Genomic DNA, 68,100 nt, shown 5'->3' with positions numbered 1-68,100 from the left:
CGCCGCCGGACGGCGGCGCCGCCCGACGGAGGCCGGCAGCCTGCCCCTCTCTCTCTCCTCTGACTTCTCTCTCTTCTCCCAGTCCTCTCTCTTCTCCTCTCTCTCTCTCTTCTCCCAGCCATCTCTCTTCTCCTCTCTCTCTCTCTCCCTCTTCTCCGTCGACGGCAGGGGAAGCCACCGCCGGCGCCGCGTCGACAGCAGCACGGCAGCAGCTGCCGCCTCCTCTTCTTTCTTCCTCTCGGCCGGGCGAGCAGCAGCACCCCGAAGGACCGCCGCGCCGTCCTCGCCACCACCACCTCCGTCCGACAACAGCACAACAGCAGCAGCAGCGCCGGCGCCGCCTCCTCCTGCTACGCCGAGCAGCCGATGCTGCTCTGCTTCTCCGGCTAAAACCGCCGGCCAACACCCCTCCCCAAAATCACCTCAAAACCCCTATCTCATTCTAACCTTCTAATTTCTTGAAAAGGTGAAGGAAAAATTGTAATATTTTCTTATGCAAAATTCAGTCTTTTTCTTATGCAAAAATTCAATCTTTTCTTATGAAATGGGCAAAACACTTGAGAAATATATATACTTACAGACTGTGTTCTTTGTCTTTGTGATGTATGGAGTATCAGATTTTTGATTTTTGGAACAGAACTTTCTTGAAGGGATACTTGTGATTTGAATGGATTTTTGGAGAGGGAAGAGAAGCTGATGATAATAGTATTTGCTGTGAATGATCTAATCTTGAGTTTTGGCAGATTTATTCCATGAGAGAAAAATGCATGTAAGGTGATTGGTTCAAAATGTGGTGGATTGCAGATGCATGTAAAGTGATTGGTTCACAATGTGGTGAATTGCAGGGTGAAACATGGCTGAGCAGATTTGGTGATTTAATGAGAATACAATACGTTAATCACTCACCAAAAACAAATTAAATAAATAAAATCAATTTACACTAATATGTGGGCTGGTATACACATATAAAAATGGGCCTAAAAATATATAGACAATCTTAAAAAAAATTAAATATGCCCAACTCAAATAGGTCCAACTCAAATTAAAAGTAAATGAAAATAAAATAAAATGTAAGATCATTTCCTTTGAGCTCGTTTGGTGTTAATATGAAATAAATTCAAATAGTCACGTATTTGCATTTAATCTCTTTTGGTAAAATTTGATAAAATCTTTTATTAAAAGAAATACCCTTTTTTTTATCTACAAAAATTTTATCCGGGCGAGAATTCACTTAAATAATATTCTAAGTTCAAGTATTCTCGGGAAATCCTATTAGGAAAAATCGGGGTGTTACAGTTTCTGCGCGCCAGCATCTTTCTGAGCATCCAACAACGTCTGCAGCTGTTCTCTCAATGCCCGGACTTCTTCTGCAGTGGCAGCCATCGTGTCTAGTGTGGCTTCTCTTTTCTTGCTGTTGTTGAGGTGGAGCGTGGCTTCAATCTCTGGATCAAAATCTTCAAGATGAAGATTCTGATAAGAATCTTCCTCTTGAAGATTTTGATCCAGAGATCGTGTGTTCATTCACTACCTGGAAAGCTCCAAACACAAGAATTAGAACCACAGGAAAAACAAAGAACATAAAAAAGTAAATAACAAAAATAAAATCCAGATTAGTCTCAAACAATCAACAGATAGTACTGATAAAAATCAGTCCCCGGCAACGGCGCCAAAAACTTGTTCGCTATTTTATTTGGCACGCCGCAAGTGTACGGGTGCAATTGTGTACAGTAGCAAGCAATGTCGTATTCCACATAGACTAATTATTATCAATGCATATCCTAGATTATTTTACTCTATCTGGACAAACGAAATTAAGAGTTTTGTTTTTAAAACTAAAAAAATAAATAAATACTAGAAACAAAATAAATCAAGCTGCGAAACAGAGAAACAGATAAGAGAAGATTTCTCAAGGCAAAAGTTTCAACAGATTTTCCTAACTAACATGTTCAATTCAATTAATAAGATGATTCCTAAGGCAATCTCTAAGCTAGTTCATACCCACTCCCGTGGCATACAAACCGTTGATTACATGCAAGGCTACCGTCCTCGGATCGCACTTCTAACATGCAACTCCTAAAAGCTCATAGGATTAATGCCCTCACAAATATCAATTCCCTTTATAATTAAATATATGTGTTCTATGTTCTTAGTTCAGGTAATAATTATTATCTCCCGATATCAAATTAAAACCTATGATTATGCTAAACTGGTGGCCAATCAATAAAGCAAACAATTATAACAAGAACATAAAAAGGAATAACAATCTCAATTAATTGAATCAAACAGTCAGAAATTCAAATCATGTCTACTCCCTAAACCCTGGGAAAAAGGGATTTTAGCCACACATAGACATATGACTAAAAATCAATATCTCAATAAAATTGTAAAACATTCAACAATGAAATCGTAGTAGAATTGAGAATCTTCAGTTCTTGCTCTTGCTCCGTTCTCCGTCTCTCTTAGGTCTCAGGAAAAGTAAAATATAATAAAAGTGATAAAAGGTCATTTCAATATGTTTTTGGGGAGTATTAATATGCCCTAGGTCAAAATCGTGTAGGATCGAAAAATAGCTGAAATAATAGAAAAATCGCGCAAAATCTGTGCTGTCACGCGGCCCGAGGCACGGCCGCGCTCCCAGCCCGCATGAGGCGCCACGAGGTTCTGACAACTTTGCGCAGCAATTTTGTTTTGGCTCGTTCTCCCTCGTCCGAACTCCGATTTACGATCCGTTTGCCCTCACGAACTCCTCTCGAGGCGAACTACAACTTCTATTTCAGCCAATTCTTTCAAATTCTGCTTCATCATTTTTTTTTTGAAAAGTAAATAAATTCATTAAGAAACACAAATGTGGAAGAGTACCAGCGGTACTCATCCCCAAGAAGTAGAGTACAGATACAGGCACTAAACAGCACACCAATCTCAAAACGCAAGAAAAAACAACAAGCAAGTGACAAGTTCTTGACCATAAACCAATTTAAGCTCAAATAAACCATCAAACACACAAAATCCTCATAACTAAACATCAAATATGACACACCAAGAGGTAAAAATGCATGTTTATCAGGCACGGAGATTAAGGTGAGGTAGTTTAAGGAATAAAGTGTTGTGGGTATTTGATTAAGAAGTTGTTTAGGGGCTTTATTTAATTTTATTTTAAATTATTTTAATTCTCCAATCACTCTCTCTCTCTCTCTCATTTTTTCTGACCACCACCGCCGACCATCGCCGCCGCCGTCGACCGCCATCGTCGATTCTCTCTGTTAAGCCGCCAAAAATCGAACCCAGAAAATCAAACTTAGAAATCGCAAATTATCCAAAAAATTTAGCATCAAATATGTGACTGCAAATTAAAAATTGGCATGGCTGCTGCCATCGGAGAGAGAAAGAGGCCGGAGCTGTGTGGTGGTGGTTCGGCTGCACAAGGCGGTGGTGGTTTGCCGGATCTGGGTCCGCCATGTATCTCGAGCGAAGCCTCTCTTTTTCTCTCTCAAATCGAACCTAGAACCAGATCCGCCTTCTCTTCCTCTCTCAAATCAAACCCATAGGTTCCGAAATTAGGGGTTGTGCGATGGCTGCTGCCATCGGAGAGAGAGAGAGAGAGAGAGAGAGAGGCTGGAGCCGCGTGGTGGTGGTTCAGAGGCTCAGGACGGTGGTTCGGCGGCTCAGGACGGTGGTGGGAAGGGGCGCCGCTGCTATCGCTGGATTTTCTGGTGGTCGGCGTCCGACGGATATGGGTGGCCGAGGTTGGGTGCGGGAGGTGGAGAGAGAGAGGGAGAGAATGAAAGAATAAATTAGGGTTTAGGTTATTTATACCAAGATTGGGTGTTAGATTAATACACTAATTTTACCTATTTTTAGAAGTGTGTCTTTATTATTGGGACAGCCCAATAAGAAAAGTGCGTCTTCATTACTGGGACGGAGGGAGTACGTGTTAAGACTGTTTTGCCCTTAATTAGGGCAGACCGGATTCGGGTTTGCGCGCAGGTTAGACACATATGATACTATTAGTGCCATATGTGCCAACAAAAAAAAATGCCATATGTGCCAACCAAAAAAAAAAAAAAAAACTAAGTATATGACACTAATATGGTCATAAGTACCATTCGTGCAACACTACATAAGAGAGATTATATGACACTAATATGACCATAAGTACTATTCATGCAGCACCCTAAATGAATAATCTAAATCATAAATGGATAATCTAAACCCTACGGTGATGTGTTCAAAATGGTCATATAATTGTACTCATCTAAATAATATCAGCACACAGGTTTCCATAATGTTCATGCATTGAAATCAAGGGTCTTAAGTTCGAACCCATCATCGCCCGATTGTTAGTTAATGTTAATGCTTGAAATTATAAGTTTTAGGTTCGAGCCCTCTGTAACGCACTTTTTAAATTTAATATCGCATATAAAGAAAATGCAATATCATGTATTTTTTGAATTTTCATATTTCTTTGTCTCACTATATAATTACTATTTTTTATATCAAATAACTCAAATTTGAAATATGCAATTCGTACGTCACACGAAGAAAAATTCTAATGATAACTGAAACGATCTTAAAATACTTAAGGAATAAATAATCTAATTAACGAAATACTCTTGCATGCATTAAACCAATCAAGCACAATTGCACACGACAGAGATCAAACAACAATACATCACGATGAGAAGATGGTACGAAAAAAAAAAAAGAGTGAGTGGTGTCAGATTTTCACAGTGAGGGACGGAGAGTGAGACTGTGAGAGGAGAACTATGATTGAAAGAGAGGAGATGGGGGCAACAGGTGGGAGAGAGACGTGCGAGAGGAGAGATGCGAATAGTGGGTGAGACGTATGATTAGGTTTAGGATGCATAGGGTTTTTTATGAATGTAATTAGTGAAGTTAATTGTCCGTAACTTTTGCCAAAAAAATAAAATGAGTTATACTACGTGGAACGATTCAAAAAGGAAAATGAGCCAAGAATAATGGGACGGAGGAAATATGTTTTAGCGGGCGAACATAGTAATAATATTGTTGAATGTTAAAAAAAATATCAATTCTTCTTGTTCTCTTTTTACAATTTAGTCCAGGAATTTATAACAAAGTCCAATATTTTAACAAAGTCCAATATTTTGTTAGATGCTCCAACTAATGTAGGGGTAATTTCGTACAGTTGTTAAAAATCACAACATACATAAAATCTTTATTAAAAAATTGAAAACGTTTCTTTGTTTTCCTCTTCATTTCCCTTATTCCATCCCCGATCGTCAGTTGAAGATCGCCGTCGCCGGTAGTCAGCTTCTCTGCCGTCGACGACCTCCTCCACACATCAACACGATTCGATTGGTTCCGAATTCGATTGCGTATCGAATACATCATAAATCACGTGTAGTAGAAGAGGAGGCGGCGTAGAGAAAGGGGGAGAAGGAAACCAGGCGCGGCGGCGCGTGTGATCAGAGATAATGATTACGCGATCAAATTTGGCGGAGCAGCTGAGAGAGTATCAGATTCGGTCGAAGCATGATTGGGCTTCCGTTTCCTTTTTCTCCTCAACAACCAATCTCGCCTCTTCGAGGTATGTACTCAATTTTTTTCTTAAAATGGAATTAGTCTCTGTGGTATTTACTCATGTTTTTATTAATAGCAGCTTGTTTTAGTTTTCTTTCATTCATTATCGTTTATGGAAGGGATTGCGTAGTTTTAGGTGAATTGGTGTGAGGTTCTGCGTTTATTGAATACTGTTGCTATAAGTATATATGATCTTGGGTTTTACGTGCTGCGCCTCTTTTGTTCAATATCGAGGAATTAAATATTGGTATCAGAGAATCTGGACATGATATAATCATAATTGAATTTTGATACTGTTGATTGTGATTAACGTTAGCAATTAGCAAATGTTCATAACTAGAAGTTTCCTGACATGCTGAATAGTTGGAAGTTTATGTTGGCAATTGTGTATCAAGTATGGCAGATGATTATTTTAATTCACAGACATAGTTTTGTCTTTCAAGAGCTGTTAATAAGAATGTTAACTGATAGAACTTTCTCTGCGTTCTCTTCCTCGCCCCCCGGGTATGTTTAGGTATACCCACAAGTAGATATATGGCAAAATAAAGGAGAAACAATTACTTGCAATGTGAGAAGAGCAATCCTTGGCAATGATCTCATAGAAAAAGGTTTAAAAAGCTTAGAGATAACTGTTGATATTCATTATAAGGTCAAACTATCTAGTGTGCACTCTCTACATAGCACCTATAACTCCATCATTGAAGTTTACCTAAATGGAAGCGAAAAAGACAATGACCTCATATTAAATAAGGAAACAAACAGATCAATGTCTGAAACTGAATATACAAGTCAGTTATATTGGTTGCATTTAGGAACATCTGCAAACCTGCCATTAGTATATCATAATCTAACTACAACTCAGTTGAACTGTTTATATGCGGGAGCATGTCTGAATGTGCATAATGACAATACACTCAGGTTTGCAGCTAGCTATGTCTCATATGGCATTTTGATTATCCTTGGATTGCAAAACTATTTAGGTCAAATAATGAGTCTATTGAATTAGGTCAAATTTATGGAAACTCTTTCTTCGATTTTGTGCTCAAAAGTTTACCACTTTGGGGACATCGCAAGATTCAAATGAAGGATTTCCTTGAGCTTATCTTAACTCTTCAAAGCAAATCTGCTAGAAGATTCTGCCTTTCTATTTCCAGATCTAGAATCTAATAGCAAGTGTACATATAAAAGTTTATGCAATAAATCACTGTGAGAACTACTCAAGTTGGTTTTTCCAGTGAAGCTAAGGTTAAAAGTCTCCTATTTGTTTGTAAAATAACTGATTTATCATTAGTAATACAGAGGGGCTTCATGTCAAGTTGTCAACTATGCAAAATAATCAGTAAATTGTAACGATTTTAGCGAGGTCATCGGTCAGTTATCACTTACTTGGTGATGAGCTCCGTTTGGTATGTGGGACTTGTTCCCCCAATAATCTCAGTTCACCTAGATAATAATTCGTGCTGCTTTTTGGAACTACTATCTGGTTGACATTGTCATTCTTGGAATCACATTATAATTGGTATTTGCTACGGTAATTGGTTCTTGTTTTGTTGATATAGGTTGGAAGTCTTCAAACTTAGATATTCATTTTTCCAGATTCAGTTATTTTTCAGTTAATTACTTCACACCGTCCTCGACTTTTAATGCGTGCCTTTTCTTTTTTTCCTTTGTGTTTGCAGGGTTGATGTTGCAATCTTTGTCATATGGGAACTTGTCATACTGGCATTCCTTGTTTTCTCAGCTGTTTCGTTATATTTTAGGCACATGAGGCTAGCTATTATTTTTATATTCATTACTATGCTATTGCTTTTATTAATGAAAATTAGCAAGAAAGTAAGACTTGCTCGGAAGAAGAAGCGAAGGATGCTTCTACCTTTGTCTATGTAATTGGGAAATTTCTGACCAAAAGCATTAGCTCCTTTTTTCTTCCATGTAGATTGTAAGGATTCTTGATCATTGCACTTGGTCATTTTTTTTACTTTTCTTGATTTGAGGTCTGTAATTGTATGTCATGCTAGATGACGAAAGCTTGTAAACATGCACAAGGTGTTGGAATTTTTTACTGTTAGGTGGCTGGATTTTTTAATGCCTCAAATGATAGGTAAGCTGCCTTCAATTCTAGTCGCTTCTATTGCTATGAATCTTCATATTTCACTAATAGCCAATAGGCAATGAATAGAGATACGGACTATCTTATACCATCACTTAAATAAGTAAAATTTGATGAATTTTTTGGATTCAAGCTTCTTCTAAGATATGTGTATTTTAGTTCACAAGTGACTGTATAATGAGTAAATGGAACTATAAAATACAAAATATAAAATCTGATAAAAAAAATTCACAAAAAAAAATCTGATAAAAAAGGTTGCAATTTTCTTTTAAAAAAAATGTTCCGTTGCCGGGACTTGAACCCGGGTCTCTCGGGTGAGAGCCGAGTATCCTAACCAACTAGACTACAACGGATTGTTGATACTCAATGTTTCGTTTTATTTAAAACATGTTTTGTTTTTTCTTTTTTTCAATGACTTTTGAATTATTATTGAATTTTAAGAAATACTTATCATTTATTGTTGAGATTTATTTTTCTTTTATAAATGACTTTGATTTATATAATCTATATACTTCCTCCGTCCACAAAAAATAGTTCATTTTTGCAATTTTGGGATGTCCACAAAAATTAGTCCATTTTTATTTTTGAAATGTTTCTCTCACATGGTGGGACACTTTTTTTCCACTAACAATACAATTAATTATCATTATTAATACTCCCTCCGTCCATGATTTAATGCCCTATTTGGGTGTGGGCACGGAGACTAAGAAAGTTGAAAAAGGTGTTGTGGGTAAAATATAAAGGTAGTTGACTAAAGTGATAAAGGTATTGTGAGTGGGTCCATTAGTGATAAAGTGTAGTAAATATAGAATATAAAAGTGATAAAGATGTTTTAAGGTGGGTCCATTAATGACAAAAGGTAGTAATTTTAAATAAAGAGGGAGGGTAAAATGGTACAAAAAGTAAAACGGGGCATTAAATTGTGGACAATTTTCTAAGGCCAAACAGGGCATTAAATCATGGACGGAGGGAGTACTATTTTTTAAGTGGGACCCCAGACCCTTCCTCCACTTACAATATCTTAACAATTTTCATTAAAATCCGTATCATCCCCCTTTAGGACTATTTTTAGTGGACGGAGGGAGTATTTATGATAATGAATTTTTATAGGCGACTTTTAAATTGTAGAGTTTTTGTGTGTAAACTACTAAAATTTATAAGATTAAGTTTTATTTAAGTTTTCCAAGTTTTGTATGTAAATTCATTTTAATTTTTTCATAGGTCAAGTTTTGATTTTTTTTTGAAGTTACAAATAAATTATGTTATCATGAATTAATTAAGATTTTTTTATGGCCTGGACTTATCTGAATTTCTCAATGAAAATATATCATCCACAAGATTAAAAATGTTAAAAGTAACATTAAATAGTGATTGTGAAGCTTCTATAAGTATTAACAAAAAAGAAAAAGTATACATGTGTTGATCTAACGATAGAATGATTAATGTCTAATGTTAAAGATTTTGAGTTCGAGTTTATCCTCCACAATCTTTGATTTTCTTTGTTAATTTATTAATTTATCAAAAAAAGAAAATAAAAATAAAAAAAGAGAACAATGAAACGATGAGTTTGAATTGGAAATATAGAATAGTTTGGGTACAATATGAGATATTCGAAAACTTCGAGGGCAGTTTAAAGTTCCTATTTTGATCTTCATTTCAGTTTCCCCCAAATTACGAAGCTCTTCCATCAGGTTAACCCTAGCTGAAATTCAATTAGCAATCCGGCAAGAAAATGGGCGGAGGACACGGCCACGGCCATGGCATCACGTACAAAGGCGTGACTCTGCATCAGCCTAAGCGCTGGCACACTGTCACTGGCAAAGGCCTCTGTGCCGTCATGTGGTGAGAAACTGCTTACATACATTCCTACATTTCACTTTCGACACGCATTGAAATGGTTGATCGGTTTCGGAGTAATTGACGTGTACGTGTTAGATTAGTGTCCATCGCGAATTGAAATCGATTCCGGTTACAATTATTTTGTTGAGCTGATTGTAGCTCTAATTGGTTGGTTGTTTTCGATGTTAGATCTGTACGGTCTTCAATTGGAATTGATATCCTTGAGTATTTGACTATTTTAGCCTTTTTCTAATGCGTTGGTGCGTGGGTGGGGGGGGATTGTGTGTCTATCTGTGTTTTAGATGTTGGTTTTGGTTAGGTAGATGTCCCTTCCTGGAGGTCCGAGTCAATTTCAAGTTTGAGTTGAGGAATGTAATAAGCAGTAGATGATCAGTTTATTCTATGGGAGGTGGCATTCTTGATGAGCTGAAAGATTTTCCCTAGAGGAATTGGAGAATGTGCGTTTTCAGATGATACCTAGGACGCCATGAGTCAATCCTATGTGAAGTTTTGTTCTTGTACTAGTTGAATTTTGAATAGGTAGTGGTGAGTCCTCGAAAGAATTCGCGTACAGCATTGGGTGATGAGTTTCGTGACTATACATGATTTATTCCTTCTTTTGGTATTGTTATTGAATTATCATTTACTTAAGAGGTTACAAGATGTTGTCAGTTAATATCCTTATAATCTGCCATTATTTACTTGATATTCTTATGAAGAATGTCAGTTACATGAAGTAACTTCCATGAATGGTTGCGCTCTGAACCTTCTACCACTGAGTTTTATGTGGCATATGGCTCTAAAATTTGCCTTTGATTTATGCTATTAACATGTTCCAGTTTTCAGGTTTTGGATTCTCTATAGGGCAAAACAAGATGGCCCTGTTGTGTTGGTAAGTGTTGATTTTTCTGGTTGTGTACGTTGTAATAACACCTATATATATATATATATATAGGTGTTATGCCTTAAAGTAGCACTGTTATATGGTTTTATGAAGTAACTTCACATGCTCTTAGGGCTGGAGACATCCTTGGGAAGGTCATGATGATCATCACTAGGTAAGTTTTTAATTCCCATCTATTTGATTACTCTGACTCATTTGGTATTAAGTCTGTGGATATCACATATCTAACATCCAATTATTATATTGCATGTAAATTTGTTTATCCTTTTCCTATCGAAGATGCTACTAATGTTAATTTATAAAGAACAATGAGTGAAACTGTAAATAAAACCATTTCTTGTAGAAACCAAATACTTTATGCTTGAATCTGGGTGGAAGTATAGATGGTATATTTATAGTTTTATACAGGTCTCGACATTTATGCAACTCAATATGATCTATTTTCCAAGTATTGCAACTGGTTGCTGCTAAACAACTCAACAATACTTAATACACATTTAGATTTGCTATAGGCTATAGCCCTTCTTGCATACCCCCTGGTTTCTTTGAGGTGTAGTGTTTTTAGCTTAGGCAATGTAGATTTTCCTTATTTGATTCTTTGAAGGATTGTTGGTTTTAGCGGTGAACCAGCTAAGTTTAGTTGCATAGCTACCCGGTAGTTAACTGCTAGTTCCCTGATTTGTTTCTGAGATCTTCATTTGGGATAATGGGTATCATCTTTTTACTTTAACTGTGTCGACTGTAGTAGGGTTTGTTGCTTAAAGAATTGAGTCTTTTATCTTTGTCATGAGTCATGACCACATATTTTCCCTTCCACAATAATAATATACTGGCATGATAAATATTTCAAGCTTACAACTCCGCAACGTGTTCTTCATAGTCTCTTGTGCCCTTTTTCCAGAACTGTGGTGCAATTCTAATATGGAACGTGAAGCAACTCTACCGATCTTTTGTTGGGTTGAGCAACTCTCTTTGAATGTTATGTACAATAAATCGACTGAGGAGAAGTCGACTTAGCTTGAGACATTGTACAAGTTTTTTGGACTCTGTTTATTTTCAGTTCTGCTATCTGGTTTATCTATATTATGTTTCTTGTTATGTAATACCATTCCAATATGAGAATCTACTCTGCATTTACTGGGTAGAAAATCGTATCCTTCTCTGCATTAAATTTTAAGCTTCAGAAAGTGTTCGCCGTAAAAAATAAGTTTTACTTGTTCAAAAACTTTGGTAATCATAGTTTTTTGGTAGCTAATCGTTCTTTTGCTGACGAAATTCAAAACTTTAAACTGTCTGATCAAAACAATATTTAAATTTTCAACCACAAAATGCAACATAAAAAAAATAAAAATAATTGAATTCTATACAAAATCTACCAAAGTTAATAACCGAATGCTTATAAAATCTACTAACAACTATGGATATTAATCACCTTATAGGGGCAAGTGGTATAAAATTTTGGGCATCACTTTTATTTATTTATTGGACAAGGTATAATTTTATACACAAGGAATCTATATCTTTATATATATAAAAGCACAATCATTTTTAAAAATAGTACGTTATATTTTCCCGTAAAAAATTATCTTATTGTTTTTGGAAATAATTTTTTATTTCTATTTTTTTTATTCATTTCGTCTACTCTAGATTATAAAGATATATTTTATTATATTTTTTTTCTATTGATACAATTAATCACATTTTCATAATTTTTACCGTGTAGTTCTTATTTAAAATGAAATTATAATTTAATCTATTATCTTATATGACCGAGTTTATTTAATAAAATATGTAACAACTACTCATCAACCTAACACTTGGAAAATATGTAGTACCTCCAAACTTCCAAATTAGAAGCTGCATTCAAATCCACATTCTTCAAATCTACTCTGCATTTACTGTTAACCTTCGAAAAATTTCTCGAGATATACACACATTTGGTCTGGTCCATTAAATTTTAGTTTTACTTGCTCAATAATCATACTAGTATTTTCTTGTGATAACTAATCATTCTCTCTGCTGACGAAATATTACTTGCTTAATTTCAAATCATAACTTATGTATTCTTTTGCTCCATCCGCGCCCGACTATCTTGAGACCTATTCTTTGAACACGAGAATTAAGAAAGTACTCCTTCCGTCCCATTAGAATTGACACACTTGCCTTTTTTGTTTGTTCCACTAGAATTGACACTTTTCTAAAATAGTATGTGATCCCTACATTCTCTACACACATAAAATAAGTGGACCTTACCAACTTTATACTCTCAACCCTTTATTCTTAATCTTTGTGTCCAACTCAAAAGTGTCAAATTCTAGTGGGACGGAGGGAGTAGTATTTTGTGTGTAAGTGAAAAAGTGAAAAAAGTAAATAAAGGATAAAATTTTTGCCAAATAAAAAAATGTTTCAAGATAGGTGAAACATTCAAAAACAAAAATGTCTTAAGATAGGTAAAACGAAGGAAGTATTTAATTGAAAAAGATAAAATGCAAGTAAAGATATTATAAGGACAAACGATATACTATAAAAATCAGAAAAAGAAGTAACCAGATAACCAACTCAAGATAAAAAAAAAAAAAAACCCTACTACTAGAGAAGTATTTAATTTTACTCAAAACTAAAATTGGGTTTTTGTATTTAAAAGACTCTTTAAGGACTTAACTTTAACTATCATAAAATACATAAACATAATCTATATATCTATATAATATACTACAAAAGATGAGTTTTTCCCTCCAATTTTTCTCTCTTTATTAACATTTTACAACTTTTTATTTATATTTGTGTAGGGGTGAGCATTCGGTTATTCGGTCACCGAACCGAACCGAATAACAAAAACCAAATTAAAACCGAAATATATAATTAATAATCAAATCCGAACCGAACATGTCTAAAACCGAACCGAAATATTTCGGTTCGATTTCAGTTAAAACCAAATAACCGAAATAAATACACAATATATTTTCTAAATTTTAAATAACTAGTTAACATTCAATATTCAAGATTCAAAATCCACAAAAAAAATAATAATCCAAACATAAACAAATCAGTGATGTTTGTTGATGTTGGGGGTCCAAAATTCCAAACTTCTTAACCAAAGCATAACTAAAATTCCAAAGCATCTTCTACATTTAAAGCTGACCGAGATTAAGAGTCAAAAGAAAGAGTAATTACTAACTATTTTATTGAATAATTATAAATAATCATTTTAATTTTTAAATACTATATATATATATATATTATAAAAATTATTAAATTAATTATTATTTTGGTTCGGTTTTCGGTTAACCAAATATTTTTTGATAAAAACCATAACCGAACCGAAAAACTGAAAATTTTAAAATTTAAAACCAAAACCGAACCGAAAACCAAATTAACCGAACCGAATTAGTATTTCGGTTAGGTTCGGTTCGGCTTTTCGGATTTAACCGGATTTTGCTCACTCCTATTTGTGTATGAAAATATTAATTTATTTATTATGATGCTTAGTACTCTATAATAATACTCCCTCCGTCCCAAACGAAATGTCCTGTTTTCCTTTTTGGGCTGTCTCAAACGAAATGTCATGTTTTCTTTTTTGGCAATACACACTCTCTCTATACTTAATATTTAAATAATTTCCACCAACCCACTTTATCTACTTTATACACATTTCTTAATCTCCGTGCAGAAAAGAAATACTCCCTCCGTCCGCCAAAAGTATTCCACTTTGGCTGGGCACGGAGTTTAATAAAATTGGAGATGATGTTGATGTAGTGGAGAAATGGTCCCACCACTTTATGAGATGTGTGGTTGAGATTGAATTTGGAGTGGGTTTTTTGTAAATAAAGAGTGTTTGTAAGGATAAAATATAAAGGTGGATGGTGGGACCATGACTTAAAAAGGAAAGTGAAATACTTTTTGCGGACGCCAAATATAGTAATTGTGGAATACTTTTGGCGGACGGAGGGAGTAAGACATTTCGTTTGGAACGGAGGGAGTAATAATAATGATGATGATAAGAAAGTGTAATGTCACTTTTCATTATCAAATAATTTAAATTTATTTAATAACTATAATTATCATTATACATTATACAAAGTTGAAATATACGTTTTAAATTCAAGATTTTATTGAGTAATTGATGTGGATTATTTTATTTTATTATTAAAATATATTTTAATTTTATTTAATATTTTATTATTTAAACATATTATTCAATTTCGATATTCGTCGTGCATTGCACGAATGGACGTTCTAATTAAAATAGAAGTGAAAGAATACATATTCTAAATAAATATATAAATAAAAGAACAGAAACGTAATCAAACAAAGATAAATTACGAAGCACTACTATTTCTAATTTCTAATGCAATGAGTTAACAGAAGAAAAAAAATGTATATTTTCTATCTAATTATGTTTGAGTAAACATAATTAAAATATTTTTTGTGTTTTCGAATGGGAGCAAGTGTGTATTAATGACTTCCAGTCCTTTTCTTTTGTCTTCATTCTCGAACAATCGAAGCAACCACGACTGGATAATATCACAAACACGTAGAGCAAATCCAACCAAAACTCAAATCTATGGCTTCAATTCAGCCATAACTCTACTTACATTTCTCATATTCTACCATTTTCCTTCTGCAAAAGATCCTTTTCCGACTCCCTTTAAACCCTATAAACTTCATCGCATCGCAGCAACCAATCAGCTCAACAATTTCAATGGCGTCGCCATTAACTAACCCTACCTTCTTCGGCACCCAAATCTTCATCTCCGCCCCAACTCCTAAAACAGTCCCACGAAAATTCATCGTCCCAAAATCAGTTCTCGATTCCAACAAATCGAGGAATCTCACGAATCAAGCGGCTGTCGCAGCTCTACTCTTCTCTTCCTTCACTCCGCAGGCGCTAGCGCTGGAAGTCTCTCCGCCGCCTGCTCCCACGCCGCAGGTAATTGAGGTTGAGGCCCAGAAGCCCGGTCCGTCGTCGCCATTCGGTCAAAATTTGATCTTGAACGCACCCAAGCCTCAGGCCCAGCCCGCCTCCGACCTCCCAGATGGTTCCCAATGGCGGTACAGCGAGTTCCTGAACGCGGTGAAGAAGGGGAAGGTGGAGAGAGTTAGGTTTAGTAAAGACGGAAGCACCCTTCAGCTGACCGCCGTGGACGGCCGGAGGGCCAGCGTGGTCGTGCCCAACGACCCTGATTTGATCGACATTTTAGCGATGAACGGCGTCGATATTTCTGTTTCCGAGGGCGATTCTGGAAATGGGCTCTTCAATTTTATTGGGAATTTGCTGTTTCCAATCATTGCTTTTGCAGGGCTTTTCTTCCTATTCAGACGGGCCCAGGGAGGGCCCGGAGGGCCCGGTGGGCTCGGCGGCCCGATGGATTTCGGGCGGTCGAAGTCCAAGTTTCAGGAGGTTCCCGAGACCGGTGTGACATTTGCTGATGTTGCAGGGGCTGATCAAGCCAAATTGGAGCTGCAAGAAGTGGTTGATTTCTTGAAAAACCCTGATAAATACACTGCATTGGGTGCAAAGATCCCAAAAGGTTGCCTTTTGGTGGGCCCACCCGGCACGGGGAAGACCCTCCTGGCGAGGGCGGTGTCCGGGGAGGCCGGAGTGCCCTTCTTCTCGTGCGCTGCCTCAGAGTTTGTGGAGCTGTTTGTGGGCGTGGGAGCTTCGAGGGTCAGGGATTTGTTTGAGAAGGCTAAGGCGAAAGCTCCTTGCATTGTGTTCATTGATGAGATTGATGCTGTGGGGAGGCAGAGAGGGGCAGGGCTTGGTGGTGGGAATGACGAGAGGGAGCAGACCATTAACCAGCTCTTGACTGAGATGGATGGATTCACTGGGAATTCCGGTGTTATCGTACTGGCTGCAACGAACAGGCCGGATGTTCTTGATTCCGCGCTGTTGAGGCCCGGGAGGTTTGATCGACAGGTCACTGTGGACAGACCTGATGTTGCTGGCAGAGTCAAGATTCTTCAGGTCTGTGACTGAACTCTCTTTTAGGTTTACAGCTCTGCATTTAGGGTTTTGTTTACTATAAATTGTGTAGCGATCTTTAATTGATACTATAACCAGTGTTTGTAGTAGTTTGTGAATGCTATGATGTAGATTTTCTTGAGGGTTATGTATTGATTAGAGTTGATTTCTAACAGTATTTTGGAATGCTATGACATGTAGATTTTCTTGAGGCATTGGTTAGAGTAAATTTCTAACAGTAGTTTGTGAATGCTGTGATGTAGATTTTCTTGAGGTTTATGTATTGATTAGAGTTGATTTCTAACATTTGGGTTGTGTCTGATCCAATACTCCTCAAACATGTTACTACTAACTGGTAGCAGATTTTCTGAGTTTTATTGGTCATGTGAGCAAAAGAGACGGTTGTGCATAGTCTTATTGGGATCATTTTTCTTGAAATTAGGTGCATTCCAGAGGAAAGGCGCTTGCGAAGGATGTGGACTTTGATAAGATAGCAAGGAGGACACCAGGTTTCACTGGAGCTGATTTGCAGAACTTGATGAACGAAGCAGCCATTCTTGCAGCACGTCGTGACCTCAAGGAGATAAGCAAGGATGAGATATCAGATGCTCTGGAGAGGATCATTGCTGGACCTGAGAAGAAGAATGCCGTCGTATCTGATGAGAAGAAAAGGCTGGTGGCTTATCATGGTATGAAAGCATATTGGGGATTCGTCTTTTGCCTGTGATGTTACTTCTATTGGTTACTTAACTGCAACTGTCTTTGTGTTTATGTTTGTAGAGGCTGGGCATGCTTTGGTTGGTGCCCTGATGCCGGAATATGATCCTGTCGCAAAGATCTCCATCATTCCTCGTGGCCAGGCTGGTGGACTCACCTTCTTCGCACCAAGTGAAGAAAGACTTGAATCGGGGTTGTACAGTCGAAGCTACCTAGAAAATCAGATGGCGGTTGCTTTGGGTGGAAGGTCAGTTTTTCATTCCGAGTCCTTGGAAAAATCTATGTTTAAGTTTGATGTATAAGGTGATCATAAACTGTTTTGGATTATAAAATATTTGAATTTAAATACATTTGAGGTGGTTTCATATTTGATGATAAGATGTCGACAGCTCCTCCGAAATGCAGAGATGATATGATATTTTCATGCAGTATGCTTGAATTGGATGTTCTATAGGTTGTAATCATTCTCAAGAGCTTATCTACATATGGTTTCAATCCTTTGGCGCGATTGTGATCCATAATCAAAGAATTTGTTTAATCTGGCATTGTAGATGATATAAATCTGTGCTTGATTAGTACAAGCTAATATGAGATTTCAATTCTCGAGTCACAGAAAAGAACATCAACTCAACTAATTAGTGTTGAGATGTCAAGAAACCATTATAGATTTCTTTTTTACCGCTTGATCTTAAGTTGTTCGTTTCCTTGTTTCTCTTTTGTCTTACAGAGTTGCAGAAGAGGTTATCTTTGGACAAGACAACGTGACAACGGGGGCATCCAACGACTTCATGCAAGTTTCTAGGGTCGCAAGGCAAATGGTCGAGCGATTTGGGTTCAGCAAAAAAATTGGACAAATAGCCATTGGCGGACCCGGTGGAAATCCCTTCCTCGGACAATCGGTACCTCCTATTCTTGCAACATTTCTTTGTAGGGATGTTTATTGGGCCAACCCTATCGGATTATCATGCTAATTGGTTTGAGTTAGAAATTTTCAGTCATAATCCTCATTTTTTCTTGGTCTAATTGGACAAACACGTCGGTTTCATGCTTGATTGACATCTCTAGGGCCAGTCTATTCGGGCCAACCCATCAGTTTTGGGCTGAATTAACGCCCCTTTAGTTTTTGGTATTACATTGCTTCTTGATGATTGAAACACATCGTGTTTAACTACAGATGACAACCCAGAAAGACTACTCGATGGCGACTGCAGACATTGTAGATGCAGAGGTGAGAGAGCTCGTGGACAAAGCGTACATAAGAGCGAAGCAGATAATCACGACCCACATCGACATCCTTCACAAGCTGGCGCAGTTGCTAATGGAGAAAGAAACTGTGGATGGGGAAGAGTTCATGAGCCTCTTCATCGATGGTAAGGCCGAGCTGTTTGTGGCATGATTTGGTCTTTTCCCATTTGAGATTTGTATATTTAGGTCTACATATTAACATTTGTAAAATTATACATATTTGAGTAAGAAATGAATACACTTACTTGCATTTAGCCAAACTGAACTCGTATTCATTAACTCTCTTATAGCAAATGGGGTTGGTTCATTACGGAGCACTTGAGATCCTCTATCTGCACTTTATCTTGTCCACTTGTTTTCGTATCGTGGCGAAAAGAAATAGATCAAGTCAATTGGGACGGAGCCAATATATTTTAAGAAAATAACATACCCTTTTTGTAATAGTAATGATTTCTAATGGTTCGACCTGAATCGGATCTTGCTAGGCTAGATTCAAATCCAATTTTTTGTTTCGTAAGTCCAGATCAAATACATTAGGTTTAGAAAATAAGACTTATGTTTAAATTATTTAGAGCCTCGGATCAACGGACAACGGATTTGGACCCTAGTTTATCTTTTTCCTCTTTCAAAATGATGTAAAAAGCATCCAAATGTAGGTCAGTATTACACCATAAAAATCATTACCATTATTTAGATTTTAGAGTAAGTCATAACGTTAAAATATTAAAACTATTCAAGTGCCAACATTACACGTCTCCCATATTAATTAAAAACCAATTACTCTTTGATACAGCTTGCTTACTTAAATTACTATAATTATGATGTGTGAATAATTGAAGTCCCGTTTATTTAATTATAAAGTCAGAAAGAGAATTACTAATTGGTTATATATATGCTCAAGTATTTTTATATTACTAAACATGCATCACACTAAATTTTAGTAAATTGAAACAATCACACTCCACCATTAATTTTATAACTTTCAACATATACATTACTTGTTATCTACAATTACAAATAGACAATAATTGGTGGCATATCCCATGGTCCACGATGAAAAAAAAGATTTTATTGAGATATCTTCTTCGTTACCATCCTCAAACATTCAAACTGTGACAACTTTGACAGTTAAACTATACCTTATCAACGATTATTATTAATAGGGTTAGGGTGCGTTTGAAAACTTGGTTGAGTTAATGACATTTTTCCAAACTCAAGAAAAGGTTGCTGGGTTTGGCCAGCAAAGCTAAATAAGCTCAGTGTTTGATAGCACCATGTTATAAGCGCGAAAAAGTACTGAGGTTGTTTGATATCACATGCTGTCTTCATGAAATAATAGCAAAAGGTCCAAAATATCCTTAAAAACATTACTGAATTAATCCTATTTTATTAACCTTTCATAATTAAAAAGAAAAAGAAAAAGAAAAAAACCCTTTCACCACCCACCCACCAGTCACCACCATCACCGCCCAAGAGAGTGAAAATATTAAAAAATCTCTCGTCCACCAAGCAACCCACTATTATGTATTTATCTTTTTCTTCTTCTTTTTTCCTTGATTAATCCTCCGCTCCAAAATTTGTTTGCATTAACAATAATCAATGTCACAAAGAACTCTCCCTCAAGAGAGTGGAAATTTGCATAAATTGATACCTCAACAAAGTTACAGCAATTTGTGAGATTTCGCGATGGTGAAGAAAAAAGCTGTTGTTGTCCGACTGTAACAAATGGGGGGAGACCGGTGATGGCGGCTTTCGCTGCTGCTCGCCGAAGAGAGGGGAAGTCGAGGAAGTACTGAGGCTGACCGGTGGTTGCTCTCGCCGAGAAGGGGGCGGCGCCGCTTGTGCGTATGAGTGTTCTGATTTGGTGTGTGTGCGTGATTCTCCAAAGAGGAAGAAGAAGAGAGAGATGGATGAATTGGGGGCAATTTTGTGAAAAAAAAATGAAACTTGAAACTCCATATTAGCTAACTAGGGGGGAGCATCGGTTGTGTTTCCTTGAGAAAACGAGGATTTAGCGCCGGGCCTGCCCCTTTACATGGGCTTGCTTGTTTAATTTACTTGGAAATCAAACACGATTTTAGCCCAGTAAAGGAAGTAATACAACCATAACAAGGAAATCAAACTGGCCCTTAAGGTGCGGAACTCCTGAAATAGACACTCTTAGAGCGTTGACCCTCTCATTCTCGACCTTGGTGCAAAAATCTCTCCCATAGTCTAGATAGAATAAGAGTGCATTTAAACTCATAGTGATAACGGCTGTTTGACACCGTTTCTTTTATTTATTTATTTTGAAGTGGGTCCCACGTCATCCCCTTCATCGGCTTTACCAGAATCTCGAAGCTCAGCTTCTGCCCCTCCGCGTCGAATCTCTGAGATTCCACCTCGGACCAAACTCCGATGATTTCCATCTTCTTTGGATCCTCCAAGATCATCGGTGTTCCCTTGTCGGCGTACGCGTGCGCGATGTATCTTGTTATGGCCCTTGATTCTACGGTACTCCAACCAATTAGATTATACAAAATGAAAATCAATTTTTATTTTGAGAAAATGATGAATTGAAGAATCTTTACCGAAGAGCTTGAGATCGCCGTCTGCAACAAAAGACACATACTCGTCAGACTAGAGAGAGAGAGAGTTGACGAGCTTAATTACGTGGAGTGAGAGGAAGGGCTCCTTCTTACGCTGGCAGGTTGATAAATTCACCTGCATCAGTTCTTGATTACTGCTAATTGCAGTGAGATAATTGAGCATAAATAATTGGCAATGCTAAAACAAATGTATGTTGCATTTACAGTAGAATTATACACATATCTATTTACCTGATTCCAGATCATGTAGCGAAGATGAGCACCGTTTGATATTTCTCCGGTGGGGAGATTAGATCCATGTCGAAACCGCTACCGACCGCCGGACTCAATTCGACAACATCGCCTTTCTGCAGCCCGCAAAGGAGCTCCGCCGTGAAGCCGACGATGGGTTTTACCAAAAATTCGAACACGCCGCTGGAGGCGGTTATCGACGGAGGCGACGAGATGGCGAGGACCATAGGTCTGACGCGGCGGTCCTGGAGGCGGAGATGCAAGTACTGACGCGGCGGTTCTAGAGGCGAAAAAAAAATAAAGAAAACGGCGTCAAACAACCATTATCACTATGAGTTTAAATGCACCCTTATTTTGGACTATGAAGGAGGTTTTTGCCCCAAGGTCAAAATGGGGGGTCAACGCTCTAGGGGTGTCCACTTCAGGGGTGGATCCGCACCTTAACCTTTATTAATATAAAAAAAAAGATTATTATTAATATTATTATATCATTTAACTATTATTCACGTGATACCCACTACTTCAGAACTCATTTTAAATTTATAAAATATTCAAGTAATCAAATATTATAGTTATCGGACACCTATCCATAAACACTACTCCTTGTGACCCGATAAAGGTGATAGTTGGATTTGAGTAAAGATTGAGTCTCACACCTTTTGTAAATAGTGGGAGAAAAAATTTGTGGGGTCATTTTCAAATAAGAATAGGCCACAATTTTCAGAGACATCACTACAAAAAAACGCCGAAATACCTGCGGAAATTACCGGTGGCACAACGACGACAAACAAGGTGACCCACCTTTTTAAATTTACCGACGGCATTGTCGCCACCAGTATTTATCAAATAATTTAATTTTAGTTTAATTTTAATTGGCATTATATATTATCGGCGGCAACGCCGTCGGTAATTACCGGCGGCGTGTTGCCGCCGCTATTTGTTGAATTAAAATCTCGCCCTTCCCTTCCCAGATCCCCTTTTCACGCAAAACACCCCCCCTCCCTGCTCCCTGCCGCACCCCCCACCCCCAATCGCCGATCCGCCTCGTCCCACCCCCAATCGTTGCCGCCGTCGAGCCACCGCCGCCAGCCAGCCACCCCTGCAGGTCCTCTTTCTCTTTCACTTTCACATCTCATTTTCTCTCTTTATTGTCTCAGTTCGACGACGCCGCTGCCGCCACCGCTCCGCCGCCAACCACTACCGTACGTTCTCGTTCTCCCTATTTTATTTGTTTATTAATTATTTGGTTATAATATAATTAATGTCAATTAGATTAATTTTAATTAATTTATAATATGTGAAGTATGATTAATTTTAATTAGTTAGACTAATTTTAAATTTGTTTTTACTATTATTTTGTTAAAATCTAATTAATGTTAATTAGATTAATTTTAAATTTATTTTTATTATTATTTTGTTAGAATCTAATTAATGTTAATTAGATTAATGTTAATTAAATTAAAGTTTGATTAATTATAAAACATGATTAGTTTTAAGTATGAATTTGTTAGAGATTTATTTATGTTAGATAATTTTGTTAAATTAAGTATGATTAATTGAATTTTAAGTATGATAGTATATGTTTATGATGAAATGATATGCTATTATATGATCTTCTCCCTTTGTGATAGAAATTGATTATTTCTTAAGGATCTTCTCCCAACAAATGATTGTTTTTAATTTAATTACTTTATTTTTTATGGCTTTATATGTATTGTATTGTTTCGACAATGGGGGGCCGGGTAGACCTAGTATAGGCTTAGTAAATTAGGACCACTATGGTCACTATAGCTGCTGGTAGAGTCGAGCACTTGATAGTTAGGATAGTGAGGTTATGTTGTCAAAATTTCGTTTGATTCAAGTAATTTATGATCTTTTATTTATTTTTTTCAATTAGAATTTGCAAGAATGAGTGATAATCGTATGTGGATGTACGCGAGATACAATGATCGTTCTGCATTTGAAACGGGGTTTGAGAGTTTCCTTGAGTATGCGATAAATCAAACGGCGTACACAAATGGAGAAGATAACATTAGGTGCCCGTGTAAGAAGTGTAAGAATGCAGCCTTTTTATCTGTACCTTCAGTCAGAGAACATATTAGTAGGCGTGAATTTGTCCTCAATTACACAACCTGAGTTTATCACGGGGAAGCACCGATGTATATGCCGACAGAACATGCTGGACCTAGTAATTACCAAGTAATGGATGAGGATGATGGGTCATACAATAACTACGAAAGGATGGTGCATGATCATGCTGGACCTAATAATTACAAAGATCTTCCAAATCTGGAGGAGCCGCCCAATCCTGACGCTCAACAGATTTATGATATGTTGAACGCAGCCGATAATCCATTGTACCCATCCCGTGACACTTACTCACAGTTATCCTGGGTGACTCAATTCATGAGCATAAACGCTGAAAACCACATGTCAGAGAGATGCTACAATAAGTTGTCGTTGATGTTTAAAACGGCTTTACCGAAAGATAACAACTGTCCAGAAGACTTCTATAGTACGAAGAGAAATCTGCATGAGTTTGCCGGTAGAGAAGATCGATTGTTGTGTTAATAATTGTATGCTGTATTGGGGGGACGATAGTGAGTTGCACAATTGTAACTTCTGCGGCGAGTCACGATATAAGGAGACACGGTGTACATCTGGAAGATTGCGAAAGAAACATGTTCCCGCTAAACAGATGCACTACTTTCCTTTGACGCTCCGACTGCAGAGGTTGTTTGCATCTGCAGTAATAACCGAGAATATGTGTTGGCATGTGACTTCAACAGACGATGGGGTTATGCGCCACCCGGCAGACTTTTCGACATGGAAACACTTGAATTCAGTTTATCCTGAATTCGCTCAAGAGACCAGAAATGTGAGAGTAGGCCTCTCTACAGATGGTTTTGCCCCATTTCCACAATCAGGACGTCAATATTCGTCTTGGCCGGTAATTGTCACACCATATAACTTGCCTCCGTGGTTGTGCATGAAAGAACAATTCATGTTCCTCACAGTTCTCGTGCCTGGGCCATCTAACCCAAAGATGAAGTTGGACGTATTCTTGCACCTACTGATACAAGAGTTGAAATATTTGTGGGACGTAGGTGTGAACACTTACGACGTATCTGTGAACCAAAATTATTCTCTCACAGAAAGATGAGAGAATAGATGTAAGTGTTTAAGTTTAATCAAATATTAATACATAGTGAAATGTATTTATTTTTCTAACAATTATGCATTGTTATGTATGAATTAGGCGGAGATTCGTCGCATTGCGGTTGAGACAGGACAAGAGGACCAAGTCGATGAGGTATACTTCGAGGTCGTACACCCCGACAGGTCACGACTCTACGGCACTGGAAGTGCCGGTCGGAGCTAGGTTAGTAGGGGGTCTACTCACAACACTGGCGCTTCTGGAATGTCTCAGCAGCTGTATGAGACACGGATCTCCACGCTGGAGGAGCGACTGTAGAAAGCTGAGGAGGACATGGCTTCTGAACGAGCGGAACGTCAAGCCCTCCTTGAGCGGATGGCTATGATGGAGCAGTATATAAGGCAGACGGGTCAGCTACCTCCATCCCCTACTCATGATGACGATGATGATAATGATTAGGTCTATGATCCCTGGTCCATCGTCTTGACTTTTATATATTTATATTTTGTTGAACTAGTTATTTCATGCATGTTTTGAAACAACATTACACTTGACACTTTGTTTTATACATTTATGTTTTATTAAACTATTTATTTCATGTTTAGAAACAACATTGCATTTAATTAACATATGCAAATGAATTCAAAATACATTCCAATTACCAAATTAAAATACTTATGATGTATAAACTAGATTGACAACATATTCTAATGTTATGAATGTATATGATATTGTATATTGAAGTAGACTTTAAATGAATTAATAGGTACTAGATATATCAATAATACGAGTGTTCTGTGTTGGGGATGGATCCAACAATTACGGATAAGGACGTCGGGGTCGTCCGGTACGATGGGCACTAGCAACCTGAAACACGAACAACGTTAGAGCCTTCCTTGGAGCACCGGTGGGGGTGTCGATGGAAGGGCCTCCGACGCTCAAGTCAGTAAACAATATTAATAAAAATCGTATTGAAAGCAATTGAAAGTAAATGAAAGATTAAATCGGGTCGATCTGGTCGACGGAGTTGAAGGCGATTGAGCAATGAGCAAAGGTCGTTGGGTCGTCTCGGTTGATCTGATCACCGGAAAACCTAAAGCTGAGAGCGTGGAGGCAGAATAGTGCGTGAGGGGAGAGAAGAGCGAGAGAACGTGTTGGAGTGCGAATGATTGTGTAGGTCGAATGACCTAGTAAGTTGTTATTTATACCGCGATGGCCTGACGGCTAGGGTTTTGCTGGCACGTCCCTTTAAGCCCTGGTCGTTCCGATATTTTGGGGATCGTATCCCTGACCTCGTTCCTTTCTTTCTCCCCAAGTCGCTGCCCTTCTAGGGTTTGGGTCGATGGGCCTTAATGACCTAAAGTACCGGGTTGGGCTGAATTAATTGAAATTAATTCAGTTTTTCGGATTGGGCTAAGTGCTTGGGCCGCGAATATTTATTCGAATGGGCTATACAAAATTTGTCCACTACAGTTTGTCCCCCACTCTCTAGTTGGAATCTTCTCAACTAGAGAGTATAATTATCTGAATGAGTGAATTTGTTTTCGATAAATGACATGTCAACTCTTTGAGCGGGGAATTCCCTGAACCCCAGAATTTGAAATGATATAGTGTGATTTTAGGGGCTGAATATGAGCCGTCCTTTTTCGTTCTAGCATAATATGCGCTTATATGTATTAATAAGGCTAGGAATATTTGAAAGTTCATAGTTTAACTATCTTGGGCTAATAAAATTTGTGGGCCCAAAATCAATATATTGGGCATGGCCCTATTTAATTAATTAGGCTTTTGGCTGGCCCCAAGCCCATCACTTTTAGGAATCTAGGGTTTCCCACTTCAAAAAATGAAGATGGCAGTTTCAGCCATAGAGGCGCCGTTCGAGTGGAGGATCGAGCCATGAGAGGCGGCTGTCGCTGTGGTCGCTCAGACGGCGGCAAGGTTCGGCGACGACGACTTCTATCACAGTGAGTCGCGTGGATTGGAGGTCTCAGGGAAAGTGGTAGTGGCTGGCGGCCGTGTACCGTGGTGTCGATTCTCGCTGGTTTTTATTTGGAGGCGGCGGCGGCGAACTTTTGGAGCCGGCGGCGAAGCCCGATGGGCGAGCTGGAGGCGACGGCGGGCCATGGTGGATTCGGGAGAAAGCTATGGTGACTGGAGAAATCGGCGGAGAGAAAGATAGCTGCGTCGTCGGTTTTAACGGGGCAACGACGGCGGATCTGCCAGAGGCAGACGAGAGAGATGGTTGCGCGAGCCTTGAGAGAAAAAGGATGAACTGAGTTTTCCTTCTTTCCCCTCCCCCCTTTTTTTGTTGTTGTAGATCTGATGAATTTGGCCGGAAATATGGGGGGCAGCCGGTCCTTTCCCGGCGATTCTCGGGCAGTTTTTGCGCGGTCCGACGGGACGAGAGAGAAAGGTGGCGCTGGTGTGAGCAGCGGCGGCGTGGGCTCGCCGGATTCTGGAAATGAAGGCGACAGTTATAGGGTCGGCCGGATCTTACTCTGTCTTCTTCTTCTTCTTTTTTTTTTTTTTTTTTTTTTTGTTTTGTTTTGTGTAGCAGATCTTGTGTAATTTCTGTGTCTTCCAATTCTTGATAATGAATATTTGCTAGTTGTTCATTGGATTTGGAATAAAATTTTGCTGAACTGCAAATGAATGTTTTGAGGATATAATTGTTCATGATGTTGATTTTTGTTTTCCATTGAGTTTGAGAATAGGCGAAAAAGAAGGCTGTGTTTTGTTGGAATTGAGATGCATGGGTGATAGGGTCGATAGAGTAAAGACTTGAGAGTGAGGATCTCTAATGCAACAGGTTGATGGGGTCAATGCTTGAAAGAATGTATTTTTGATGCAGCAGGTCGATAGGGTCGATAGGGGCCATATTTGGCTTTTATGAATTAAGTTAAATAAATTTTGTAAATGGAGGGGTCGATAGGGTCGATAGGGGCCATATTTGGCTTTTATGAATTAAGTTAAATAAATTTTGTAAATGGAGGGGTCGATAGGGTCGATAGGGGCCATATTTGGCTTTTATGAATTAAGTTAAATAAATTTTGTAAATGGAAGGGGTTGACAAGGTCGATGTAGGCAGTGGGGCACCCGGGCATTGGGGTTGATTCCTTCAATCCCCGTATGTATGAACTTGGTGTGGGTCCCATGTTGTAGTAGACATTTCATGCTTTTAGCAGCACTATTTAGGCCATCAATGCCGAAATGGTCGAAGGGATCAATATATCATTTTACTTTTGCATTATATGTGTATGTATATAGACCATGGCCCACTTACCCTTTTAAAAGCAATATACGGACGACATGGGCATTAGAGCTTGACAAAAGCCAAATGAGAATTATATTCTCGTCGAGAAGTGAAGCAGCAGGGTGATGGGGTCGATAAGGTCGATATGGCCATCAACTTTTTACTGCTTTGTTCTTTTTATTGTTATTTGCGAATGGATCGTACTATGTGAATTAAATAGGCTACTAGATGTTAGCCATTTGTCAGATATCTACTTTTTTTTTATTTTCTATAAGAAAGGGGAGCATGTTCCCCATTTTTCCCACACAAAATTTTGAGGCATTTGGAGTTGAGAGCTTGAAGTTGGAAGAGTGGAATCTTAGAGAGAGGATTTTTGGAGGAGATAGAGAGAGGTTGGTTTACCCCTCACTATCTTTGAATGTTCTTGATGAATTTCTTTTGAGGTCCCAAGCATGTTAGCTAGAATTTTTGTCGTATTTTGCTTTGAGTTTTAGTCGATTATTCGTTTGTCGTTTCTTGATTTTGATCCAAGCTTGTTGTAAATACTTGCATATTTACTGTTTGTTGGAGCATGCTAAATTTTTCTAAGTATGAGAACTAGTGAGCCCCTTAGGGGCAATAGGGTGATAATCTTCTGCATGATAATTGTAAACTTGGGCCCGTCGGGGCGATAGGGGCAATAACTCTTGCTTATGAATTTTTATGACCCGACCCTATCAGGGTGTTGGGGGCCATGGCCTTTGTGATTGAGAATTTATGATTTAAGCCCAACGGGGCAATTGGGGTAATAACCCTTTTGCATAAATGATTAAAATTTGGCCCCATGGGGGTGATAGGGGCAATAGCTCTTGCTTATAATAATCATGGACTTAGCCCTTTAGGGTCAATCGAGGCAATAGTTTTCATAAATAAAAACTTAGGAATTGGGCCCAACAGGGCGATGGGGGCGATACCCTTATGTGTAATAAATTAGGCCTTAGCCCCATGGGGTCACTAGGGGCAATATGATCTACATGCTTAACATATATAACCTAAAATAAGGGCGAGGAGATAATATAACCAACACTTTAAATGTATGATAACAACTGATAAGCCCCGATGGGGGTAATTTAGTTGATGACTTTCAAATATGAAAAGTAGAAGCTAGGCCTCATTTGGGCGACACGGTCATTAATATCACAATATTCACGGTAATGTAAAGGTCAAGCATGCTCTTATAAAATTAAAGACGATGTTGGGTAATGGAGTCGTACCTGTTTATTTGAGTGAATCACCCTTGTAAAAATGCATTCTTATTATCCTTTACACTACTTGATTGGGTTGGGGCGGTCCTCGTGCTCACATGGCCTTCATCCTTGCTACTTTAGGGGCTTTGATTATTATGTCACGTGCACGAGAAGGATCAATCGGGTCGTCAAGTAGGACTCGACATTCGGTTGATGAGGATGAGGATAACGTGTTAGACATTCCTACTGGAGTGGAGATCGGGGCTTGGCGAGGTGAATCGGGTGATTCATCTCAAGATATGGGCTTAGGGATTAATAGTGCTGACGGACTTTACGGGGTTAAGGTTAATGAGACATTTTTGTTGGGTAAGAACCATCCCTCAAAATTCACCAACATAAACCAAATGTATAACCTTCGAATATTATACAACATACCTAAATGGGTTAGCCTTCACGCACCTGGTACGGCCCTTAGGGCGGATCATAGTGTCGCGGGTTGGGTGTGTATGTATGAGAAGACCTTCAAAGAGGGTCTACGACTTCCTCTTCCCCGCTTGGTCCTAGAGTTCTTGCATTATTATCATATCTCGCCGGGTCAACTCATGCCTAATGTCTGGCGAGTGTTGATGGGTATGCAAGCTTTTGGAGAACTGAAGGGCTTCGAGGTCGATCTTGAAGATGTGTTGTCTACTTACACGGTTCAGGAAAATAACACGGAGAGAGGGCGATACCAGTTATCCCGGGGAAAAAAGCTTCCCGAATTGGTTTGTGGTGTTACGGATTCTGGTTCGGCCTGGAAACATAAATATTTTTTTATGAACTATGATGCCCTTGGCGACCTGACGGGCTATGATATTCCATCAGCTTGGTGTAATGCCCGTGAGTATTTTTGTGTTGATCGGGTCATTATGGTTTAAATTTCTTCTAACTTGACATTTTTTCTTTGTTGGTTTGTTTTGTAGGACGTCTCACCGTTCCTTGGCCGGTGAGTAATAGAAATTTGGAGAAAAGAAGAGCACGCTTCACCATATTTCCTAGCGACAAGAGGCATTGGAGTGTTATCTTGGGAGAAGAGAGTTTAAGACAGACTACTTTGTGGAGTTCCGTCCCTCCTGGTCCAGAAGGTATTATTTTTCCTTCAACTAGTGCTCACTCCGAGCTTATCTTGTCTATTTGGGCCTCGGAGATTTTAGGGCATAGCGGCAGTTTTCACCCGGCTCTACACGACTTGACTTTGGATGAACGGGCTTATGCAGACTACGTGATGTCGCACCCTAAGATGAATCTTCTTCCAGAAAAGGATAGCTATGAAACTTACTTGAAGATGCGGGAGAAGAAGAAAGCGTCCGGCAGGGGCAAGAAGGGCGGTTCGGGTAGTGAGCCCGTTAGTGAATCCGACGTCCAAGTAGTTGAACCGTCGGGGCGGTCAAAGAGGAAGAAGAAAGCAGCGCCTTTTGAGGTCCCGGACTACTCCGATGGCTCTATCCATCTCACACTTCCTAGTGGGACTTCAGCCCAGACCGACTATGATTCATGTGCGGATCATTTTGAGCGTCTGTTGCTAGAGGATGACCGCACCAGGATGTTGAAGGTTGGCGTGGTTGATTCTGCCAGCACTGCCGCCCGTCTTGCGTTTCAGGTATGGTTAGGGTTGACTTTCATATGCATATTTATAACTATCTTTGCACGATTCATATTTGGTATAATCGAACTCTTTTGTTGCTTGTTTGATGTAGGGCTATCAGTATACTCTGTTCATGAAGGAGCAACTGGTAGAGGCGGCTGACCAGCTCAAGGTGGCTCTGAGAGAGCAAGACGCCCTTCGGAAGGAACTCGAGGAAGAGAAGGGTCGTTATGAAACGGCAGAGAAGGAGCTGAGGGACGAGCTATCCTTGAAGAGTCACCTGATTTCTGCCCTTCAGTCTCAGATAGGGCAATTGGAGGCGACTTTGAAGGTCCGAGAGGAGGAGCTTCAGTTTAGCCATCTTCAGACGGTCGTTCTTACCCGTGGTGAGATGATGAAGGAGTTCAAGGAAGGGAAAGCGGGTTCCTGGAACGTAGAGAAGGGCATACGTGAGATGGAGGATGTGCTACGTGACCGAGCTGAAGGAGTGGGAGTGGTTGATGCCACTACTGACGGCGAGGGCGACGGGAGCGAAGACTAGACTTATTTGTAGTTGAAACTTCATTCAAACAATTTCTATTTGGTTATGTAATAGTAATTAGGCTCTTCGAACTTGATATTATCTACTTTTCTCCCCTAGTTTGAGTCTAGTCTCTTTTGGCTGGACTTGGACTTGGTATTTGTAGGACATGTCATTTTTCGGTATATCCAGCCCGATCAGGGGGTTCGCTCTTTGATGCTTTATCCGACATATGTCTGAAGTTTATAAATTGGAAGATCATATTTTCAATGGTTTGGCGTAAGGTTCACTTGGTATGCGATCTAAGATTTCCTAAGGGTTGAAACCCATGTGATGTGTGCTCAAACTCTTTCATTGGTTAAGTGAGAAATGGTTGGTTGAAGGGGTGGGGGGGCTGCGCTCCTTAGAGCTGCCTACATACCCTTAAGAGGGATCAAGCCCGAATGTAGTTCTGACCTGCATAGAAAGGTCAGTAATTGTAGAAGATGATATGGGTCTCGGAAGACCTTATTGAAATAAAGTGAAATTTGTAGAGTTTAGGGTCAAGCGTGGTACTGCTTGAGATGTAGGGCGTTCCAACTGTTGTTGATTTCACGCCCGTCTGATGCTTGTAGCCTATAGGCTCCATGTCCGATCACCTTGGTGACCAAGTAGGGTCCTTCCCAATTCGGGGCTAACTTGCCAGCCCCTGCCTCCTTGGTATTCTGGAATACCTTGCGAAGTACCCAATCGCCCGGTTTGAAGGTTCGCGTGCGAGTGTTCTTGTTGTAGTGTCGAGCAATACTTTGTTGATATGAGGCTATTCTTATGTTTGCCTTATTCCTCTTCTCGTCGAGCAGGTCGAGCTCGTGGCACATGGCTTCATGGTTGTCGTGGTCTGTGGTAAACTCATACCTAGCGGTATGTACTTCGCTCTCTGTGGGGATGACTGCTTCCATTCCATAAGCGAGAGAGAAGGGGGTTTCTCCCGTCGAGGTTCTTGTGGTTGTCCGGTAAGACCATAGGACGCCGGGTAGTTCATCTGCCCATTTCCCCTTCGCCTTCTCCAATCGTTTCTTGAGTGTGTTCATGATGGTCTTGTTGGATGATTCAGCTTGCCCGTTGGCTTGGGGGTATCTTGGCGTTGAGAAGCTTAGCTTGATGTTCCAAAACCTGCAAAAATCTTGAAAGTCTGCGCTTATAAATTGGGACCCGTTGTCCGTGACGATCTCCTTGGGCACCCCATACCTGCATATAACATTCTTCCAGATAAAACCTTTTACCTCTTTATCCCTAACCTGGTGAAAAGAATCTGCCTCGATCCACTTGGTGAAGTAGTCCGTCACGGCTAACATGTAGACTTTTTGCCCAGGGGCAACAGGTAGTTTGCCTACGATGTCCATCCCCCATTTCATGAAGGGCCATGGAGAAGTGATAGCTTTTAGTGGCTCTGGGGGTAAGTGGGAGACTTGGGCAAATCGTTGGCACTTATCGCATCTCTTGACATAGTCTGCTGAATCGGCTTTCATGGTGGGCCAATAATACCCACTGGTCAGGGCTCGATGGGCAAGGCTTCTTCCACCCGAATGGTTGCCGCATTCCCCCTCATGTAGCTCGGAAAGGACATATCTTGCCTCTGCAGGGTTAATACATCTCAAGTATGGACCATTGTAAGAGCGCTTATACAATTTACCTCGAATAATGGAGAATCGGGCTGCTTGGGCTTTGAGTCGGCGGGCTTCATTTCTGTCATCTGGGAGTGTGTCTTGTGCTAAGTAATCCGTTATGGGGGTCATCCAGGTTGGTTCGGCTGACACTTCATGGACTTGTTCCTCCTTATCCTTTTGAGTCGCTGGCCATTGGAGGCAGGTTATCTGAATGACCTTTGGTTGCGTGGTCTGGATGGATGACCCCAAGTTGGCTAATGCGTCGGCATGGCTATTGTCCCCTCGTGGAACTTGGCTCAGGGTGAACTCCTCAAAGCTCGATTGTAACTCTTTAGTTTTGCCCAGATAGGCTATCATTTTGGCATCCTTGGCTTGGTAGGATCCTTGCATTTGATTGACCACAAGTTGGGAGTCGCTGAAGACATTGATTCGTTTGACCCCTATTTCCTTGGCCAATTCAAGTCCAGCCAGCATTGCCTCATACTCCGCCTCGTTGTTGGTTGCCTTGAATTGACACCGAATTGATTGTTCAACCATGTCGCCCTGAGGTGAAATAAGGACCAAGCCAAGTCCACTTCCCCTCATATTGCTGGACCCGTCAACATAAAGTTTCCAAATCCCCGTTTGATCGGGTTCTTCGGTCATGCAACATAGTTCCTTGTCGGCCTGCACGGTAAGGTTAGGAGTGAAATCAACAATGAAATCTGCTAGTACCTGAGACTTGAGGGCCATTCGGGGCTTGAAGGTAATGTCGTATTCGCTTAGTTCTACTGCCCATTTGGTCAATCGACCCGATAGCTCCGGCTTGTGGAGTATGGCTTTGAGGGGGTATGTGGTCACCACTGAGATCGGGTGACATTGGAAGTATGGTCGAAGTTTTCTTGCTGCGTGGACCAATGCGAGAGCTAGCTTCTCAAGTTGGCTGTATCGGGTCTCCGCATCCAGGAGGGACTTGCTCACATAGTATATTGGTGCTTGTCTCCCTTCGTCCTCCCTGACCAACACGGCACTGACAGCAGTCTCGGACACGGCCAAATAAACCAGTAGGACTTCATGGTCTTTTGGTTTGGCCAGAAGGGGCGGGTTGGTCAGGTATTGTTTGAGTTGTTGTAATGCCTCCTCACACTCCTCTGTCCACTCAAAGGTTTTTGATTTCCTAAGAGTGTTGAAGAATGGGTGACACCGCTCTGAAGATTTTGAGATGAAACGGCCCAACGCGGCTATCCTCCCGGTTAATTTTTGTACGTCCTTGACGCATGTTGGGGATTGAATCTTCATGATGGAGTCGATTTGGGCCGGGTTGGCCTCTATGCCTCTTTGGGTGACCATATAACCTAAAAATTTTCCTGCATTGACACCAAAAGAACATTTAGCAGGGTTAAGTTTCATATTATACTCCCTGAGAATTTTGAAGGTCTGGTTGAGATGGTCGATGTGGTCCTTTGCTTGAATTGATTTGACGAGCATGTCGTCGATGTAGACCTCCATCGTCTTTCCTATCTGGTGCGCAAACATTTTGTTGACCAAGCGTTGATATGTTGCCCCTGCATTTTTTAACCCGAATGGCATGAAGATGTAGCAATAAAGGCCCATGTTGGTCAAGAAGGCTGTCTTTTCCTCGTCATCAGGGTGCATTCGTATCTGGTGATACCCTGAGTAAGCATCCATGAAGCTCAGGAGCTCATGGCCGGCGGTTGCGTCCACCAACATGTCGATGTGGGGCAACGGAAATGAGTCCTTCGGGCATGCCTTGTTGAGGTCTGTAAAGTCGATGCAGACCCTCCACTTGTCATTCTTTTTCTTTATTACTACCACATTAGCGAGCCATTCGGGGTAATGGACCTCTCGGATCAATCTGTTCGTCAAGAGCCTTTGGACCTCTTCGTTGATGACTTGATTTCTTTCAGGAGAAAATTTTCTTCGTCTTTGCTTTCTTGGTGGATAGCCCGGATCAACCTGTAGCCTGTGAACAATAACATTTGGGTCAATGCCCGTCATGTCCGCATGGGACCAAGCAAAACAATCGTAGTGTTTAGATAAGAAATTGATAAGCTTCTCTCGGGAGTCGGTGTCAAGTTGTGCTCCAATCCGAACTTTGTGATCCGGGTGGTCCATGTGGATTTGGACTTCATCTATCTCTATAGCTTCTTCCTCGATCAAACTACGTGGTCGTTTTGGGCGATCGGGTCGATCAGATTGATCTTCTATAACAGCTCTGCTGCTTGGATGACTTTGGTGCGGGCTGTTGGGCTGCGTCCTGCCTTCGGGCTCATCTGTTCGTGCGGGTTGACATGATGGAGATGGTTGATCCATCTTTGGGTGGGTCGAACCATTTTGCTGTAATTGCTATTGAGTGGCTTGCTTTGCCTTCATGGTCGTTTGGTAACATGCTCTTGAATCTTTTTGCTCGCCCCTCATCTCCTTGATGCCCCATTTAGTTGGGAACCGGATGACTTGGTGGTAGGTAGATGGGACTGCTTCCATATCATGGATCCATGGTCGACCCAAAATGACGTTGAATGCGGAAGGGGCGTTGATTACTAAGAACTTGGTTGATTGATTCACCCCTTCGGCATAGACAGGAAGGTCAATCTCCCCCATCGTGGTCTTGGTCTCACCACTGAAGCCTATAAGGACCGCGGACTTTTTTATTATTTTGGACTCGTTCAAGCCCATCTCCCTGAAAGCATCAAAAAATAAGATATTGGCAGAACTACCATTATCGATTAGAACACGCTTGGTCAAACAGTTTGCAATAAAAATTGAAATAACTAAAGCATCATGATGAGGGTGAAGAAGCTTGTCTGATTCAGTTGTATGAAAACTGATTGTTTGGGTCGGAAGGGTTGGAGCGGTCTGGCAGGGCATGTTGGTTTCCGCCTTGTTAGACTTAGCCTGTCGAGTATGCTTCTTTGCTGCGGAGTGGGTGACCCCGCTTACTTCGGAGCCACCAGATATCACATTCACGGTTCTTTCATGAGATGGTGGGTTTGGCGGTGTAGCTTCTCTATGGTCATCATGTCTATCATTTCCTTGTTGTAGGGTCTGCTTGCCCTTCTCGGTTAGGTAATCGGTGAGGTGGCCTTGTTTTAGTAGGTGGGCCACTTCCAATCTGAGGGCAATGCAATCCTCTGTCCGATGCCCATGGTCTGCATGGAACTCACACCACTTGGACCTGTCCCTCTGGTCGGCTGGGGCCCTCATCCTCTCTGGCCATTTGACCTTGTTGCCCAGGTTCCTTAGTGCCTCAACTGCTTCGGCGGGGGAGATGGATAGGGCATACTCTGGAATCTTTGCTTTCTCGCGGGGGCGTGCGTCGGGTGCCCTATCGTACTCATCCCTTCCTCTGCTTTGTCGATAAGGTGGATATGGTTCAGCACGTCTGTCACGACCTGACCTCCTGTCCACCCGGTGGTCTCTTTCGGGTCTACTGGGTGGGAAGACCCTCTGCATGTTGTATTGGTCTTCCTCCCACTTAATCTGTGCCCAAGCTTGAATCAACACGTCCTCCATGGTCTTGCACGGGTACTTGGTGAGAGTTTTATAAAGATCCGAGCCGGGCAATAGGCCCTTGCGAAAAGCGGTGACAGCGGTTTGCTCGCTACAGTTGGTGATTGACACCTTCTCCTTGTTGAAACGTCCAATGTAGTCTCGAAGGGGTTCTCCATGTCTTTGGACAATGACGTACAAGTCTTCCGAGATCTTCTCCAATTTTCTGCTACTTGCATACTGTTGGACAAAAACATCAGTTAGTTGGGCAAAAGAGCTAATAGAGTTATTCGGGAGATTCGTATACCACTGGAGGGCCGGTCCTATTAGACTAGAACCGAACCCCTTACACATGCACGCCTCCCTCATGTCACGAGGGATGGCCACGGTGAACATCCTCTGTCGATATTGGGCGATATGGTCGTCTGGGTCAGACGCGCCATCGAACATCTTCATGTGGGGGAAGTTGAACTTCCTCGGCATTTCCACCAAAGCTATTTCGTCCACAAAGGGCGAGTCAGCATAACAGCCCTTTGCACTTTTCTTGATTGGGGCCGGGACTCCTGGGATTCGTTGGATGATAGCCTCCATATCCGCCAATCTTCTAGCCAAGGCGGGGTCTAAATTCTGGATGGTGTTTGACGTGCCATGTCGTCCCTGATCGACCTGAAATGGTTGATCTTGGATGCTGCCATTATGACCGAGTGGACCTGTTCGCCTTGCTCCATCTGGTTGTCCCGTTGGGTCACCTTCGTGTGGTCCCGTTGGCACAACATGCCCCTGTGTGGTATCGGTCCGGCCTATCTGGGTAGGATGGTCCACTCCCCCAGTCGTCAGGTTGACTTGAGTGAGGGCTCCCATTAGGTTTGTCCCGGTTGCTCTGGTTGTCCCGGGTGTTTGATCCAAAATGTGGGTTTCACCTGCATTCACATGAAGATTGCCCGTGTTAGGATGAATAACCTCCGATCTATTGTTTCTTACCGAGGATGAAGGGTCATCTGGGTTGATCTCAGTTCCATTGGGTGTGAGCGGGATGTCCTCAATATCCATCATGGGGTTAATAGAAACCCGGAATCGATCAGGGTGTTGCGTTTGAATTGGCGGAGGCGTTTGGATCTGAGTGAGAGCGTTCAGTCGGGCTAGTAGCTCTTGGTTTTGTTTTTCCAACAACAACCGACTCTCCCTTTCCTGGGCCATCTGGTCCATCAGGGCATTGAGCTTGGCATCTATCTCCACTTGGGCCAACAACTCGGTTTGCGAGGGAGCATCGGTCATGTCGCGTGTGTCGTTTTGGGTACTCATGGTAGAACTCGGTGATTGTTCGTCGGGAATGCTTGATTGCTAGGGCCCCACGGTGGGCGCCAAATTGTTGGGGATGGATCCAACAATTACGGATAAGGGCGTCGGGGTCGTCCGGTACGATGGGCACTAGCAACCTGAAACACGAACAACGTTAGAGCCTTCCTTGGAGCACCGGTGGGGGTGTCGATGGAAGGGCCTCCGACGCTCAAGTCAGTAAACAATATTAATAAAAATCGTATTGAAAGCAATTGAAAGTAAATGAAAGATTAAATCGGGTCGATCTGGTCGACGGAGTTGAAGGCGATTGAGCAATGAGCAAAGGTCGTTGGGTCGTCTCGGTTGATCTGATCACCGGAAAACCTAAAGCTGAGAGCGTGGAGGCAGAATAGTGCGTGAGGGGAGAGAAGAGCGAGAGAACGTGTTGGAGTGCGAATGATTGTGTAGGTCGAATGACCTAGTAAGTTGTTATTTATACCGCGATGGCCTGACGGCTAGGGTTTTGCTGGCACGTCCCTTTAAGCCCTGGTCGTTCCGATATTTTGGGGATCGTATCCCTGACCTCGTTCCTTTCTTTCTCCCCAAGTCGCTGCCCTTCTAGGGTTTGGGTCGATGGGCCTTAATGACCTAAAGTACCGGGTTGGGCTGAATTAATTGAAATTAATTCAGTTTTTCGGATTGGGCTAAGTGCTTGGGCCGCGAATATTTATTCGAATGGGCTATACAAAATTTGTCCACTACATTCTGTACTGGTGACCGACTGGGAAGTTCGTCTAACTTATGCAATACTGTATAAATACGAAATAAATTGTGGATATACAATAAAATAAATTAAATAAATAAATTAAATAAAATAAATAAATTCTAAAATATTATCGACGGCAAAACGCAGCCGCCGCCGATAATAACCCGGCATAGATCGGCGAGATCGCCACCGCCGTCCGGTCAACATTACTGGCAGCGGTGGCGCCGCCAGTAATTAGCGGCGGCGTTTACCGTCGGTAATTCTCCGTCTTTTAACGGCGACATTACCGCTGGCGCGGCCGCCAGTGATTGCCGGTGGCGTATGCTCGCCGCCGGTAATTGAATTACCTACGAGAACGTTACCGGCGGCAAGTCGCCGACGGTAATGCCGCCGGTAATGTATTTCCCGGCCGCCGTGTCCCTATTACCGACGGGAAATGCCGCCGGTAATAGGCCTTTTTTTGTAGTGCATCCCGACATGACAATAAATAATATCACAATTTTTAGGGACACAGAGAATACAAAATAAGCATTAATAACATGTAAAAATAATGAAAATCTAAAAATTAAGTAAGTGTAAGTTCAAAACTATACAGCCTAACTTTAATATATATGCTGTATCCGAAAAATATTCTAAATCATCAAAATTAATAAATATATTGATGTGATATTTTAATTTCTCAAATCTTCCGTGGACTTTGTCATATAATCCTTTCTGAATATACATTTTAAAATGAAAAATTACAAATGAACATTTGATTTCAGTGATTATGTTGTTTATGTGAAGCAACCATTTTTCTAGGTTTCTATAAATACATCAGAATTTAGTGCATTCAAAAAACCCGAAATATTGTTTCCCAAAAAAGAAAAAAAAATGGAACGTGAAACAAAAATAATCTCAAGCGCAAACGTGAAGCCATCATCTCCGACGCCTCGAAATCTCCGACACTACAAGTTTTCGATGCTGGACCAGATTTTCCCGCCAACGGCTCTTGCCTTGGCCCTCTATTACCCAAACACGACGCAAATCAACGATCCAGATTCGTTTGCTTCTCAAATAATGCAGCAGCTGACCCGATCGCTATCCGTGATTTTGACCCGGTTCTACCCGCTGGCCGGGAGAGCGAGCGGAGAGGGTGAATTCATCGACTGCAATGACGCCGGCGTTCCCTTCACGGTCGCTCGTTTCAGCGGCCACGAGCTGTCGGAGCATCTGGCGGATCCCCGCCCCGATCTCCTGCTGCCGTGCGGTACCGATTGGGGTACTGACCCCGGCCCTGATTCCGCCGTCGCGCTGATACAAGTCAACTGCTTTGACTGCGGCGGCGTCGCGATCGGGGCGGTGTTCTGGCACAAGGTGGTCGATGCGTCGACGGTGTCGGCGATTCTTCGGTCGTGGGGTGCGGCGGCGCGTGGGAGCAAGGAGCCGGTTTGCCCTAACTACATCGCGCAGTATATGTTTCCGCAGAAGGAGGAGATGCCGGTGCCGCTTGGTTCCACCACTGATATCGCCAAGACCGGGAAGTCAATCGTCAGAAGGTAAGCAGGCTCGCTTATGCATAAGCATGATGAGAGTGTTTAATAATCATAATGTTAATTTTAATTTTCTACCTACATTTATTATTCTTAATTTTATTTATTTGATACAGTATTTTCTAATTATCTATTTAATCAATAAACACAAACTGACCTCCTAAATTTACTGAATCATGTTCATATAATTAATTTGGAATTATCAGAATCATGATCATTATTGTATATCTTCAGTTTTTACAATTATTTAACTTTTCGTTGGTTATTGTAACATTATTGATTTTTAGTTTAGTTTATATTAGTGTAAAACACAAAATTAATGTATACTTCGTCCGTCTTAGAGGTGTTTGGCGGAGCTTATAAGCTCCTCAAAACAGCTTATAAGCTGTTTGGGAGCTCCTCCAAAGTGTTTGGCAAAATAAGTTCTCAAACAGCTTATAATAAGCTCCAAAAATAAGCTCTAATAGCTTATAAGCTCCCCCAAAAATAAGTTCCTCTACCCCAACTTATTTTTTTATAATCTCATATGCAACAATCATTTTACAAATATTTTTCAACTATAATTTATTATTTTCATTATATATCATTCAAATTCATTTTTCTTCGATGCTCTCTCTAGTTTATAAGTTCAATTATCCAAACACTTTGACAACTAATAAGCTCTTAAAAATTACATCTTATAAGCTCTTGAAACATTTTATAAGCTCCAAGAGCTTATAAGCTCTTTAAAATAAGCTTAGCCAAGCACCCTCTTAGTAATATAGGTTTTTTTTTTTAATCCAAATATATAATTTTGATGAAGGGAGTATTATATATTTAATTGTATTTATATATAGAGTATTGTCAATTATAATTTTTTTTTAAAAAGTAGTACATATTTAGAAAATCCTAAATAAAAAGAATAGAAAATTAAAAGATGATAATAAAAAAACTTAGGAACTCAAAGAAATTGAAGTGCATGTGGATAAGTAAATTAAAACTGTAAAAGGATAGTCTGTAGTAAAAAAAATCTAGAAAGTTAATTACAAATATATGTAAAAAATTGATGGGTTGAATGATTAATTGACTATTCATTACTCCCTCTGTCCACTAATTTATGGCCTAGGAGGCAAAATACGAATTTTAAGAAAAAACGTATTTTTATTAGTTGAGTGGAGAAAGAGACCATACTTTATTAAAATCAATGCAATTAGGCCACAATTTATTAAAAGGACCCACAATTTTGATTAAAATATGAATATAAACTTACCCAAAATAGATAAGACATAAATTGGTGGACTGACCAAAAAGACAAGTAGACTATAAATTAGTGGATGTAGGGAGAATTATTCATTGTTAAGTATTTAACGATATACTTAACAATAAAGTAGCATAAATACGAGAAAGACACGTCAACCATTAACTTCGTTATTTAATTAGATGGATCCAAATAACTAAAAAGTTAGAGACTTCGTTATTTAGATGGATCAAAATAACTAAAATGTTAGAGTTAGTCTTTTATGAGATCGAGTATATAAGTGAGATGAATTTGACCCAATCTGAGTGGAGGGTGCAGGGCTATGAGGGGCAGGCGCGGGGTTGTGACGGGAGGGCACGGGCGCAGGGGAGGGGGCGGGCTTGGGCAGAACAGCCGGGGTGTGGGCGCGAGCCCGGAGCTAAGTGTGTACTTATTTTGATCAAATAATTATTATTGTAAATAAAAATAATTATTGATATAAAGATATGTAATATTGTTGAAATATTATTTTTCATCACAACAATAATTACTTTAAGTTATCCGACCTATACCCACGATCCGTGCCTAGATTTGCCCTGACCCACACCCAAACCCACATCCTAACCCTGATTCGACCCGTTTCACCCATATACTCTATCTAATTTGTGAAAAAAAAGTATAGTTCAATACTCGAGGTAATGACATCTTAAGATAAATATCAGTACGTAGTACTACTTTTACTATTGAAGTTCGCCCCAAACTGATTTAATACTTACGCAACCTTATTTTATCTCGTGAAAATTCGATACATTGTTATTCTCAATCATTCAGTGATTCAACATCTTCAATATTTAAGCGCAAGCTAATATGAAATCGCAATATCTCCAACAGATATATATTTGACACGTCAGCAATATCATCACTGAGATCGAAACTATCCAGTGTGGAACTCCCCTCGCGAGTTGAAGTAGTGTCAGCCCTGCTCTGGAAATGTTTCATGTCTGCATCTCTGGCAAATGGTAAATCCACATCCTTACTCGCACAAACCTTGGACCTCCGCCGCCGAGCCCAGCCGCCGTTTCCCCCAGAATGCTTTGGCAATTTCCTGGCGCTGGCGCCGGCGACGAGCACCAACGACGAAAACGCCGAGCTAGGAGATCTAATCAAAAAAATGAGGGACTCTATAACCAAAATCGACGACGACTACATCAGCAGAATGCGCGGCGATGAGGGGTTGATGGGCTATTACGAGAATCTCCGACTGATGTGGACGGAATATTCTCAAGAAGTCGACATTTTGCCCATTTCGAGCGTATGTGGTCATGGTGTTTACGACATTGATTTCGGATGGGGCAAGCCGGTGTGGTCTAGTAGATGCGAGACTAGCAATATTGATTCAGAGATGGGATTGGTTTGGAACAGGATTTGGTTGACCGACACTAGATTTGGTGATGGAATAGAAGCTTGGGTGATTCTTGAAGATAAATATATGTCGGTGTTCGATCAAGTTGAGGAGTTGAGAGCTATTGCTTCTGTTGATCCTAGTCCCACTTTGTATCTAAGATCACGATTTTAAGGATTTTTTCTTCTTCTATTGATTATTCAATTCAACCTCAATTTGTTTTGTTAATTTTTATGTAAGTTAAAGGATGTTTCGTGTGTTTTATCAATTGTGTTTTTACTTATTACTCTCACTGTGAGTCAAAAGTATGTCACTTTGGTTGGACACGATATTTAATAAAATGTTTGGTGATTTTTAGATTTTTATGTAATGGAGAAAGGTCGTCTCACCATTGTTTTAAATGAGTGGTTGAAATTGAATAAGTGATGGTCTTTTTTGTAAATAATGAAATTAAAGACTAAAAGCTAATCAAGAATAAAATTAAAAAAAATTAAATAAGTGTAAAATCAAAAAAAAATATTCTAAATAATCAAAATTAATAAGAACTGTATTGATGTGATATTTTAACTTCTCAAAATTTTACGTGAACTTTCATGTAATCTTTCTGAATAGATTTTAAAATGAAAAATTATAAACAAATGAACATTTGATTTCCGAGATTATGTTCTTTTATGTGAAGCAATCATTTTTCTTTTTTTCTTTTTTAAAAATTGAAGCAACCATTTTCTAGTAATAAAATATGTTTTCTATAAATTCATCAGAATTTGGTGCATTCAAAAAACCCAAAATATTGTTTCCCAAAAAAATAAAAAATGGAACGTGAAATCATCTCAAGTGCAAACGTGAAGCCATGCATCTTCTCCGACGCCTCGAAATCTCCGATGCTACAAGTTTTCTATGCTGGACCAGATTTTCCTGCCAATAGCTCTTCCTTTCGCCCTCTATTACCCGAACACGACGCAAATCAACGATCCAGATTCGTTCATTTCTCAAACATTGCAGCAACTGACCCGATCGCTATCCGTGATTTTGACCCGGTTCTATCCGCTGGCAGAGAGAGCTAGCAAAGAGGGCGAATTCATCGACTGCAATGACGACGGTGTTCCCTTCACCGTCGCCCGATTCAAAGGCCATGAGCTTTCAGAGCATTTGGCGGATCCCCGCCCCGATCTCCTGCTGTCGTGCGATACCGATTGGGGCACTGACCCCGACCCTAATTCCGTCGTCGCGCTGATACAAGTCAACTGCAGCGACGTCGCGATCGGGGTGGCTTTTTGGCACAAGGTGGTCGATGCGTCAACAGTGTCGGCGATTCTTCGGTCGTGGGGTGCGGTGGCGCGTGGGGGTAAGGAGCCGGTTGATAGAAGTATTTCACACAATGACTGTAATATCTATAATGATAATCCAAGAATATTTAGACCAAAATCACTAACTTGTAGTCATAGTTGAAGATCGGTTGACATAGTATGATCTTCTAGGAATACGGTATTACTTTTGCTTTTGTAGTCTCTAATGGGAATAAGATTACAGAAAGAATATTCGTTTCTTGGAGACCAAACCCATATTTATAACTTCTCAAGTTATCAATATTTATTATTTGGTCCCTCAACAGATAATAAATATAACATTTAATATATACATAATATAATAGTATTCATTTACATTAATCACGTCCATCAACTATATACATATAGGATCAAAGCAGTTTTGGTCATAAAAATCATGACTAAATTCATCAATGGTCACATATACAAATACAGTTAAATGACATAGATCAATGGCCGTCAAACGAAAATAATATGCAATGTTAACCAAACATGTACATTTTCGACTGGTCCTCTTCAAACTAAAGTGAGGTCACAAATAGAGTGAAATACTGAATACTTTATTTATGCAGAAAATACTTAAATACATAAGAATCTGAATCCAATATAAAACAAATGGAATACAACTCCCAGTAAACCATGATATCATCAAATGATACAACACTCATACGAGCAACATGCTCATGAAAGACCTTGGATGGTAAGCCTTTTGTGAACGGATCCGCAATCATGGAGTTTGTCCCAATATGCTCTATAGATATTTGTTTATTTTGCACCATTTCTTTAACAACAAGGAACTTTATGTCGATGTGTTTTGATTTTGACGAGCTCTTGTTATTGTTGGAATATTGTCGCAAAATAGCTTGAGTGGTCTTTCAACATTCTCCAAAATGCGCAGCCCAGTGACAAAATTTCGCAACCATATTCCATGGTTTGATGCCTCATAGCATGCTACAAACTCTTCTTTCATGGTTGAAGAAGCTACTAGTGTCTGTTTGACACTTTTTCAAGATATAGCTCTTCCAGCCAATCGATAAACATAGCCTGATGTAGATTTATGACTATCTTGGCACCCAGCAAAATCAGAATCCGAATATCCTACGACCTCCAAATTATCTAATTTTCTATATGTGAGCATGTAATATTTTGTTCTCTGAAGATACTTTAAAACCCTTTTGGTTGCTTTCCAATGTTCCATAACAATAATTGTTATACTACTAAACATGCATCACACTAAACTATATGTAATTAGAAAATAATCACAGGCTCTAAGCAAATTAAAACCTTATACTTTAATTTATAGATTACTTGTTAGCTGTAATTCGACAATAGTTGGTGGCACATATATCCCGTTATCCACGCCGAAACAAGATTTTCTTGAGAGATCTTCATTACCATCATCAGATTCATGACTTATTTTTATTATTTTCTATTTTGTTCAGGCAAACTTAAGCACTTATTTATTCGAAAACTCAATAGTTATAAATAAAATACGCATCATTATATATTGTCAAGGTGAACAAATGATTTCCTTGATTATGTTGTCTACGATTGTGAAGCAACCATTTTTTAACATAAGCATTTAATTAGTGCATTCAAGATACTCTAAATACTCTCCCTCAATTAAAAAAAAATCCTAAATAATTCTAGAAAAATTAGACAAAAATAAGAAAATGGAACGCGAAATAATCTCAAGCGCAAACGTGAAACCCTCTTCTCCGACGCCTCAAAATCTCCGACGCTACAATTTTTCGATGCTGGACCAGATTTTCCCGCCAATGCCTGTTCCCGTCATCTTCTACTTCCCAAATACAGCGCAAATCAACGATCCAGATTCATTAATTTCTCAAATTACGCAGCGGCTGACCCGATCGCTATCCGTGATTTTGTCCCGGTTCTACCCGTTGGCCGGGAGAGCGAGCGGAGAGAGCGACTTCATCGACTGCAACGACGCCGGCGTTCCCTTCGCCGTCGCCAGATTCAGAGGCCACGAGCTGTCGGAGCTTCTGACGGATCCCCGCCCCGATCTCCTGCTGCCGTGCGGTGTCGATTGGGACGGTAAGGCCGGCCCTGATTCCGGCGCCGTCGCGCTGGTACAAGTGAACTGTTTCGAGTGCGGCGGCTTTGCGATCGGAGTGGTTTTCTGGAACAAGGTGGTCGACGGACCGACGGTTGTGGCGGTTCTTCGGTCGTGGGGTGCGGCGGCGCGTGGGGGTAAGGAGGCGGTCTGCCCGAACTACATGGCGCAGCATATGTTTCCGCATAAAGAGCATATGCCGGCGCAGCTTGGTTCCACCGCAGATATCATCAAAACTGGAAAATCCATCGTCAGAAGGTAACAGACTCTTTGTTAAATCTGTAGAAATAAATAAAAACATTTTTAATCTTTGCTTCCCCAATTTGAATATCTCGACTCCAACAGGTATGTATTTTACACCTCCGCAATATCATCACTCAAATCTAAAGTATCCGACGTGGAACAGCCCTCGTCAGTTGAAGTCGTGTCAGCCATAATTTGGAAGTGCTTCATGTATGCATCTCTCGCAAACGGTAAATCCACTTCCTTCATCACACAAACCTTGGACCTCCGCCGTCGAGCCCAGCCGCCGTTCCCCCCGGAATGGTTCGGCAATTTCCAAGCGCTGGCACCGGCGACGAGCCGCAACGACCAAAACGTGGACCTGGGAGCACTTGTTAGAAAAATAAGGGACTCCACAAACAAGATCAACGACGATTACATCAATAGGATGCGCGGCGACGGAGGCCTGATGGGCTACTACGAGAATCTCCGGCTAGCGTGGATCGAATATTCTCAAGAATTCGACATTTTGCCCATCTCAAGTGTGTGTGGTCTTGATGTTTACGATGTTGATTTCGGATGGGGGAAGCCGGTGTGGTTTAGCAAATGCGACACCAGCAATGATTCGGAGATGGGGTCGGTTTGGAATAGGGTTTGGTTGATAGACACTAGAAATGGAGACGGAATAGAAGCGTGGGTGATTCTCGAATATGAATATATGTCGGTGTTTGATCAAGTTCAAGAGTTGAGAACTCTTGCTTCTGTTGATCCTAATCCACTTCATATATGAGATTTGTTTTAATTGTTGATGATTTTAGGGATCTTGTATCTTCGGGTTTAATGAAAATAAAAGAAGTGTATTATTTTTAACAATACTATCAAATACTACTAGTATCATTACTCAATTCAATTCTTTTTAATTGATATAAACATTAGAATTGTAAATAACTAAGCCACTAAACCAATAACTAAATTTCTTTATTTAATACTGTTAATTTATCAAGAAATAAATAAATAAATAATTGAATAACGCCACGAAATTTGTTACTAACCCTAGTCTCATATACAAGCATATATCGCTAAATCAAATAATGATGGATAGAGCACTCGTTGCCAAAATGCCAGTATTACCAACTAGACTATATCGTAATCGGTGTCAGGGTCTTTACCAACGGATTTGCGATAGAGTGTAGTTCGTAATTGTTTTCCGAATGACGGCATTACATTTACGACATAAAATTCGGTCGCTATTGAAGACGGAAATTCATCAGCATAGTTAGGGTCTTAGAACAGTCGATAAGGATCTGTTGACAATAGTTTGATTACTTTTTAAAATTTTCATATCATGTGTCGACTACCTTAATTTAACAAATCGTAAACTTTTAATTACGCAACATAAACCAATAAAATTACTGAGAGATAATTATTTAAATGCTTAATAAAATTTCAATAATTGTTGTACTACTAAACACGCATGCATGACACTAAATTTTAGTAATTAATTAAAACATAATCACACTCGAGCAAATTTAAAACATGTACTGTAATATGCAATATATTCTCTCTCTTGTAAAAATAGTCATAATTATAAATTTATAATTTTCTTTTTTTATGATGTTCACAAAAAATAATCATATTTTATTTAATTATGGACACTACCTCATATTAAATTACCTTTTATATAGAGTATAAATTTATTTATCTATTCTGTCATATGGTGAGACCCTCTCTCCACTTTAGTGTGGGCACGGAGATAAATAAAGCCAAAAAATGTGATGTAGATGAAATATAAGGGGTAGTTGACTAAAGTTATAAAGATAATTGACTAAAGTGATAAAGATGTTGTGAGTGAGTCCACTAGTGATAAAATGTAAATATAGAATATAAAAATGATAAAGGTGTTTTAAGGTGGGTCCATTAGTGACAAAGTATAGTAAATACTCCCTCCGTCCCGCCCAAGATGCTACATATTCCTTTTTGGGCCGTCCCAACGAAGATGCTACATTTCTATATTTGGCAAAAATAAGGAATTTTAAACACTTAATTAACACTAATTAAGTATTTCTTTATTACATTCTCTCTCCTACTTTATCACTTTATTACCTTCTCTTTCTTACTTTATCACTTTATTACTTTCTCTCTCCTACTTTATCACTTTATTATTACACACTTAAAACATTAATCTACAATTCCTTAAATCCCGTGCCGAAAAGCAAATGTAGCGTCTTGGCCGGGACGGAGGGAGTATAGGAAAAGAAAAAGAGTAAGAATGTACAAAAAGCAGAATATGACATTAAATTGTGGACAGATTTTTAAAGACAAGTAAGGCATTAAATTGTGGACGGAGAGAGTATCATTATTTACACTACCTTTATGATGGAACTCTTTCTACACTTTATATAACTATTTTTAGAGTAATGCTAAACAGCCAAATTATGGCTACCCACAATTTACTTAAGTAGAAAATAATTTAATTTATTTAACTTATTTTTTAAAATAAAAATAAGATTTAGTTATTTTATCATATTCTCTACATTATAGTTATTTTTTTGCAATTTTTTGGTAACTTTTTTATTTTTATTAAAAAATAAAATATGCAAAAAAAAATTAAAAAAATAAGTACAATGTAGAGAATATAATAAAATAACTAAATTCTATTTTTATTTAAAAAATAAATTAAATAAATTAAGATTATCCTTATTATATTAGTGTGTGGGTGGCCATAATGTGGATGCATAGATTTATTGCTATTTTTATGGGACAAGGAGAAGAATAGATTACTTGTTAGCTACAAATAGACAATTAATAGTTGGTGGCATGCAATGAAAAAACTTGGTAATAATAGCCTCGCCAGCTATATGATATCAAGTTGAACACATGATTCCCGTGATTAATTATGTTGTTTTGATGAAGCAACCCATACAAAGTTTCTACATATAACTTCATCACATCAACCTAAGTAACCCAAAATATTCTCGAAAAAGAAAAATGGAACGCGAAATAATCTCAAGCGAAAGCGTGAAGCCATCTTGTCCGACGCCCCAAAATCTCCGACGCTACAAGTTTTCGATGCTGGACCAGATTTTCCCCCCAATGCCAAATCCATGCGTCGTCTATTTCCGATGCACAGCGCAATTAATCAATGATCCAGATTCATTCACTTCTCATCTAACGGAGCAGCTGAAGCGATCACTATCCGTTATGCTGACCCGATTCTACCCGCTGGCGGGTAGAGCGAGCGGAGAGGGCGAATTTATTGACTGCAACGACGATGGCGTTCCTTTCACTGTCGCCAGATTCAGAGGTCACAAGCTGTCGGAGCTTCTCACAAGTCCCCGCCCCGATCTCCTGCTTCCGTGCGGTTTAGACTGGGGAACTAAGCCGGGCCCCGGTTCCGCCGTCGCGCTGATACAAGTCAGCTGTTTCGACTGCGGTGGCTTTGCGATCGGACTGGTTTTCTGGCATAAGGTGGTGGATGCGGTGACTCTGCTGGTTTTTCTTCGGTCGTGGGCTGCGACGGCGCGTGGAGGTAAAGAGCCGGTTTGCCCCAACTACATCGCGCAGGATATGTTTCCGCAGAAAGAGCAAATGCCGGTGCAGCTTGGCTCCGCCGCTGATATCGCCAAGATTGGCAAATCAATCGTAAGAAGGTACACAAACTAAGTTTGTGATATTTAAACAAAGATTTGTCTATCTATACATAATTACAATTAAGAGTTAATAGGCCAAATTAACGAAATAATATCCATGAAGATAAAAAAAATGTAAAAGTTAGCCTTCTTAGAGCTCGTTTGATTTTCAGTAAATGATTATGTAGGATAATTTGTAACCAGGATATTTAGCGTGGATAATGACAGATTATTAATACCAAGTTGGTGTTTGCTATCATGGCTAAATACATAATATCTTGGTTTAAGTTAATCCTAGAGGGGAGGTGGTATTATTAATCCTAAGAAATCTGGATTAATAATACTGGGTCGTGGGATTAAACCGGGTCATCCGCATTATTACTAAATAATACCAAACACTAGACTGATCTGTACTAAATTAGCTAATACAGTGTATTAGCCAATATCAAACATGCCCTTAGAGGTAAATATACAATTATATCTTTAATGATTATTTTTAAAACCCACAAAAAAAAAATTCCCCACCCTTCCCCAAACCTGTCGACTTCCCTCCCCTTGTGCCCAAACCCTAATTCCCTCCCCCAGCGTCGTCGATGTCGCCGCCCCTCCCCTGTGCCGTGTGTGCTACCCCTCGGCCCCGCGCCCAACTAAGCGCCTTCCCTAATTTGCAGCGCCGTCTCCATTGTGGTTTTCTGCGCTGCTGTTTCTGCAGCACCTCTCTCACCCAAATTTCTCCAACGCGGCCTTCCCCGTGCTTCCCTGCGCCGCCACCTCTGTGGCGCTCACCTCCACCTCGTTGTTCCACCCCCTCCAAAATTTGCAGCCCCCTCGGCATATAAAATTTGCAGCCTCCTTAAGATGTTTTGGGGGACGAAGTGAGTATTTTTTAATGGTTAATAAAAATTATTACTCCATCCGTCCACGAAAGAACTTCCTAGGAGTTGTACGGATTTTAAGAAAAAATAGGGAAAAGATTGTTGAGTGTATTGAAAATGATGATAAAGTGTTTTAATTAGTATTGGGAGTAGTGAAAATGTGAAAAGCAAGAGTAATGAGTGGTGGGGTATAATCCAAAAATAGTTAGGAAGTTCTTCTGTGAATGTCCAAAAAATGAAAAGTAGGAAAAATTTTGGTGGACGTATGGAGACGACACAACTTTTAATAAATTACTCCATTCATCCCTTAAACATCTTTTTAAGGGGATGCGACACACAACTTTTAATAAGTTAATTGTATATTTGATGAGTTGAGAAGAGGTCTCACCTACAAATTAGAATAAGTGATGATAATTAATGACATTAATAGACCAATTAAATTGAAAATTGGTGGATCAATATATTTGTGGCAATTGGTGTAAATATGTGAGAATTATAAAAGTACTCCTTCCGTCCCATTGGGCTTGTTCCATTTCTTTTGGGCACGATTATTAAGGAGAGTTAAATTAATGTAGTAAAAGTGTGTAAAGGTGTGGGGCCATATTGGTTTGTAGTGTAAAATTATTACCCAAAATAGAAATAGGATAAGATCAATGAGACAACCCAAAAAAGAAAATAGGATAAGATCAATGAGACGGAGAGAGTAATAATTAATATAATTGTTTTAAAAAATGTACTAAGAAGATATTTTGGAGACGGACGAAGAAGGAAATAAATGAAGATGTTTTAGGGACGGAAGGAGTAATATTTATCATTAAAAATTATATATCATTTGAATTAATTAGCCAAAAAATTCATTATTAATTCACATTAAAAAAAAATTATAGATCCTAACTGGATAAATGAAGCATTGTTAATTATCTTTTTGATTATATTAAAGCATAATAAATTAAAATTGAAGAAAATATAATTTAAAATTATATCAAATTAAGAGTGAAAGAATGTTGTGTGTTTATATGATTTGGTTCTTGAACATCAACAGGTACGTATTTTACAGCTCAGCGATATCATCACTGAAATCCAAAGTATCCGACGTGGAACGCCCCTCGCCAGTTGAAGTCGTGTCAGCCCTAATATGGAAGTGCTTCATGTCTGCATCTCTTGCAAACGGCAAATCTACTTCACTTCTCACACAAACTTTGGACCTCCGTCGCCGAGCCCGACCCCCGTTCCCCGCGGAATGCTTTGGCAATTTCCTAACGCTGGCGCCGGCGACAAGCAACAACAACGAGAACGCCGAGCTGGGAGCACTAGTTAGAAAAATGAGAGACTCCATAAGCAAGGTCGACGACGATTACATCAACAGGATGCGCGGTGACAGAGGATTGATGGGATATTACGAGAATCTCCAACTACTATGGACGGAATATTCTCAAGAATTCGATTTTTTGCCCATCTCAAGTGTGTGTGGACTTGATGCTTATGATGTTGATTACGGATGGGGGAAGCCAGTGTGGTATAGTAAATGCGATATTAGCAATGAATCGGAGGTGTGGAATAGGGTTTGGTTGATAGACACTAGAAACGGCGATGGGATAGAAGCGTGGGTGATTCTTGAAGATAAATATATGTCGGTTTTCGATCGAGTCGAGGAGTTGAGAGCTCTTGCTTCTGTTGATCCTTGTCCCACTTCACATATATATAGATCACGATTTTAAGTGATCGATGGTGGTTTGGGGTTAAATTGAGGGGATATATGTTTCATTAATTTGTTTAATTATATGTATACTATCTTGTGTCAATTTGTTCTAGCTCCTATTTACTCTTTTATGAATTAATTTTTGCCTATACAATATTATAATGTCTTAGAGCATCCATAGTGGGATGACTTGATAGGTGACTTGATAAAAGGAAAGACCACAATGAGTCAGGAGGCCAAACACTACAAGAAAACGCGGCTCTAACGACCGAATTTTCGGTCGTTAAACTCAAAAAAACGGTCGTTACAGACCTAACGACCGAAACAACGACCGAAAACTGTGGTCGCCGTTTTGTTCGTCGTGTGGTCTTCAACGACCGTTTTTTTTCGGTCGTTGAAATTCAACGACCGAAATTTAATTATAACGACCGTTTATTCGGTCTTTAAAACCGTAGCCAAGCTCCCAGGGACGACGAAAATCAGGACTCAGCGACCGAAATTCGGTCGTTGATCAACGACCGTTTTCAAACGGTCGTTGATCTTCTGAGATCATCAACGACCGTTTTTAAACGGTCGTTGATCAACGACCGAAGTTCGGTCGCTGCGTCCTGATTTTTGGTCGTTAAACAACGACCGTTGTTAAAACGGTCGTTGTTCTTCCGAAAGAATTAACGACCATTTTTAACTCGGTCGTTGTTTAAAGACCGAAATTTCGGTCGTTATAGGTCGTTTTTCCTGTTTTTTCAGTCATTTCTTAACGACTGTTTTTTTTTTAAATTTCGGTCGTTGTTTAATTTCGGTCGTTTTTTTGTTTTTTTGTTTTGTATTCCTGTTTTCAATTATATAGCAATCTATAAATTATTCAAAATCATGAAGATGAGCAAAGTAGAAAGACATCAAATATAACAAAGTAGCAAATCATAAAATATGTCAACGAGTTTAGAAATTCAGTATTCAAAGTATAGTATCAAACAAACGATAGTAAATAATATAATCAGAGGTCCGGGTGGGTCCCATCAGAGGCGTCGGAGGGGGACTGTGCATGATATCCTCGCATGAGGAGGGCGATCTGGGCTTGCATCTCCTGTATAGCCTTGCTCTGAGCCTCCTCGCTCGCTCTCCTGACCTCTAGCTCCCTCTGTGTGGAGCTCAGCTCCTCCCTCAATGTAATGAGCTCATCTCTCGAGGCAACAGGGAAAGGAAACTGGGAGGTGCTAGTGGAGTGCGTGCTCGACGACTCGCCGCTCTCAGTAATCGCCCTAGACATCATCATGCCTAATCCCATGATGCGCCCCCTCGAATCAGGAGCGACGACCTCTCGGAAGATGCGCTCTACATCTACGGGCGTGACCTCTTCCTGTGTTTGGCGAAGCTCTGCCAATCGCCTCTCGACCTCCAACTACAATACAAAAATAGTTAGAATAGTTGTAAAATAATTTATTCGAACAAAGGAATTTAAACATACTAAATTAAAGTCATACCCCGTGCTGCGCAGGTCGTCCAGCGGTATACTGTCCATTCTTATAATGCATCCGTCGAAAAGTCGCCCAAGTAGCCTCGTCAAAAGAAATATTGCTCTCCCGAGCCTCACAAAACACATTAAAAATATAAGTAACAATTTAGTAATGCATAAAAATTTTAAATAAAACGTTGTAAAGTTACCAGATGCTCAGCATGATCTAAAGCACTGCGCGACCCTCCATGATGGATAGCCATCCCTGTACCCGGACCGCCTGGCTCTGAGCGGTGATTCCTGGACGCCTGAGCAGACCTTGCCTGAGTATCAGGCAAAGCCCAATAAGCCCTCCAAGCTGCCTCAATGTTAGGCTGAAGATACTCAATCTTCTTCTTATGTATCAACAGGACCTTCTTGCAATTGCTGATGTAATCCTTGTACGCCACTCGAGCTGACTTAACCCACGCTTTCTTAATAACATGCCTGGTATGTTGCGTTTTATCCCAACAAAATGCTTTCTATTTAAAGATATTGCAAATAAGAAAATAATTAGTATTGTGATTGTTTGTTTAGAATATAAAAATTGTATATGAGATGATCGTACCTCAAACTCATCAAAATAAAAATCCCTCATCCCCTCAGTCAAATTCTTCCAATTGGTGCCACTTTCATGTGGCATACCTTGAAAGCTATCAGTCGCCCTAGCCCGAATAGCTCCAGTCGGCCTCAGAATACTTAAAGTGTTGAAATTAAATTTAGAATTAATGTACAAAACAATTTGAAGTTAACTGATACATTGTGAAACGTACCTACGAGTGAAATAAACCCATGTCCGCCCATCACTAGCAACACGTTCCTCCTCCACATTAGGGTTTTCATCCACTGGCGACCTATTATCGAAAATAGGACCAGAACCGGATGGACCCAAACCAGATGGAGTAGAACCGGATGGATTAGACCCGGATGGATTAGACCCGGATTGAGTAGAAGCATCCATCTATATCCAAATTTGAAGTAATTAGGAATTAAGATTAAGATTAAGATAAGGATTAGGAATTAAGATTAAGATTATGAAATGAGATTAATATTTGGATTAGGAATTAAGATTAAGATTAGGATTATGAAAGGAGATTCAGATTAGTATTTGGAATTAAGATTAAGAGTATGATTAAGAAAGGAGATTAAGATTTGGATTAGGAATTAAGAACTCAAATAAGGTCGGAGATTAGGATTATAGAAGGATGACTGAAGATTACGATTAGGATTTCAAGAAGGATGATTGAAGATTGAAATTTCAACACAACAACAAAACCAAGGCGGTAGTCATTGCTACCGCCTCCGCCTCTCCCCCACCGGCGGCCCAAACTCCAATTAATCACAATCATACTTAATCGCCTCTCCCCCACCGGCGAAACTATCATGCTTAATTATAATTAAAACATGCTCAACGCAATTAATCATGCTAAATCATATATTTCGCCTCTCCCCCACCGGCGATAAAGCGAATTAAATAAATTTAAACATTATAAGTTCTTTAAATAGAAATTAAGCTTCCTAAGTTCTTTAAATAGAAATGAACCTAACTAAGTTCTTTAAATAGAAATGAACCTAACTAAGTTCTTTAAATAGAGATTAACCTAACTAAGTTCTTTAACTAAATCTAATATATATAAACCTAACTAAGTTATTTAAATAAATCTAATATTTACAAATAAACCTAACTAAGTTCTTTAAATAAATCTTATAAAATAAATTATCTTACTAAGTTCTTGTTCTTTAAACAAATCAAATACAAATGAACATATATATAATTAACATATAATTTCACATTACATTCAAACTAAATTCACATTAATTCACATATACTATACAACACAACAACTAAATTTCACATTAATTCATACTAATATAATTAACATAAATTTGAAACATAGCCTACATTAATTCACATATAATTCATACTAAGTTCTATGTAAATTTCACATTAATTCACATATAATTAACCTAAATTCATATATACTAACATATCAATATTAACCTAAATTCAAATTAATAGCCTACATTATATAAGTTACACAAACTAACCTACAATCTCTTATTCCGGCAACGGCAGGAGCTTTCCGGCGAGGACAGGGGCGGTCCGGCGAGGGCAGGGGGCTGGGAATTAGAGTTAGGGTTAATAATTGATGAAATCTATAAAAAATAATTAATTAGGGTTAGGATGAATAATTAATTAACTTACCGTAGAGTATCACGTCGACGGAGAGCAGCGGCGTCGGACGGAGAGCGGCGGCGGCGGCGTCGGCGTCGCGTCGGACGGAGAGGAGCAGCAGCGGTCGCGTCGCGTCGGACGGAGAGAAGCAGCAGCGGTCGCGTCGGACGGAGAGGAGCAGCAGCGGCGGCGTCGGTGGAGGTGGCCGTTCGATGGACGGAGGCGGCGGTGTCGGGAACGGCGAAATCGGCGGAAGGAGGCGGAGAATCGGAGGAGGAAAGGGTGGAGAAGAAAATGGGGGAAAAATTAGAAAACCTAAGTTAAGTCCGCGAATTCAACGACTGAATGTCAATTTAACGACCGTTTTTCGGTCGTTGCTAATTTTAATTATAATATTAATAATTTCGGTATACAACGACCGAAAAACGGTCGTTAAAAATAATTATTTCGGTCGTTAATATTAAATATATTTAAATAAATTAAAATACAACGACCGTTAAAAAACGGTCGTTAAATATTTCCGAAAACTTAAAAATATCAGAACTCAAATTTAAATAAATTAAAATACAACGACCGTTAGAAACGGTCGTTAAATTAAAAATATATCAAAATTCAAAAAAAAAACCAACGACCGTAAAAACGGTCGTAGTTACGGTCGTTATAAATTAACGACCGTTTCATTCGGTCGTAGGAAATAAAAAAAATAAGATTTAAAATATTAAACAAAACGGTCGTTAATATTAAAATTTCGGTCGTTACGGCCGCCTTTTTAACGACCGAAAATTTCGGTCGTTAATTTCAGTCGTTGGAGCCGCTGTTTCTTGTAGTGATAGTGGGGTGACTTGATTTTTTTAGTTTTGATTTTTGTATTTTTCATTTAAATTTAATTGCACAAATTTAAATAACACAATTTACTTCAAATTTAAATTGCATTAATTTGAAAATCCTAAAAATTACATAAATCTTAAAATTTTAAAAACATATCCTTAAATAACTATTCCGGCCCTAGAGGTCTGAAACGTGCCCAAACGTGCTCGATCAAATCATTTTGGAGTTGAGCATGCATCTGCCTATCTCGGAGAAGTGCATCTCTATGCACATATTGCTCGAAACAAACTGGGGTTGCTCGAGCACTCTCCGTCGAGTCACTGCTAGATACCCCGTGTCCTGCGTCGTCATCTCTCCAATGGGTAGCTCTTTCACCTTCATTTTCCACAATCATGTTGTGGAGAATGATATAATACATCATGATGTCCTTGAGATGCTCGACGTACAAACCTCGCGTTGAACTTTGAATGATTCCCCATCGAGCTTGAAGCATTCCAAAGGCACGTTCCACATCCTTCCGTGCCGATTCTTGTATCTTCTTGAACCTCTCCTCCTTTGGATTGGTCGCCATCGACGGACTCTTGACGAAGCAGCACCACTCTAGATATATGTCGTCGCACAAGTAGTAGCCCATCTGGTAGTAGCGTCGGTTGGCCTCAAAGATCACCGGTGCCGCCGTTCCATCCAATACGTCGGAGAACAGAGACGACTGGTTCAGAACGTTGATGTCGTTGTTTAAACCGGCGACACCGAAGAAGGCATGCCAAATCCACAAATCATGGGATGCAACGGCCTCCAAGATCAATGTTGACTCCCCTTGATCATTGCGGGTATATGCATCGTGCCACGCCTTTGGGCAATTCTTCCACGCCCAATGCATACCCGAGCATCCCGGGAAATCCGTGTCGTGCCTCGTGCATCTAAAGAAGGCGTTGGATGTCCGCCGTCGTAGGACGTTGAAGATACTTGGCTCCGTAAGCCCGGATGACAACCTTGCAGAATTTCTTGAGGCATAGACGCCCCGTCGTGTTGGTGACCTTGAGATACTCGTCGAAAGTATCCGCACTGACGCCGGTGGCTAATTGGCGGATAGCCACCGTGCATTTCTGCAAAGGTATGAGAGAGTCCCGACCTCGTGCATCATGGCTCATCTGGAAGTAAGTATCTTCACCTTACACAGCATCGACGATGCGCAAGAACAACTCCTTCTGCATCCGAAAACGATGTTGAAAAAATGTAGGCCCGTACGTCGGATTATCGTTGAAGTAGTATTGCATAAGACGTAAATGGGCAGCCTCACGATCACGGTAGACGTATTGTCAGTGATGAACAACACGTTCCGGCTTCGATTGGGAGTACATTTGAGCAATTAATTGTTTCTGCTCCTGGATCTCATCGATGATAGCCAGCGCTACCTCGTCGGACAAAGACGACGAAGTATCATCGAACCATTCCATTGTTTAAAGGAAAAAAGAGGAAGATTGAAGGAGAAATAGAGGAAGATTGAAAGAGAAAATTATTTGGGTGTGTGAATGAAGAAATGAGGGAGAGGTATTTATATATAGAAAGGAAAATATATATAAAAAAAAAGTTTAATTAAACGGCTATGAAGCCGTTGGGAGAAAAACAAAAAAAAAAGGTGAAGAAGCCGTTGGAAGCCTTTGTTTGAAAGTTCGAATTTTATTATTATTATTATTTTTAATTAGACGCGTGTGTGACACGCGCGTTGATTGAAGGAGATCAGGCCTCACCCGATAAATTGGGGCAGCCACGAGTCGTGCCGCGCTGCAGTGGGAGACCCGATACCAGTGGGTGACTCGAGTCACCCGATCGAGTCACCCACGGTGGGTGCTCTTATGTCTACTGTATTTATGAAATATATATATATATATATATATATATATATATATATATATATATATGTATGTATACTCTTTTATGATGTCTTCTACACATTTTGCTATAAACAAAGATAAATTTATCCATCGCATATAAATTAAATATACTCCTTCCATCTGCCACGAAATTAGTTTTGGAACTAATGTTCCAAAATATAGTTCAATTTCTTAGTTTGAATTGATTTTTTTTCCTTATTATTAAAATACTCTTATTGAATGTTTGTGAAAATAATATGTGAAGAAATAAATAAGGGTAAGATAGAAGATCATTAATTAAATATATACTTTTATGTTTTGTAAAAGATGAAAGAGGGCTATTTTGATGGGACGAAGGGAGTAGTTGTATATGTCTTGTTGTAAGTATTTTTTCTTTGATTGGTTTAATGTCTAACTACATCATTTAGGAAATTTTTTATTTAATCTATGTAGACAATTCCAGCTTCTACTTTAATATTTATTCGGCATATATATTCGTTGTGTGCAATATTAGAAAAAATTAAAAGTTCATGTTTTTAAAAGCGTGTGATTACAAATTTATGTGTAAAATTGAAAATGCGCGAAATTTCAATTTGAAACGAGCCAAAGTCGCATTCCCAATATTTTTGAGGAGAATGTGCATTTCCAATAAACGAACTCTTTAATAATAAGCTTTGCACTGTTACCTATGTAGACATAGTATCAATATAAAAGTATTTTTATCAAGTCAAAAAAATAACACTGTATAAATGTATATGTATGAATTATGATCTACAACGACTTCATGTTACTTTTACACGACAATAGCAATTTTAGACACCAGTATACACATTACGTACAAACGGTATGCGACTTTTTTTTACCAATTAACAATTAAATCTAAAATTACTCCATATAATATATATGGATTATAATTTTTGGGAATATTCATATTTCAAATAATATTAATAACACCAAATATACAGTAGCAGCTCATTCAGAATTGGATTGGCTTCTGCACGGTGAGGTCTAACACTATTGTAAATCATTTTCTCTCTTTCATTCATCTGGGAAGAAGAAAGAGGTCTGGGAAGTTCCTTAAGGCAGCATGGATGTGTACTATTTAGCTCCTGTGGAAACGAAGAAATGAAAGTAGGTTCGAAGGGAAAGGGTGGGAGACTCAAAAGCTGATTCAAGAAATCAAAGGCAGACTTTGGAGCTGGAATAAAGCGTTTTATTTGTTGAATCTGGATTTGAACTTTACCTCTTGGTGCTCAACCTCCTGTTCAATCTCCTCTTGTATCTCTTTATAGCAGAAGGCAAGAGAGCTTCTCAACGCCTTCGAGAAAAGTCTTATCAAAATTTTCTTTCATGTGTCTGGAATATTGCTACTGTTTGGTGTTTTGGAAAGTGAGGAATGATGGTGTTTTCAATGGAGTCATGTGGAACAAAGGAAAGCTAGTTGCTGAGATTAAAACAAGACTTCGGAGTTGGAACCATGTCTGTTAAACAGAGGTTCCTTCTTCAGATTTCAAATCTTGGATGGAAAATATCTAGCTACAAGAAAGCTCTTGAACCTAGTCTTCACTTTGGGTGACTCCTTTTCTCAGTTTTTTTCTCTTTTTGCTTGGCTTTGGGCGTGCATGTATCTCCCTTTCGGGTACTTCTGGTGCCTTGCTGTTTTTCTTTTAATAATATTCGATAAAAAAAAAAAGAAGCTCATTCAGAAAGCTTCAATACCCAAATAAATAGTCCAAGAATAATAATGAGCTATAATATAATTGTAATACATGTACCTTAAACTTTTTCTACTTTAGACACTTGACATCGTGTTATTAAAAATCAACAAAATTTGTATTTTACAGAAACATTTTTTGTTTATGAAAATGGAAGTGTATATTAACTCTCAAATTTTAAAATAAAGAAATAAAATATGAAAACTGATGAACGTCGACGAATAAAATAAAATAAATCTTGAAAATGATGGATATTGGATATGCAGGTAAAAAAAAATGAAATGCAGACAATAAGTTGTATAATGACAGAATCGATCGAAGAGCCGAAAGATTGGCGTGTGCTGACAATCACTGCAATCAATCTTTGTGTGGACAAAGTGATTAGATGTTGAGCGATGGCTCCGCTGTCACTCATCAATTAAAACTGCATTCATTTCATTCTATGCCTTCCCGTCTTGTTTAATTTCTCTGCAAATCTTTATTCCAATACAACCACCATGTGATCCGGGTCGGGTCGGATCCGTATTCATATTCCATTTTGATTTTCAGTAAATGATTACGTAGGATAATTTATAAACATGATATTTAGCGTTGATAATGACAGATTATTAATATTGAGTTGGTGTTTGCTATCATGGCTAAATACAAAATATTCTGATTTAAGTTAATTCTAGGGGGAGGTGGTATTATTAATCCTAAGAAATCTGGATTAATAATACTGGGTCGTAGAATTAAACCGGGTTATCCGTATTATTACTAAATAATGGAGTACCAAACACTAAATTGACATGTACTCCTACTAAATTAATTAATACAGTGTATTAGCCAATATCAAACACGTCCTAAAGCTATTCTTCATCATGGATTACAAACCATAGTCAATCATACTTGGTGTGACGACGGTTCAGATCTATCTATGGAGACATTAATCAAATCCCCGTACAAATCTTCCTTTTTCATTGCCATAATGTCTATGTTTGAGATGGTAGATGTGGTGGTTTATATATCAATTCGCAAATTAATTACTTTTATCAATCATTGTATCTTTTCTAGGTCTATCATCATCATAGTTAATTTATTTTTGTGAGAATATGAAAATATTACATTCAACGTATAAAATCATTGTATTCGTCGTATATTTTTTTTGTTTTAAGAATTACAAGAGATATCTAGTTAATATATAATCAAATAAGTAACTCACACGCAAACGAGATCTGTATATCACACAAAAATGAAAAAATTACTCGCACGCAAACATGACCACTACCCACACAAAAGTGGAAAAACTACCCGCACTCATTCGCCGTGTAATTAATTGCACTAGAAAAATGAATTTTTTGTTCATCAGAGAATTCAAATCCAAGTGATGCAGGTTCATCAATCAATGTGATATATTCAATGTAAAATCTTCGTAATTCAAATGAACTGAAAATATTTATCACATTTACAATTTAAATATAGATTCACATTTGAATCTCCTCATATATTAATAAAAAAAATATACCTCCTATATCCCCCAATTCCTTACCCTTTTTTTCCATTTTAGTATACATATGTCCCCCAATTTTATACCTATTTCTATTTATACTAAAATTATACAATTTCATAAAAATGAGATTCTTATTCTATTTTAATCATTTTAACAATATGATAAAAATGAGAATTTTATTCCACTCATAATATATTTAATTATTTTAATACTTTTTAGAACGTAAAAAATTGGAAGTTACTATGTAAATATGCAATGTATGTGTATATGGAGAAATGGTCTTTTCGGTTATCTTTAACCTCCGTTAGAGACAAGAACATCCCAATCAATGAAGAAAGACTACATTCTTATCACCCATGCAAGAAAAGTCGCAATTCCCTTTCTATTGCTGCAACTTTCAATAATTCACATTCTTTCTTTTAGGAGACATAGGAAAATTTAAATAGATGTACTATAGATTATTTATTTATTTCGCTCAATAGAAGAAAAAAGAAGAAGAAGATAAATTAGGGGACATTTTATTTTTTTACAGCGGATGGAGCTTGAAGTAGCCATACCCACTAAAATGGGCAATTTTTCAATGACAAAAACTTGCATAAGTCCTTTCTCACTGTGAGCTCTCCTCTAAACATATAGTAATAATTAGAGTTCTTTAAATTTTATTTAAAATTAATTAAGTTTTAATTAAATTAATTAAATAATAATAATATAAATAATTTGTAATTAGATGCACTCACGGGAGATCAGCTCATTTTGAAATATACCTATATTATGTGAATTCTCAATTTCTCAATGATTGATTAGGATTAACTAAAATTTTAATTAGAGTTTAGTGTTCCCTCCGTCCCATTTCAAGGGAGTCCTGTTTCTTTTCGACATGGTTATTTAGGAAGATGTTAATTGGATTATTATGCGGTGTAGTGTGGTGTAGAGTTGAAAAAGTGATGTGGACCCCAAAAATTCTCATTTTTTGAGATTATTTTTTTTCATAACAGAAAATAAGATATTTGAAATTAAAGTGGGACAACCCAAAAGGAAAATAAGACACTTGAAGTGGGACGGAGAGAGTAACTCATAATTAAAATTTATTAGCTAATAATTAGAGTTTGAGCATGACTCGTTAAGAAGTACTGATGTTTGCAACTATAAGTAAATATATAATATAGCAATGTAGTACAAAATTTCATGTTAAAAAAAACGGTTGGTGTTTTAACAATAGATGATTAACGAATGTAGTGAAAATGGTGCCAATAAAGGTAAAGCAGCCAAGCCACACACCAAAAGCAAACAAAGGCAAACTTTCTCTTTTAAATTACTACAAACCGCACCCCTTTCTCTACTTTTCCTAAAAGATCAACAACTTGTTTATTATTATTATTATTATTATTATTATTATTATTATTATTATTATTATTATTATTATTATTAAATAGGTAAATAAAGAAATTTAAAGTCGCATGATGGTGGACTCGAACTCAAGACCTTAGGTCTTGGACATTAATCACCTACCACTAGGCTAACACACGCACACTCAACAACTTTTTTATCTTGATAAATTATATAAATAAATAAAGAAAATTTAAAGATCGTGAAATGAATGATTCTAATCCAAAATTTCAAGTCTTGGACATTAATTTCTTATCGTTAGGTCAACACACGCACACTCAACTATTTCTTTATTATTATTATTTTGGATAAATTTATAATATTAGATAAAGAAATTAAATGACTGCGACACAGGAGACTCAAACCCAAAACCTTTGGCCTTAGGTATTAATCCCTTACCGCTTGGCCAACACACACACAATTTCTTTATTATTACACATGTGTGTGTGTGAGAGACTGAGAGAGAGAGAGAGAGCGTCCTTGTTTGACGTTTCTTTGTTAAAATTAGAAAATCTCAAAAATCAAAAATATCATCTCCTCCTTTTATTACAATAGAATTGTTGCATATTTATGTTCTTTTTAGTATCTATCCATATCTATTTATAATGTTATTCAATATAATAATAATTTAACATACTCATAACACGTATTAGTAATAATAAAAATACATCAAACAGATAACACGAAAGTATAATTTATAATAATTTATGTTCTGTTTGTTTATATGTGAATGACTTATTTAATTATATAATAAATATCTCTTGTAATTCTTTTAAAAAAATACAACATATAACACGAAAGTATAATAAAATATACTACGAAATTTCATTTTTGCATTTATGCAATGCTGTTAAGGCTCGAATTTAAATTGGACACTTAACTTTGAGTATAAGATATGTTAAACGAATCATCAAGATTACTTAAATAAAAATACACACACACAAAAAAATACACATACAAAAATAGAAAAAAATATGAACTATTGTTAATTCACCTGAACAACCTGAATATCGTTTATTTTTAGTTATAAACAGTAATATCTTGAATTAAATATTATTTCCCCGTCCTCTGTTTTTTTGGGGGAAATAATACCGCCATTTTTTGAGTAAATGATTGAGAATAGTTACCGCAAAGTTTATAAGCGGACCCATCGCTATCATGCGCCACAGGGTCACTGTCACATATTTTGCGCCTCCAAATTTCTCTCTCTTTTTCCTATTTCCATTTTATCATCTCACAGTGCTGCAATTTTTAACTTCTTTCACTTCATTTCATCCTATCCAACAAACTCTCGCAACTCACTTACCTCATGCGGATTAATACTTGAAAAAATTGAGCTTTTTATTCCTATTTAATCATTTTCCGAGCTCTAATTTGCGTCCTTTAATTTCTACTTCGGGAAATTCGTAACCAATCGGAGATGCAGTTTTCAGGCCGGTGACTTGTCGCCGGAGATCGCAATCAGATCTGTATGTCTCTCGGCTATGCTTATAAACACTGTATCTATACTATGTATATGTTGTATACTGTTTATTGGAATACTTAATGCGATTTTTGTGTGTGTGTGTGTGTGTGTGTGTGTGTGTGTTTTGGATTGCTTGACTTGATTTGTTAACTGATAGCTGGTTACTAAACGTCACACTTCTGAGATCTTTAATGATTGTTTGCTGCTTTTGTGCTGTAGAAGATATCATTGGAAATTCTTCGAGAATTTTGTTTACATTTTGCCGTTTTATAGATTGCTGAATGATAATTGTATTAGCAGGGTTTTTGTGAGAGTGTTAATTGTTCGACCTAGCTCGTTGTGTAATGTTTTGAGATCTCTCTCTAGTAGATCTTCAATGTGTATGGATTTTAACTTTTGTGTCATTTTGAGGATTTATTTATAATGACTTTGAAGAACGCGTTTTATTAGTTGTTGAGACGGCCAATTCATAGATTTCTTCAGTAGTTAAATCGGTCTTGTTTTGTGCACTCTCACATTCTTTTGTGTCTCTTCATGATGAATCTATGCTTTACTCTGAGACATCCTTTCTATAGTGGATCTTCAATGTGTATGGATTTTTTTAACTTTTGTGTCGTTTTGAGGACTTATTTATAATGACTGTGAAGAGCGCATTTTGTTAGTTATTGAGACGGCCAATTTGTAGATTTTTTCAGTAGCTAATCGGTCTCATTGTGTGCATTTTCACATTTGATTGTTTCTCTTCATGATGAAGTAATGTTCTACTATGTAGTTCAGTAAAGTATTATGCTTTCGCAGACACATATTCTGAATTGCAAATATATCTGAGTTCATGCTTTTAGCAATATTTGATAGATTACATGGCAGGTGAATCAAATTGTTGTATGGATGCAAATGAATAACTCAGATGAGAAGAACTAATGTTATTTGCAGTAGAAGGAGGAGGGTTCTTCTCTTCTTCAGCGTCTGGTTACAGTAAGGGCCTGACCCTTCTTCTATTGGGTCAGAAAAACGAAGAGAAACCCATGAAAGTGACTCCGTGGAATCAGTACCAGTTGGTGGACCAAGAGACTGATCCTGATCTCCAGCTGGCTTCTGGGAAGAACCACCCTGTCCGCGGGTGTGCCTCCTTTGTTTGTTTTGGTTGCACTGCTGCTGGACTCGAGAGCCCATCTCCTCTCAAAGTTGGACCAACTCAAAACAAAGAAACCTCGCCACCACCGACTATTAATGAGGATAATGATTCAAAAAATTTAGATGGCTGTGTTGTTGTTGATGATGATAGCAAGAGGGACGTACTTAGCCTTAAGAGTAGCTTGAAAAAAGCAGCCAATATTGGTGCTATTGCTTCCACTGATGGAGGCAATGGTGGTGGAAAAAACAACGCACATGAAACATTGTATGAAGAAAATGATGATGTTGCTTGTCAAATGGGGAGAAGAAAAGTACAGTGGACAGATACAATTGGGGGAGAGCTTTTTGAGATTCGGGAATTTGAGATGAGGTATGGACACTTACTGACTTATTGTTCTGCTGAAAAGTAAGTAGAGATCTTATCAGTTTTGACTATTCAAAAACTCTTCCGTGTTCTTGACTTGATTGTATATATGCTTATTCCACTTGATGTAGTGTAAGATATAGAACCCATCTCTAACCTGCTACAGTTAACTGTTTTTTTCCTTTTGTATGTTTGTTTAGCCCTGTTGTTATATACTATCTTATCTCCTAAACCTCATTAATGAGGTTTTGTGACTGTAAGCTTGGGTAGTGAATACTCAACATCAATTAGTGGCATGTTAGAACTACTAGTGAATACTCAGCATCTCCTCTACAGGTCTATCTATTTGACATTCTACATAATGCAGTTGCCTGGTGACAGATATTATCATCTTCCTATTTAATGATTTTATCTGCATTCTAGCTTCCTATGCTGTCAAAGATAGTTCTGAGGCGTTCAACATTCATTTTCTGTAGTTTTATGTGGTCAAAGCTCGTAGATATATAAGTAAATGCAGAGTGGACAGTTTGTCACTTTGCAGTGCCGCATTTCAACAAGTAGTGTGACAACATGTTTTTTAGTTTCTGAAGACTCGTGCATGATTGTGGTTTCCTATATGTTCCAATGGCTGTTGACGGATACTAAAATGACATGTAATTTATTGGATAAGTATTGTTAATAAGCAAAATAAATTAAATGTCTTGGAAGTGCAGAAATTTCGGGTTTCAAAGTGATCCATATGAATTTAAAAAATTACATGCTCTGTAGTCATAAATAACTTTCCCGGTGATGGGTGCTGCTAAAATTATGTGACATCCTGTAATTCAACACATTCTCTTAAAAGCTTTCATTTATGTTGAACAGCTCTATGACCTGATATCTGAAATTTGGTCTTTTCACACGTAATAGCTCTCGTTATTTGAGAGATCAACTATGCTTGTGCCTGTTGTGATGCGATATAGTTTAACTGTCACTTATCTAATAAGGCAGTTTCATGTGATCTCAGTGAAGATGGATCAGACAATGATTTCAACCATGGGAATGAAAAGACTTGTTCATGCAGGATTATGTAGTCCAAGATTTATTGGCAGTTCTCGATTCTGACTCGACCTATGCGACGCCATCAGTGTCCGAACAGCAGCTCATCATGAGTCAAGCTCTCATGTTGGGTGGCAGAAAAGCAAAATCCGAGGCGATGCAAAACACAGGGTGATCGACATGTTGTCTATATTATTCTGACTTGCATCCCAGTTTTGTTGCATTGGCATTATGTTTTCATGTTGGGCATTGACATGCCATTATTTTGTTTGTAGCTTTGTGTTTTTTTTTTCAATTTGGAGATGTCTCTGCATCTCTTGTGGTGAGAGGATGATTGTGGGAGGAGATTTTATTTTGCATTTTGTAGTTGTTCATATTGAATAGAATTTTTATTTGAGAGCCGTGTAAAGTGATATATCCAATTACATTATGTGATTTATCTTTGAGGATATTCTTGCTTTCTAAATTTTGCAGGATATGCAGCGAGCCCACATCTAGAATGTGCGCTCGAGGGTTTACTCATTGGATTTTAATGAAATAGGGTCTTTATGTGTTTGATTTGTGATTTTTTTGGGGTTTAGGTTCTATGCTTTATTCTGAACTTAAGGCCTATGAGACGGGGTAACGAACTAGTATTGTATTCATATGATGCATCGGAAATAAATATTTTATTTGTATATTACATAAAATGGAAAAAAAAATATCAAAGCAAGTAGTGAAGATAAATATTTTCGTTGACAAACAATACAAACCAAATTTTGCAATGGCAGACTTCATTATCTTGTTGCATGTATGGAACAATTCTAAACACTCTTACAAAATTAATGACATCTAATGATTAGTGATTATAGTAAATAACTAAGACAAAAAAAAAAGCGTGAATAAAATGTGATATGATCAATTTTTTTTACTGATCCGTTTATGATTCATTTTGGAATATAGTTTATCCAACAATTGTGTCCAGTTTTGAATTTCAATTACGTGTCAATACGTAAAAATGCTCACTTTGTTAAGTGTAAAATTAAAAATGCACATTTTTTTATAA

At 38.8% G+C, this 68,100-nt stretch overlaps 10 protein-coding genes, 4 long non-coding RNA genes and 1 other non-coding gene across 18 annotated transcripts in view; 10 read left to right on the top strand and 5 right to left on the bottom strand.

Annotated features, from left to right (window-relative positions):
- LOC130993555 (uncharacterized) overlaps positions 1–828 on the bottom strand; it is a 2,232-nt gene extending 1,404 nt beyond the window's left edge. Inside the window, exon 1 of the long non-coding RNA XR_009091701.1 lies at positions 579–828. This is a non-coding gene — a long non-coding RNA (uncharacterized LOC130993555). The remainder of the gene's footprint in view (positions 1–578) is intronic.
- A 4,369-nt stretch (positions 829–5,197) lies between these two features.
- LOC130993345 (uncharacterized) lies at positions 5,198–7,675 on the top strand. The gene is made up of 2 exons (XM_057918205.1): positions 5,198–5,566; positions 7,239–7,675. Exons 1-2 carry the CDS (start codon positions 5,454–5,456, stop codon positions 7,444–7,446), a joined length of 321 nt encoding a protein of 106 aa, XP_057774188.1. The 5' UTR covers positions 5,198–5,453; the 3' UTR covers positions 7,447–7,675.
- Positions 7,676–7,949: 274 nt separating this feature from the next.
- Positions 7,950–8,022, bottom strand: TRNAE-CUC (transfer RNA glutamic acid (anticodon CUC)). Its single transcript has one exon. It is a non-coding gene; the product is annotated as a tRNA-Glu (tRNA).
- A 1,264-nt stretch (positions 8,023–9,286) lies between these two features.
- Positions 9,287–11,561, top strand: LOC130993405 (NADH dehydrogenase [ubiquinone] 1 beta subcomplex subunit 2-like). Its single transcript, XM_057918287.1, has 4 exons — positions 9,287–9,511; positions 10,355–10,400; positions 10,525–10,566; positions 11,314–11,561. Exons 1-3 carry the CDS (start codon positions 9,402–9,404, stop codon positions 10,564–10,566), a joined length of 198 nt encoding a protein of 65 aa, XP_057774270.1. The 5' UTR covers positions 9,287–9,401; the 3' UTR covers positions 11,314–11,561.
- Positions 11,562–14,860: 3,299 nt separating this feature from the next.
- LOC130992213 (ATP-dependent zinc metalloprotease FTSH, chloroplastic) lies at positions 14,861–18,599 on the top strand. The gene is made up of 5 exons (XM_057916767.1): positions 14,861–16,380; positions 16,820–17,066; positions 17,158–17,341; positions 17,822–17,993; positions 18,269–18,599. Exons 1-5 carry the CDS (start codon positions 15,115–15,117, stop codon positions 18,488–18,490), a joined length of 2,091 nt encoding a protein of 696 aa, XP_057772750.1. The 5' UTR covers positions 14,861–15,114; the 3' UTR covers positions 18,491–18,599.
- Positions 18,600–19,296: 697 nt separating this feature from the next.
- Positions 19,297–21,162, top strand: LOC130993568 (uncharacterized). Its single transcript, XR_009091706.1, has 2 exons — positions 19,297–19,509; positions 20,474–21,162. It is a non-coding gene; the product is annotated as an uncharacterized LOC130993568 (long non-coding RNA).
- Positions 19,706–21,294, bottom strand: LOC130993487 (uncharacterized). Of its 2 annotated transcripts, none has more exons than XR_009091679.1 (3): positions 21,159–21,294; positions 20,910–21,042; positions 19,706–20,827 (listed from the first exon to the last, which is right to left on the bottom strand). It is a non-coding gene; the product is annotated as an uncharacterized LOC130993487 (long non-coding RNA). The 2 variants fall into 2 exon arrangements; XR_009091680.1 differs by having other exon boundaries at positions 20,910–21,061; positions 21,159–21,277.
- A 6,328-nt stretch (positions 21,295–27,622) lies between these two features.
- LOC130992262 (uncharacterized) lies at positions 27,623–31,306 on the top strand. 2 transcript variants are annotated; one of them, XM_057916828.1, is made up of 4 exons: positions 27,623–29,673; positions 29,757–29,918; positions 30,051–30,433; positions 30,531–31,301. In XM_057916828.1, the coding sequence occupies exons 1-4, from the start codon at positions 28,911–28,913 to the stop codon at positions 30,957–30,959; spliced, it is 1,737 nt and encodes a 578-aa protein (XP_057772811.1). In that variant the 5' UTR covers positions 27,623–28,910; the 3' UTR covers positions 30,960–31,301. The 2 variants fall into 2 exon arrangements, with proteins under 2 accessions (XP_057772811.1, XP_057772803.1); XM_057916820.1 differs by having other exon boundaries at positions 29,757–30,433; positions 30,531–31,306.
- A 7,549-nt stretch (positions 31,307–38,855) lies between these two features.
- LOC130992597 (stemmadenine O-acetyltransferase-like) lies at positions 38,856–42,541 on the top strand. Its single transcript, XM_057917300.1, has 2 exons — positions 38,856–39,655; positions 41,757–42,541. Exons 1-2 carry the CDS (start codon positions 38,991–38,993, stop codon positions 42,439–42,441), a joined length of 1,350 nt encoding a protein of 449 aa, XP_057773283.1. The 5' UTR covers positions 38,856–38,990; the 3' UTR covers positions 42,442–42,541.
- A 623-nt stretch (positions 42,542–43,164) lies between these two features.
- LOC131009902 (vinorine synthase-like) lies at positions 43,165–43,716 on the top strand. Its single transcript, XM_057937306.1, has one exon. The coding sequence runs from the start codon at positions 43,165–43,167 to the stop codon at positions 43,714–43,716; it is 552 nt and encodes a 183-aa protein (XP_057793289.1).
- A 1,368-nt stretch (positions 43,717–45,084) lies between these two features.
- LOC130992631 (stemmadenine O-acetyltransferase-like) lies at positions 45,085–46,764 on the top strand. The gene is made up of 2 exons (XM_057917350.1): positions 45,085–45,927; positions 46,015–46,764. The coding sequence occupies exons 1-2, from the start codon at positions 45,266–45,268 to the stop codon at positions 46,679–46,681; spliced, it is 1,329 nt and encodes a 442-aa protein (XP_057773333.1). The 5' UTR covers positions 45,085–45,265; the 3' UTR covers positions 46,682–46,764.
- Positions 46,765–48,782: 2,018 nt separating this feature from the next.
- LOC130992614 (stemmadenine O-acetyltransferase-like) lies at positions 48,783–52,197 on the top strand. Its single transcript, XM_057917324.1, has 2 exons — positions 48,783–49,541; positions 51,438–52,197. The coding sequence occupies exons 1-2, from the start codon at positions 48,880–48,882 to the stop codon at positions 52,111–52,113; spliced, it is 1,338 nt and encodes a 445-aa protein (XP_057773307.1). The 5' UTR covers positions 48,783–48,879; the 3' UTR covers positions 52,114–52,197.
- Positions 52,198–53,067: 870 nt separating this feature from the next.
- Positions 53,068–53,835, bottom strand: LOC130993211 (uncharacterized). The gene is made up of 3 exons (XM_057918022.1): positions 53,757–53,835; positions 53,576–53,680; positions 53,068–53,493 (listed from the first exon to the last, which is right to left on the bottom strand). Exons 1-3 carry the CDS (start codon positions 53,808–53,810, stop codon positions 53,089–53,091), a joined length of 564 nt encoding a protein of 187 aa, XP_057774005.1. The 5' UTR covers positions 53,811–53,835; the 3' UTR covers positions 53,068–53,088.
- A 100-nt stretch (positions 53,836–53,935) lies between these two features.
- LOC130993544 (uncharacterized) lies at positions 53,936–54,500 on the bottom strand. Its single transcript, XR_009091699.1, has 3 exons — positions 54,360–54,500; positions 54,155–54,284; positions 53,936–54,068 (listed from the first exon to the last, which is right to left on the bottom strand). It is a non-coding gene; the product is annotated as an uncharacterized LOC130993544 (long non-coding RNA).
- A 9,744-nt stretch (positions 54,501–64,244) lies between these two features.
- LOC130993150 (uncharacterized) lies at positions 64,245–67,506 on the top strand. Of its 2 annotated transcripts, none has more exons than XM_057917939.1 (3): positions 64,245–64,523; positions 65,387–66,023; positions 67,008–67,506. In XM_057917939.1, exons 2-3 carry the CDS (start codon positions 65,440–65,442, stop codon positions 67,015–67,017), a joined length of 594 nt encoding a protein of 197 aa, XP_057773922.1. In that variant the 5' UTR covers positions 64,245–64,523; positions 65,387–65,439; the 3' UTR covers positions 67,018–67,506. The 2 variants fall into 2 exon arrangements, with proteins under 2 accessions (XP_057773922.1, XP_057773915.1); XM_057917932.1 differs by having other exon boundaries at positions 64,262–64,523; positions 67,024–67,506.
- Positions 67,507–68,100: the final 594 nt, after the last annotated feature.

The sequence above is a fragment of the Salvia miltiorrhiza genome, chromosome 1 (genome assembly GCF_028751815.1).
Source record: "Salvia miltiorrhiza cultivar Shanhuang (shh) chromosome 1, IMPLAD_Smil_shh, whole genome shotgun sequence".
Lineage (NCBI taxonomy): Eukaryota > Viridiplantae > Streptophyta > Magnoliopsida > Lamiales > Lamiaceae > Salvia > Salvia miltiorrhiza.
Note: the sequence above shows the minus strand (reverse complement) of the source record. Positions and strands in the feature narration are given on the sequence as shown.

Coding starts and splice junctions, on each gene's coding strand:
- LOC130993405 (XM_057918287.1), top strand. CDS start 9,402: ATGGGCGGAGGACACGGCCACGGCCATGGCATCACGTACAAAGGCGTG. Junction 9,512..10,354: donor GGCCTCTGTGCCGTCATGTG/GTGAGAAACTGC, acceptor TCCAGTTTTCAG/GTTTTGGATTCTCTATAGGG. Junction 10,401..10,524: donor AAGATGGCCCTGTTGTGTTG/GTAAGTGTTGAT, acceptor ACATGCTCTTAG/GGCTGGAGACATCCTTGGGA.
- LOC130992631 (XM_057917350.1), top strand. CDS start 45,266: ATGGAACGCGAAATAATCTCAAGCGCAAACGTGAAACCCTCTTCTCCG. Junction 45,928..46,014: donor GGAAAATCCATCGTCAGAAG/GTAACAGACTCT, acceptor CGACTCCAACAG/GTATGTATTTTACACCTCCG.
- LOC130992262 (XM_057916820.1), top strand. CDS start 28,911: ATGGCCTTCATCCTTGCTACTTTAGGGGCTTTGATTATTATGTCACGT. Junction 29,674..29,756: donor ATCAGCTTGGTGTAATGCCC/GTGAGTATTTTT, acceptor TTTGTTTTGTAG/GACGTCTCACCGTTCCTTGG. Junction 30,434..30,530: donor CCGCCCGTCTTGCGTTTCAG/GTATGGTTAGGG, acceptor TGTTTGATGTAG/GGCTATCAGTATACTCTGTT.
- LOC130992614 (XM_057917324.1), top strand. CDS start 48,880: ATGGAACGCGAAATAATCTCAAGCGAAAGCGTGAAGCCATCTTGTCCG. Junction 49,542..51,437: donor GGCAAATCAATCGTAAGAAG/GTACACAAACTA, acceptor GAACATCAACAG/GTACGTATTTTACAGCTCAG.
- LOC130993150 (XM_057917932.1), top strand. CDS start 65,440: ATGTTATTTGCAGTAGAAGGAGGAGGGTTCTTCTCTTCTTCAGCGTCT. Junction 66,024..67,023: donor ATTCGGGAATTTGAGATGAG/GTATGGACACTT, acceptor ATGTGATCTCAG/TGAAGATGGATCAGACAATG.
- LOC130992597 (XM_057917300.1), top strand. CDS start 38,991: ATGGAACGTGAAACAAAAATAATCTCAAGCGCAAACGTGAAGCCATCA. Junction 39,656..41,756: donor GGGAAGTCAATCGTCAGAAG/GTAAGCAGGCTC, acceptor TATCTCCAACAG/ATATATATTTGACACGTCAG.
- LOC130993211 (XM_057918022.1), bottom strand. CDS start 53,810: ATGGCTATCCATCATGGAGGGTCGCGCAGTGCTTTAGATCATGCTGAG. Junction 53,681..53,756: donor TAGATCATGCTGAGCATCTG/GTAACTTTACAA, acceptor GTGTTTTGTGAG/GCTCGGGAGAGCAATATTTC. Junction 53,494..53,575: donor GACGACCTGCGCAGCACGGG/GTATGACTTTAA, acceptor TTTGTATTGTAG/TTGGAGGTCGAGAGGCGATT.
- LOC130993345 (XM_057918205.1), top strand. CDS start 5,454: ATGATTACGCGATCAAATTTGGCGGAGCAGCTGAGAGAGTATCAGATT. Junction 5,567..7,238: donor ACCAATCTCGCCTCTTCGAG/GTATGTACTCAA, acceptor TTGTGTTTGCAG/GGTTGATGTTGCAATCTTTG.
- LOC130992213 (XM_057916767.1), top strand. CDS start 15,115: ATGGCGTCGCCATTAACTAACCCTACCTTCTTCGGCACCCAAATCTTC. Junction 17,067..17,157: donor AAGGCTGGTGGCTTATCATG/GTATGAAAGCAT, acceptor TTATGTTTGTAG/AGGCTGGGCATGCTTTGGTT. Junction 17,994..18,268: donor ATCCCTTCCTCGGACAATCG/GTACCTCCTATT, acceptor GTTTAACTACAG/ATGACAACCCAGAAAGACTA.
- LOC131009902 (XM_057937306.1), top strand. CDS start 43,165: ATGCTGGACCAGATTTTCCTGCCAATAGCTCTTCCTTTCGCCCTCTAT.